The sequence below is a fragment of the Dreissena polymorpha genome, chromosome 8 (genome assembly GCF_020536995.1).
Source record: "Dreissena polymorpha isolate Duluth1 chromosome 8, UMN_Dpol_1.0, whole genome shotgun sequence".
NCBI classification, from domain to species: Eukaryota; Metazoa; Mollusca; class Bivalvia; order Myida; family Dreissenidae; genus Dreissena; species Dreissena polymorpha.
Genome location: NC_068362.1, coordinates 63,017,642 through 63,078,589, shown reverse-complemented (window position 1 = coordinate 63,078,589; position 60,948 = coordinate 63,017,642). Strand labels below are relative to the sequence as shown.

The 60,948-nt window shown below is 34.5% G+C and overlaps 2 protein-coding genes across 2 annotated transcripts; one reads left to right on the top strand and one right to left on the bottom strand.

The window, feature by feature from the left end:
• The first annotated feature begins 14,118 nt into the window (after positions 1-14,118).
• LOC127842459 (homeobox protein Nkx-3.1-like) lies at positions 14,119-27,296 on the top strand. The gene is made up of 3 exons (XM_052371985.1): positions 14,119-14,816; positions 20,437-20,609; positions 26,607-27,296. Exons 1-3 carry the CDS (start codon positions 14,126-14,128, stop codon positions 26,805-26,807), a joined length of 1,065 nt encoding a protein of 354 aa, XP_052227945.1. The 5' UTR covers positions 14,119-14,125; the 3' UTR covers positions 26,808-27,296.
• A 13,060-nt stretch (positions 27,297-40,356) lies between these two features.
• Positions 40,357-55,519, bottom strand: LOC127842994 (homeobox protein ceh-12-like). Its single transcript, XM_052372817.1, has 3 exons — positions 54,844-55,519; positions 51,031-51,194; positions 40,357-40,840 (listed from the first exon to the last, which is right to left on the bottom strand). The coding sequence occupies exons 1-3, from the start codon at positions 55,247-55,249 to the stop codon at positions 40,688-40,690; spliced, it is 723 nt and encodes a 240-aa protein (XP_052228777.1). The 5' UTR covers positions 55,250-55,519; the 3' UTR covers positions 40,357-40,687.
• Between the last annotated feature and the right edge of the window lie 5,429 nt (positions 55,520-60,948).

Below are 60,948 nucleotides of genomic sequence, written 5' to 3'. Positions count from 1 at the left end.
TGCTTTCGAATAAAGAAACAATTGTAAGTTAAACATTGATACACGTCAACTAAAACATGAATCAACTGAACAATGATAGGCATTTTGTATTCACTATAAATCTTTACATAAATAAAAGTATTTTGCAAAAAACTTTTAACCTATCCGTTACTCTCTAAAATCTGCTATACACCAATCGACTGTACTAAAATAGAAAGAAGAAATAATACAAACCCGTAATATGAGTAAAGACTTACTCACTTAGTAATCAATGTTTTCAGGACATCTTGGTGATCTGCAAATCCCATGTATATGTCGATATAGGGTATCATAGTCATTCAATAAGTTGCAAAATGCTCGAATACAATTTCCAAAGCAAAATGTGACTTAAATTGATAACTAAAAATACCAGTCAAGCTGTTAAGTCTTAAGATCCAGGAAGTCCTGCATTCACATCGAATGTATCCTTCGAATTCAATCCATTGTTGACATTAGCGGAGATATAGTTAATAAATAACTCATATATCCTAAATGACAGTTTCTAAATAGCCAAACAAGCCGATGTATGCTGTAAGAAAGTTTTGACATGTGAACATTCATGGGCGCCGCCATTGTTGTATGACCTTGAGTGGTGTGTAGAAATACCGAAAGCCCCGTAATTACCGAAATCCCCCGAAACCCCCAGAAATCTTCCGAAATCCCCTTAATATTGATTATTTATCAAAATACTGCGGATATTAATATAGAATATTGCAAAATACAATAAAATCACTTATGAAACATTGTTTTTATCTAAGTTTGATAGTAAAAAACTAAAATATATAATTTCGGTAATTACGGGGATATCGGTATTTCTCGAACCGAGCAATATCTCAATCGGACTGGCTCGGTCTTTTACATAGGTTGCCATTCGTGAAGATCTTTTTCATGCTATCATAACTTAGACGATGCTGAAACAGCATCGTCAAAAATCATCTACAGTCAAAATCAGCTCTATGGCCGATAGAGCAAACACAAATCGGGTCTGATGTTCTATATCATATTGTCAATTTGACTAGCTATTAAATCTATTGAACTCTGAATCGACACAGTAATGCAACGCTGGTATACGCCGATTCGCAAATACAGTTTAGCCTCGTTATGTTAAAACGGGGCTTAGAGCAGGTGCGTTCCAAATGAGCCTGTGCGGTCCGTACCATGCATTCTGAATTTAAGGAATGGTACAAACGAAGTATATTCTTAACGAAAATCCATTATATGCGAACAATATCGGCCCTGCGGACTGCACAGGCTAATCTCTGACGACACTTTACGTATGTGTATTAGGCCCTGTTTTCCCAGAACGAGGCTCATTTTAATACAATAGTTATTAAGCCTTCAATTGTGTATAAATGTGTATGTTTATTATTGACGATGCTGCTTCAGCGACGCAGCTCGTCTAAGTTATCAAACCATGAAAAAATTCTTCACAATGGCGACCTATGTAAAACACCGAGCCAGTCCGATTGAGTGACCTTAATTTTCTCAATCGGGATACCGCGCTGATTATCATTGATAAAGGGAAAGACAGCTTGGTTTCCGTCCTCTTGCTAAATTTATCAAGAGGTTCGGGACAGGAACCAGACACGAAACTGCCAGGTGGCACTTCAAACGCTGTGACGCTGGGAATACCCCAAATGTAGTTATTTTTAGATTAGATCGACGAATGTAACCCGCCTCCCAGTTTTGCTGAATGGGTCAAGTTCCTTACGGGTACTTCTTCCCCGAGACCCCACCTTTTGTTTCGTACCCAAAATTTGTCTTACCCATTTTTTCATTTTTTTTTCGTACCCAATTTTTTTCGTACCCAATTTGTTTTCCGTACTCATTTTTTTCCCCAATATTTTTTCGTAACAATTTTTTTTTCGTACCCCAATTTTTTCTGGCGTAATTTTTTCGTACCCAAATTTTCTTTTATTCACAAAATTGTCGTACCCACATACACAATTGTGGTGATGTAGATAAACTTAAATTGATGCTTTTATATCCATCCTCTACAAAAGCATCGTCACACCAGTACTGTCAGTACTTTGATATTATTATCATGATCTTGGGCCGACTGCTATACAAGGCAGGTACGACTTCCTCGTAAAGCTTGCCCTGTAGTTATAAATATTTCAATTATGAGGCTTAAAGCTGTTTTATGTAAAAACCTAACGTTATCTGATAGTTGTTTTTCCTCATAAATAATTTTCGCTAAATGGTTCAGTCTAGATCCTTAATGAAAATACCCAATTGCAAACAAGTCCTTATTAAAAACTATCGCAAAAACTACAATATGTTATTAAATATCCTACAACAAATAAACATTTGAAAAGATGTCAACACCGTTAACACGGTTGCAGGGCGGAAATTGTCAGCCAATGCCCGTGTCAAGTAGAAATCACAATAATAGCATATTGGGACGTTTATTACCTCTGAACACACGTTTTTAGTGAAATAGTTCAATTAGTTTTATGACAGACCTGATTATTTTGAAATAAAACGATAGCGACCTTATATCATAAGGAAACAAAATGTTGTCGGGAGCAATTACCACAATCAAAGCAAATGGTCATTGAAAGTTATGCTAATGTGTCGTAGAATTTCACGTTCTGTTTCAATACGCATGACAACGATGTGTTAGTTTACCGGAAATGGCCGGGAAATTTACTGCGTATAAATACACAATAGGAAATGTTGAGGCGAGGTGGTATTTTGAGGCTGGAAATAGTACTCCTCGATCGTCCCGGTGCTAATGACGAGTCTTAATTGTTTAATAGCATCAGACAACGCAAATAAAACCATTAGCAGCATATCGCTGGTTGTTTTGTATTAGAAATGGACAGTTGAATATGTCGAATCCAATGATCTGTGGAAAATATATTGCGATAAACGCATTTTATAACAAAAATCATATTTAAGTGCGCATAGAGCACGCATTCGATGTGATTGCTAGCACATTATCTGGTATACTGACTCATAACTAAGATAACACAATGACTATTGCCACATACAAATAAATATGACTTGTGAACATAATTGAGTGAATGCAGCGATGCGTCGTCGACAACAAAAACAACAACGACATAAATCATAACTTTATTTTGCTTAATATCCATAGTCTGGTAGGTGTCTATAGAGAAGCACGAATGCATTTTATCTAATGTAAAAGACACCCAAATGTTTTTTTACGGGAGGCGCATACTCATAATTAAGTGTGCTTTACTTCAATAAACAGGTACATTTTCTTTTGCAAAAGTTAGTTTTCGTAAGAAACATACGTGCTTTTATTGTATTTTTTTTTTGTTTTTATTTATTTGATTTTTATCACAAAACAGCACGTGTGTTCCATATGTGTAATGTTAGATACACGTATAACACTGTAAGAGGTTCCAAATTGTAAGTTAAACCATAATAAGATTTAATCTACTAGTTTATATGATGTGAATATGCACACCGGAAATGGGCGGACATGTTTGCCGACAGAGGGCGTGCTCTGCCGTCCTGGTCACCTGTCAGCGCTTTGATTATTTTTACTACTTTACTTGTCAGTCATTTAAGCATGATACGTGAATTTATACACCATGTTTAGACACAGGGTTCGGATTTTTTACAAAAGAAAAGCGTATGATTTAAAAACAACAACACCGACAAGAACTATTGTTAATTTTGTAACATATTTTGATTGACCACATATATAATTTATTTGTATATTAGACTGCTAATTTGCTCTTATTATATTGACGAAATGCTCAAATGTTTTTTAATATATTCTTTTTAAGATTAACAATCAAAATTAATATATATGGGCCATGGTTTGTGAAAACGGGGTTTAATGCATGTGCGTTAAGTGTCGTCCCGGATTAACATGTGCAGTCCGCACAGGCTAATCAGCGACGACGACACTTTCCGCCGAAAATGAAGTTTTGCTAAGAAGAGATTTTTTAAAACAGAAAATATCACAAAAGCGAAAAATGTCGTCCCTGGTTAGCCTGTGTGGACTGCACAGGCTAATATTGGAGGACACTTTGCGCACATGCATTAAACCCCCTTTCCTCAGACCACGGCTCATATATAAGGAGAAAGAAGAAGTGTTTTGTAAGACACCAGAATATTGAAAGAGATCAACATAAATGTTTGTCTTGCAATCTAAATGCCAATGAGTATGAATATCACTTTGTTCTTAATTGTTCTTATTATACTGATGTTAAATTTATTTTAAATTATTAAAGATCCCGTCCGAATATGTTGAACTTTATCGAACTATTTGATAACTCAAACAAAATAATGTTTAGAAAACTAGCCATTTTTAGTGTAAAATAATTTAAAATACGTGAACATGTCATACATATGTGGAATGAAATAATGCTATTTTGCACAAAGAAACATAGGTCAAAATAATGTTATAGCTGTTGCAATTATTAAACTATGTTTGCCAATATGTGTCACTATGTTTCGTATGTTAATGACGACGAGCTTTATATGTTTAAGTTAAAATAAAAAGCCTGTTTCTATTCTAGCGATTTTTTCGCATCGCGCGTTTAGCATTTCCCAATTCATCTGCAAGGTGTGGAAAAAAAAGAGTTTAAAAATGTAATTTCATACACAACTGAACTAGCGACAATTTAAATAATCATTAGGGAAGCTAATTGAATCCTCCCAAAGCATAATACCTTTATTTGGAACCCCCGTGAACTTACCTTCCAACACCGGAGGGACGGGGCTCACTGGCTTTGATGGATGGTCAGGTTTAATTGAGAATTTCAAGAGCTCGCGTTACTAATTTAATTCCAAATGCCTTTATTTTCGACAAATAATAACAATCTTAACGATAATTATTAGCCTTTTAGTGAAATCAAATCAATTGCGTAAGAATACAAGAATGGGAAGTCGGGCTATAGTATCGTTTTCCGAACAGCCACCTGTTTACTGCCTTCTCGCGGAGTAATTTCTGAGACTATTTAGTGCCCGGCTTTTCAGACAATCTGACAGGCAAATTATTGCGCTCCGCCTTAAATAATTTGTTTTCGCGCTACTGAAAGGATAACGATGGGTTTTGTTAAATATTTATGGATAGTTAGGGACCCATAATACAGACAAATAAGTCCAAACAAATCCATCGCCGTCGTTTTTAAAGTCAACTGCAGCGACAAGGCACGACATGGAATCCCCATTATGAAGTGAACAGGGATGGTAACCAGAGAAATGAGCCACAAAGGGTCTTTTGTTTAAAGGCCATAATTTCAAATAATGAATCTTCTAATCGCTTGTCATGAAGATGAATTTGCGGCATTTTATGAAGCCGGCTATTAACTGTGATTTTTATCAAGAGACGGAAGTGTGTGCTATACATTTCAGTTATTGAGCTCATCAAAACACGGGCGACAGGACGACATTAGTACCTATTTAGAGGCAGTTGCCTGTCGTTTGCCTTGTTGACACCCAGAAATAAGGTACGACACATACACATTTTGATCAACATGCGGAACAAAGTCATGTGGGTATGTTTGACGCTTCCATTAATAGTTATTACGGTCATCGACTTCATGCTGATAAGACACAGGGTAATGTGATGCAACTGATACAATTTGCGGACAGTATCGTCCCTGATTAGCCTGTCTGATTACAATTTTGACCTTTAATTTGTATCTACTGGTATAACCGAGTAAAGAAAGCTAGATTTTGGTCTTATACTATTTCTAACAAAATCCCTTGGCATTTATATTTAATTATCAAACTTTTGTGTTGCGTCCAACATTAAAACAACCTCTCCATTTCTTTAAAAATGTCCTCTATTCGCCTCGGTGTTTCTGTATCCTTACGGCTTTCCCTCACCTTAAATAATCAATTTCTTCTCCCAATGTCATTCCTCTTTACTCCTCGCTGTCTCTTTATTCCTATGGTGTAGTCTCTAAACTCATAACGTTGTCTTCCAATACCGTATTAATATGTGCGCATATAAAATGACCGGCGCACTTTTTAACGTACCCATTACTATTGGTTGACAAAAAAAATTGATGCTATAATACTAATAATAATCACATATGCAGGAAATACCGCCTCAGTGAATATAAACCGACTGATTGCGTATGATGTCCATATCGTTACAAATGAGCAGCGTTCTGAGAAAACTGGGCATAATGCATGTGCGTAAAGTGTCGTCCCAGATTAGCATGTGCAGTCCGCACAAGTTAATCAGAGACGACACTTTCCGCCTAAGTTGGATTTTTGCTAAGGAGAGACTTCATTTAAACGAAAAATGTCATAAAGCGGAAAGTGTCGCCACTGATAAGCCTGTGTGGACTGCACAGGCTCATCTGGGACGACACTTTACGCACATGCATTATGCCCAGTTTTCTAAGAACTATTCTCAAATATTCATATTACCAGATTAGTTATGGGAAGTGTGTATTTTAAAGTTTATGGTGTCTTTACGCGCCTGAAGATGCATAATGTGTGGATCCGGAATGTGTCCCAGCACTCCTACCTAATAAACATACTTGACTCGCAGTGGGTCCCAGCACTCCTACCTAATAAACATACTAGACTCGCAGTGGGTCCCAGCACTCCTACCTAATAAACATACTTGACTCGCAGTGGGTCCCAGCACTCCTACCTAATACACATACTTGACTCGCAGTGGGTCCCAGCACTCCTACCTAATACACATACTTGACTCGCAGTGGGTCCCAGCACTCCTACCTAATACACATACTTGACTCGCAGTGGGTCCCAGCACTCCTACCTAATAAACATACTTGACTCGCGAAAGTAAGGGCGAACTTTGACTGCAATTTCAAACAATTCAGGTATGTTTGAAACATGTTCAATTCTGATGGCGTCTTGGGCTGTTGGGGTTAGCATCAACACGACTCACATGCTTCCGAACACGGGCATTGAACCCGGGTCGCCGAGGTGAGAGCGCGTGTTCCAACGACTGCGCTAAACGGACAGATTGTTTATGGGCAGATCAGACGTTTTCGTATGCATGCCATGTAAGAGCCCCTATGAAAAGGGCATCCCATAAGGTCTTGCAAGTAAATATACTGGAAGAAATGCCCGACATATCGTTAAGGGGGGCCATAAGTTGCCTGAATAATAGTCGAGCCAACATATAATGTTAAATAATTAGTTATGTGTGTACTTTTTACAGTAGGCGTATTATGTCTTTAGAGACTTCTCCAAAACCAAATCTTTTCATATACCACTGAATGTTGCGAATTAATTCATAAAATGCAGAATTGTTAAAGAAGCATTTCTTATACGAACCAATTGGCTTTATGTTGCAATCAAGCTATTACCAAGCTACACCCAGATATCCTCCGTAGACATCATGAATGTTCAGAAAGGTCATGATGGAGAGGCTGTATTCAAATTTCATTGCATGATTGCTTCCCTTGTATGATTGTTTCTCTTGTATTATTTCTTCCCATGTGTTATTGTTTCTCTTGTATGATTGCTTTCCATGTATGATTGTTTTTCTTGTATGATTGCTTCCCTTGCATCATAGCTTATATGATGCATGTCTTTCGGTGAAGAAATGTGGTGACGGCTTATCAAGCCATTTAAAACTGCACTGCAGTTTTTTAATTCTCCGTTTCTGTAAACAAATACAATGTTCTTACAAACATTATTATCTTTCGTAAAACGTTGTAAGCTTCACATCTAAGCTGGTTGGGTCCACTGCAGAAAGAACAGTTAGGAGAATGCACGAAGTAATTTGTCCTTTCCATTTCTAAAAAAAACATACGTGTTGGCGTTTTCTAATGGTTAAATTTCAGGACTGTGCAAGAAATGCTGCATTTGGCATCGTGATGTCTTCGAAGAAGGAACGGATCGAATACAAAAACACTTATGTTTATATAAGAATCAGTGCGGATTTTTGAGTGTACTTTTCCTTTTTCCTTTCTTACCCTATTACTGTTGCAAATGGCGTCTCGTGTCATTTCCATAAGAATATATACATACCTACAAGTGTATTTTCATTTTTCAATGCGAGTGAATACTAAGTGCGCCCGAGAGGTTAACTTATGTCCTTCATCAGTGATATATTTTCCCTCCTTGCGCTATTAAAAACACGCATATTTCGCGACAATATCTTGATTGAATCAAACACTGGAAACCTTAATTGTATATTAATTAATAACCGCTGTAGTATGTGCTATATGCACGAAACCCATACTTGCTGTTGGACAATTACATCTCCGATACCTTTGTCGTCTCATCTTTTTCACAAATCTTCAGGTTTAGTATTGTATAATTGATCATTCTTTTTAAACACGCCTATTTCGGTTTCACTGTTATGCTCTTATTAATTCTATAAAATGAACATTTCCTAAATGAATCATGTTGACGTATTGTTTTTTTTTCTTTACAGTATACTTGGTGTAAAATACTCCCAAATTATATGTTCATAAAGATGTATTTAAACCCGATACCTTCACTAATAAATGATGTAATCGAACGTATTTTTAAAGTACTTGGTAAATTAAAAAATTAAATTTCACTAAAGACAGCATACAAACTTTACAAAATGTTCAAGAATGGTAAATATGTGTACTGATTAAATAACAGTTCAATTGATGCATCTTTGTAGCCCGTGTTGCGCATTAATACCAATTAGTCAACTAGTGCACATGCAAATGTCTGAACCGAGTTCTTTCAACTGATGGCATTAAATGCATTTAACCCTGATATCCGTTTCCCTTGAAAATGTAATAGGCTACTTCAATGTTATTTATGGTAGCCCGTATTGGCAATAATGCTTCTGGTTTTGATAAGCGTGTAAGCGATACAGAACGGAAGCTCATTTGCAGTGTGCGTCCAGTCGACGCAGATTCGCTATTACGCAATCTGCTCAGACCAATTTATTTAACAACTTCCGGTCGAGAAATATTCAGAAAAAAGCAATACGTTGTTGGGATAGCGCTGATATGGTAACGACGGATAATTTGATGGAAATGTGTAGCTATTTTGGAAAATGATACTGGCAAATGCTGATCAAATTATGCCATTTTCTTCGCTTCACAAACTTCTGAACTACGGCCTTGTTAGCATGATGGATGGCCATCCAACACGAATGTACCCGATTAATACATGCCCCATTTGCGCATGCTTTCTTTCAAACCACCGGTTATTATATTAAAACGTGTGATTCAGATTTCAGCCATCTTTCCTAATTACCATTATACCAGCAACCCAATGTGAAACTTTACATATATTATTCCCTAACTATGTTCTAATTATATGTGATAGCCAAGTCGCTACCCATTTATGGTTCAGCTTCGTGGATTTTACGACAACACGTCAAATTTACGACAATTTACGGCCGTTAATAAGTATATATGACCACAACAGTAATTTTATCCTCCCACAAAAACCTGGGCAGAAAATTACCGTATCACTTCAGCAATAAAGCCAACCTCTCTAAAAACAATATTGCGGTGTTGTGTGGGGTAGTATGCACTGTGTATGAAATTTAATTTCTAGCATTAAACGCATTTGTTCCAGTTTATTATATTTGAAAGGAAAACGATGGCTAATTGGGCCCAATGTTTTGGGGTGAATGGGTACGTAGAGGACACTGTCGCACCACCCATGGTAGGAACCCGACCGATGTGCATTTTATTGCCATTAATTGAAGGCCCGTTTAGCCAGTTTCGTTCACAAACCCCTAGACCGCCTTTTCTGGCGCTAACGTTCTGTTTTATAGTAATTTATTAAAGTAAAACTAATTTTGCGGTCGTGAAAATTGAAATATCATCGTGTATGTTTCGATGATTAAACATGCGACGGTTTAACCGGTTTTATATTAATGTATATTTTCAGGCACGTAAGTTTCTCGCTCAATTATTTATGTGACAAAGAGCGTTTTTGAAATCTCTTGTTATTGTTTCTTCGGGGTTTTATATACTCTGTCTGCGCATGTGGCATGTGAGTACATGTACTTCCAATTGTGACTCATCAGACGCTAAATTTAGATGTCAGTTCTTTTAAGAGTGTTTCTCTGTTGTATGTAATTCTGTGTCTTACATGTGACTATATGCCATCTACGTGAATAACTCTGGTACAAGTGTTAGGTTTAGCGCCCAAAAAACCGGTTTAAACCCCCCCCCCCCCCACCTCTATGCCTCGAAATGACCGTTCCAAAGTAATGACTCAAGTTTTATTAATTTGATTGTTTTGTGCCTCAAATAAAGGACTTTCAAGAGACGATAAAATAATCTCCAGCAAATGCAACTGGATTTCACTTTTTATATATTTAAATCATTGCAACTGTTTTCATTTTCACCAAAACACTACATTTTGACTAGTAATCCGCCCATGTGACTTGTTTTTCATTAACGAATTGAATATTTTTCTGCATTAAATGTATGAACTGTTGAAAGAACAACGACATTTATGAATAAGTTAGGCGTTATTTTCCGGACAGGCTAATCAGGGACGACACTTTCCGCTTAAACTGCTTTTTTGCTAAGAAGAGACTTTCTTTAAACGAAAAATAGCACAAAAGCGCAAAGTGTCATCCCTGATTAGCCTGTGAAGACTGCACAGGCTAATCTGGGACGACACTTTACTCACATGCATTAAACCCCCTTTTCACAGAGCACGGCCCAATTATATTTACAACGGTTTGTGTATAAAAGCGGAATTTATTAAAACTATAAAAGCAACAACGGAGTTCAATTCGCTGACGTGTACATTACGATTCTCTTTCGGTTCCATCACTCGTAGGCACAACTTGTACGTTCCCGCAAACAGTGACATCATTTCACTGCCGACCAATACAAAAGCATGTTCGTTAAACTTCAAATGAAAATGCTATAACATGTACAAAGTTATAGTATTATTCTATTTTCTCCGTCTTTCGCACTTTCGCCTAATGGCACTTTCAGCTAATGCAAGGTTATTGCTGCAAAGGTTTATTTATGCCGACTTCAATATACTAATGGTGATATACAGACCAAGTCATAGCGACAGATTAATGTATAACAGCAATGGTAACACATTTCTTATGATGGTTTTTTCTGCTCCACAAATAATTGTATTTTTATGCATAAAAGTTAAGCTGCATAATAAGGATCGACTTTGTTTTATGTTGATGTAGCAAAGTGCATTGAACGTGATTACGGTGTAACTTGTGAAAGCGACGCATGCGATTATTTGAAACTAAGAAATAATCTCTTTAAGCGAGTGTGTACGATCTGAATAAATAATTATACCAAAAGTTATGAAAAAGTAGTAACAGAAAATGAACGAAAAAAGTTTTATTCATTTGCGAGGAGTGATCTTCTTTACAGCGGAAAACGCATGCGTGTACAAACGGCAATTTTGTACTCTGTCCGGAAATCCTAATTAGCCCGTGCAAATTCTTAAACAAACCACAATTTAAACAAAATCCGTTCAATATATTTTATTTCCTCGCCAATAGGTGTGTGTGGGTCTCGGGCATCCCACTCAACACCGTATATAGTTTATAAACAATATGCATGTATGCATAGTATAACACATGTCATACATAATACAATCAACAGCTTTCACATTACAATATAAATAAATAATGTTATCAATAAAGAATTGATTTAAGTCCCTTATAATAGCTACTTTAAAAGGGGTAACAACAGTTGCCATTCTTCACTTCTACGCAAATCATTAAAGTGATTAGTTTCACTTAATACATATCAATTTTGGTTCTTCAACAAATACGAGCAAACGTGTCGGCATCGGCGTAAACTTGTTTTTTTTTAAATTTGAGTCGTGTTCTGAGAAAACTGGGCATATTGCATGTGCGTAAAGTGTCGTCCCAGTTTAGCCTGTACAATCCGCACAGGCTAATCAGGGACTAAACTTTCCGCTTTTATGACATTTTTCGTTTAAATGATTGCGACAAAAAAGTTAACCATAGGTAGTATATACTTGCTCTAATGTGTAGTCTTCTAATTAATCAAATAAGCATAACTGATGTAAGAGAATGGATGCCATTTGAAAATAGTCGCGTGTACTTGGTCATGACATGATGTATCATGATTATTCCTTCAATGCCTATAGTATTAAACTTTAATCAAGAAGCGGACGGGCAGACATATCGTCGAACATCGGGGTAGCCAAATGTCGAGGATATAATTTTTTAATACAAAAAATGATTTCTTCTTTCATACACAACTGTGAACAATATTATTAAAATGTAACATTTTTGCTTGGTCGGAAAAAGTTGTACACATGTCTTAGTCTGTACTTTTCCTTGCATTCCCAAAATCTGATTCGTTCACAACATTCTCGAACAATGTGAAAAATGTATATGGATATTGTGAATCAATAGATTCCGATGTTCACACATGTGAAAATGTGACTCGATCAAGTGAGATAATATTTTTTTACAATTGTTGTGAACAATATTATGTTTGAGAAATATAAATGATATGATGCAACAAAACGTTTTATAAAGGCATAAACCTTGTTTTCAAATGCTTTGATCTTTAAGACTTGTTGGCATAAAGAAAATGTTCAACTCCATATAGCGTCTAATCATAAATAAAACACACCAGTACTGGATTGATATATTTTAACTTAACCTGTGCAATAATAATGTTTAATTAAGAAAACCCGTCGGGCACCGCGGTGCCAAATGTGCAATATTTCAAACTTATATGTGCATAATTGATTGAATAATTTAAGTTTTATGTCTTATTCACGAATTATTATTTGTTACCCCTTATAAAACATCAATACGTCAATATGATAGGCGCAATTCCTCAAATTAATTTATTTTGATCTAAACTATCGCAATACATTCCAAAAGATTAATTCAATTAGATCAAATAAATAAAGTTACTAAGCATTCGTTTTTAGTAAAAACCCATAAATTAAGCTAATTGTTACGCAAATCACTTCCTGCGTTTAAAACGTGATCTAAGGTATTTTAAAGAAATTTAATTCCGGCATTTTTGAACATTAGCGTACAGACAGAGCGTAAAATTGCGATCTAAATGTGTGCATAAATTAAAATATATGGATATATTACGTTCATATGTGATTGTTACAAATGCTTTCGTGTTTAGCGTTCTCTATCTTTCAAATTCATAATGACGAACATAATAGATATGACTTGAATGATGATAAACATATAGATTGATATAATGTATGCAAACAACTAACTGAGATAACTTTTAAGTGTCGGCAGCGTTTTCAAAATGATTTCAACTAAAAATATCGAAATTACCCTCATTGACACTAATACGTTCAGGATTATCATAATTTAATTGTGCGAAAATTTACATCTATTGAAAAGCATTGAAAATTAAATATTTTGATAGTCATTGCTGAGAGTTGTGTTTACCCTTATCAGTAAAAGAATTGTCTCCATTAAAAGTGAAAACTTAATATAAAATTAAACTATTATAATAAATCGTATTGAAGTAATTTACAAAATAATTGATGAAAATAATTCACTTGAATTCCGAATAAAGTATAATCATTACAAAAAACATCATAATGTCAATGCATAAATTTTCCGATCATAATTAAGTTAAAAACATGACATATATATTCATTGGTGGGCATTTTTATTGCTTAACAATAGCATATAATGATTAAATTATTCGTCTGACAAAATATGTGATCATTAACAGCCCGCCTCTTAATATTTCTCAAATCAGATCGTTTAACAGATAATTTTATCTGATCTTTGCTCGATGTTCCAACGTTTCAACGCCTAGGTGTTTTTTTACAAGGCAGAAATATTGGCTTGATTACCATCTCAGCTGGGAACGAATCGGCTCACTCGGTGAATAATTAATTGTCAGTCAAGTACAAAGCCCCGCCTACCTGATTTCTGATTGGTAACGTGTGTATTGCTTGGTATTGTGAATAGAAAAAATACATTTTAATAGACAAAATCAAAGCGTTTGTAACTTTAGACTTTTCTAAAGTGACACAGACTAAGGGTGTTTAATGGTTATTTAATGCGTGAAAATAGACTTCTTCTGAATCGCGATTTAAAATGGTAGAAAAGTTGTGATTGCAGTTATAAGATTGTATCGGGTAAATGTGATTTTTCAGACACGAGTTCTGTGGACTTAATATTGAGAAAAACAATAGAAACCAAAGAGAGGTCTATCGCACTAAGATGACGGCGACGACAATGTCAAATATAAATAAACCTCGACGATATCGGGGGTTTACCATCGCTTCACTAATAGGAAGTGACTCGGACGCACAGACGGAAAAACTGACAGAATCGCCTATAATCGACAGCGTTCCTAAAACGAATTTACCCGGAAAGTGTTCACGCAGGCGTGAACATGACTCGGATTCGGACACTGACAAAAATTCGGACAGTGTTATGGAAAGAAAAGAACGCGATATTTTACAAACGCAGATACTTTTACACAATCACGAACGGTTGCGAATGAAAGAATTTCAAGCACAAAGTGATTTAGACAGTTCCATGGGGAGACGAACTTCATCTTCACTACACAGAGACTCCGTTAGAGATTTTAACTTTTCTAGTGCAAGCGTCCGTGAGGGCGTTCGGGCGCCGGCCTCGCCAGACACTTTAAGACATTTACACGAATCTTTTTTACAAAACGGGGCATTAAACGCCGGCGCCAACAGTCATATTCATCTCGGAAACCTCGATACTCAGCGTCATTTCCGGCATCCCATGGCAGGCGCCGGAATACCCGGTTTTCCGGCGGGCCAGATGCCCATGGGTCCCCAGCTCCACCCTATGCTGATGGGAGGGGGGCGGGACCTCAGACACTTATACCCCTACATGGCCGACCGCTACCCGGGATGTTTTTTGCCAAGATACGGAAGTAAGTATAATTTACGTGTACATTTCATACTATAACCACTTTTGCAAAAAGATCTTACTCAAATTCGCAGTTAAGTAGTTACATTGTTTTTTACCCGCATTGGCGGATCAATCAGTGAGAACGATCTAGGATCGACAATTTGTAAATCAGTTTTGAAACCTTGACGTCTTCAGTATTTTGTACTATTCCAGGAGAGCGAATATGCTCATATAATTTCTATCGAATTAAAAAATATTACATGTTGAATATGCATTCGGGTTTATCTTTTCCGAACGAACAGTCGCTGTTACATATTTTTTATATTGCGACATTAAACTTACATGTACATAACAGACAACTATTTATCAAAGTTACCATAATAATGTATGGGAAATTTATATTAAACAATATTATTTAATTTAGTTCAGTAAACCGTTGTTTCCAGTGGCACGTACAATTACAAATAAAAAGTGAAATGAATGAAAGAAATTATGAATAAATTTATGAATTAATTTTTTTTATATATAAATATATAAATAAATGAAGAGTATGTATGAAACACATATTTATTTCGTGTTCTTTTTAAGGTTTGTAATAATGAAATGAGTATACTATTCTTAAATATTTATGCCATATATTTTCTGTTTCTTTCCGTATCTCTTGAACAATGTAGGAACGCCAGAGACGCTAGGGTACACAGTTATTCATCTTTCTTAATATAATATACATGGTGTGCGAGTTGTTTGCTTTACAATCAGCGGTGCGGCATTATCACACAATTGCTGCTAATACAGTGTTTACACGTTCCGAAAATTCTGAAAAAGATGGGGGGCACATACTTCCAGGATTATTTTCCAATTACTTCCAGCCATTTTTCAATAACATGTCAGTTATATGACTAAACGCTGGTATTATCGGGCGTAACAAACCCACGTGGAATTACTCCTGCAATACAAATGACGTTCAAGAGAAATAAATTGTAACTTACTAGATCTAATTGTAAACACATGTAGCATAAACTGTTGAGATTCTGAGTTTTATTTTACTTAATTACAGAATGTTTTAAGTATTCTTTTAATTAGTTTTTTTTTCAAAAGTGTTTAAAAGTAGTTTAGTTTAAAAAAACTGCAACTTAGCTTGTATGGTTAGTTGTATGCATCATTATAATATGGTAAATTGTATACATCATTGAAAAAATATGGACATGAAAACATTCGGTACACGAATGGATTTTTAGCGAATTTAATACACGCAACTTAAGTGTATTTTGTATGTCTTATATACGTGTTCATTTACAAAGTGTCGCTCAAATTGGTTAAATGAAGCGTTCAAATTGAAAGTTTTCCAGATTAATATTATATGATTTATTAAAAGATATTTCCGATAAATATATAAATGCATTTATCAGTATTTATGTATGTGTTTGTATTGAACATTTATTTAGATCTTTATGATTTAAATCAAATAATTGAAAAATAGACTGATGCATGGGCATAATCAATTATTTATTAGTAATATGCGCTTAAATTATGTATCTAACACTGGATTTGAGTTATTTATAAATAAAACTATAATCGCATTGCAGATAGTGAGCTAGAATATCAAATCAAACCGGTTTACCCAATGCATTTTTTAAGCAATCTTGTTTACGATACAACCAAAGTTGTAACTATTGAAATACAAAATAAGAAGGGACATTAAATTTTACACCTGACTGAAATAAGTTTAAATAAATTACTCCGATAAAAATACCAATCCATTCAAACTTACTGTTTGAAGCGAATCCGTAGAGGTACTGAAAAGCATGTATGATAACGCATTGAAATTACGCGTATACTTTGTTTTATTGGATCATAAGTCAATGCTAATTAGCGGTTTAATGTGTAACGCTGCCATGGGTTTGTATAGACCGGCTCACATACGCACCCATTCATTACTAAATACCCCATGACAAGATACAGTGCAAACGTGTGCGCATCTACAACTAGTACCATCTGTTTTTTATGTACTACGTTACTTAGGGCTCGTTTTAACGCAATGTTTTATGTTCCAAATAATACACTGTCTAATTATATATTTTGCAGTAAAACCATTTGTTTGAAATTTATGTCAAAACACACAAAAAATATTTAAGCCGCGCTCTCTGAAATCTGGGCTTAAATTATGTGCGTATAGTTTCGTTCTATATTAGCCTGTACAATATGCACATGCTTTTATGGGACGACACTTAACACTTTCATGAATTTTTTTATAAAGGAATTTCATCTAAACGAAAACCTAATCTAAGTGTACAGCGTCGTCCCAGAATAGCAAATGCGGACTGAGACGCTACTTATAATGCATTTATTTAATATGTTATTATAATCTGTAAAAATGAGTTTTTGAGAATACGCAACCCGCGTATTTCCTATATACCAAATAAAAATTCAATACGTGTCAAAAACTATAAAGCAATTACTACGTCGTTAAACATATTAAAACTATTTTTCGTGTACAATCTATGGCAATAATAACCGATTTTCCGGGTGCAAAATAAGTAACATTTGATCTCGGCCACCTAAAGCGCTTGATCAATGTGCACCCATTAAACTAATGACTTAATAATTGGCATCGTAGTATCGTTTTTTGATTTCAAACGATTTTAAGTCGATGGTCTTCATAACGAAATTGAGCATGGTCATGTTTTTAAATACTTTTACTAAAAGGTATTATTCAATAATGTATATTTTTTAGTTTCAAATTAAAGTTTCAACAGACTGGTTCGTGAAAGCATTTTTTAATCTAGTTTACATTATTTGAATCCCTATTCAACTCTCCTAATACGAAATAAAAATAGGCGAAATTAGAAAGAGTTCTTTTCTTTAAAACATACGTGTATACTTTGTAGGCAATCATTTTCCATATAACCCTATCTTTAACTGAAAGTCATTGTCTCTTCTGCTTGACGCCATGAAGACACGGGGGGACTAGAAGCATTGAGTAACATGCACGGTCTTGTGTCATGCACGACACTTTTCGTGTTTATGTTCCTTTTTTTCGTTTGAACAAATTCTCTTCTAAACAAAAATTCAGTTTAGTGGTAAGTGTCGCCCCCTTAATCCTGTTCGGACTGCACAGGCTGATCTGGGAGGAGACTTAATGCACATGCATAAAGCCCTGATTTCCTAGAGAGCAGCTTAAATACTGATAAATATGCTGAAACATATGAGTCGTGTTCTGAGAAAACTGGGCATAATGCATGTGCGTAAAGTGTCGTCCCAGATTAGCCTGTGCAGTCAGGATAATCCGGGACGACACTTTCCGCCTAAATTGGATTTTTGCTTATAAGAGACTTCATTTAACGAAAAATGTCATAAAAGCGGAAAGTGTCGTCCCTGATTAGTCTGTGCGGACTGCACAGGCTAATCTGGGATGACACATTACGCCCATGCATTAAAACCTTTGTTGACAGCGCACGGTCCATATAATAAAACAATTCACGTCTGTCTTGAAAACGTCACTCAAAATCATATGGCACAATTATGCGGATTTGTATACGGTATAATGTGCCAATAATACGCTTTACACTCATTTACATAATTTGCATTAAGAGTTTCATACAAAATAGTGCAGTGTAGATTAATTTGTTGTTGAAATATATTAACAGTTGTCATAAAACACACATATCTCGCATGATTTGTTGAGTTATTTGGGTAATATTTATTTGTCTACCACCTATGTGTATTATGAGGTTTTTTTAAACATTTAATGCATGCACGATGCGGTATTTTGATATGAAATATTTGAGAACATTATGTTGTAAACTATATTAAATTAATATAATACAAATTATATTAAAATAATTAGGAAATACAATGATTATATAGTTATCTTGATCACACGTTGATGGTGTGGCTTGTAGTGATATATATTCGACAAGCTACGAATTAACTTGCAAATGTTTCTCTTTTTTCACATTAAGACAAATTTCAAATTACAAAGCACATTTATAAATCATTTCCATCTAAGTCTCAATGCTTCGCATTAAATATCGTAAAATGATGTAAAGTGATCCCCACGTTAGCCCTGTGAGGTTGTGCAATGAGAACCAGCAAGCTGCATTGGTCTGTCAACGATAACTGTTATTATAATATTAATTTCCAATGCACATTACTAATTATCTTTTATCGTTTGTCATTAGCTTAAAGATAAATGGACGTGTTAACATAAAAACTTAGTGAAGTATTGCACCATTAAATAACTGATGAACCTGCATTTGATACTAATTACGGTAATTAATATAATACAAGAAATAATCTTATGCAAGAAATTCGCATTTGGGTTAATTACTGAAATCTAAGATCGGCGTACAAAGCCTGTTGATTCTTTAATAGACGCATTCGATAGATCTAAAAGCAGGAGGTGCAAAAGGCTAGCACAGATATTATATAAACTTACCGATTGGGTCAACTGATAGACCCGGGGTCGCACATTAAGTAACGACAGGCAGACAAGTTACATTTACTGATATGTGTGCGTTTTGATGTGACTAGTGTTATCTTCGAACATTATGCTTGATTTTCTTTGTGTTTTGCCCATGAATCGGCAGAATTGATAAAAAACGGTATGCCCTGCAAATACTTCTTCTGTTAACGTTGGGTTATTAGCATGTTGACTCTTTTATTCTCTCGCCTTTGATCTTTTGTTTTAGGTGTACATGTGTTTTTGATGTAAGGTAACTGCAATACTTGTGTGCTCTATTGTTAAGCGTTCGGCTGATATTAAGCTACTGTAGATTCCTTACATTGTGCGACAAGAATTGTTGTCCACGCGTTTTGATTAAGATTCTTAAGTCATCAACTCCAGTCGATTGGTCAATATTTACATTTTAAAAAAGGATAATTTAATTTCATGTTTTTTTAAGGATTAAAGATCATGTACATGCTCCCCCTCCTCCTCCTCCTCATCATCATCATCATCCCCATCATTATCATCATCATCATCATCATCATCATCATCATCATCATCATCATCATCATCATCATCATCATCATCATTATCCTCCTCCTCCTCATCATCATCCTCCTCCTCCTCCTCCTCATCATCATCTGCATCTCCATCACCATAATCATCATTACCACATTTCAAAACCACACTCTTTTTGAGACACGGTCTGCGAAGACGCGTTGAGTGTCGTCCCAGATTCGCCTGTGCACTGTGCACTTTTATTGATTTTTCGTTTAAAAGAGGTCTATCAATCCAAAGTGGCCTGTGCGAACTGCACAGGCAAGTCTGGGATGGTACTTTATTGCATTACATGCATTAAGCCTGGTTTTCCCACATTGCGATTCAGTTCCGTCTCACTCACACATAAGTTAAAGCCCCCGACCCGTCTCGTTCTAGTGACTCAGAACTCAAAGTGACTCAAACCTGAGAATTAACCTTACGGAAATATTTTTTGAACTTGCTATTGCGGGGCTCGAATCCTTTTCATCCAGGTCAAATGTCTGACGCGCTTACCATTTGGCTAAATTGGAAAATCAGATTATATGGCGACTAATTTCGACACAGTCATTCTGTGAAAACATGTAAACACTACTAAACAACCTCAACAATTTCATAAAAATCGTCACAAAACTTGATTAATACTGTTTTGTTACAGTGGGCGGCATGCCGGGACTCTTCTTCCAGCCGTACCGGAAGCCGAAGCGTATCCGCACCGCGTTCTCGCCCTCCCAGCTGCTGCAGCTGGAGAAATCCTTCGAGAAGAGCCACTATGTGGTCGGGCAGGAGCGCAAGGACCTCGCCAATGAGCTTCAGCTTACGGAGACGCAGGTGAGCGCAGTGGGTATTTGGTTCCCGGGCCGCTATTTTCAACCTTCGTTAATTCATTTATTTATGTTAAACTGAAATTAACATGGAAAGTATGATTTTCCGGTCATCAGCGTCAGATGAGTTTAATCTAGGTGCCGTTTGTATGATGATTCAGTAAAGAATATGAGTTTCTTTCTGGGAAAACGGGGTTTAATGCATAAGGGTAAATTTTCGTCCAAGATAAGCCTGTGCAATCCGCACTTTTAATCATTTACGACACTTTCCGCTTTTCATAGAATTTTTAGTTTAAAGAAAGAAGCCATCATCTTAACGAAAATCAAGTTTGGGCGGAAAGTGTAGTCCCTGTTAATCCTGTGCAAAAAGCCCATAATAATGATTTCAAATAAATTTACTTACACTTTATTTATTGTTAGACTAAGGTGCGTTTTTATAAAATCCACCTTTTTTTTAAAAAGGCATTGAACCACAATGAAACATTATAATTTCTTGCTAAGCAAATTGTCATTTAACCATCCGTTAGTAACTGAATGATATAGATTTTAGTATACTAGTATTCCACGATCCCCTTACGTGCGTTTTAAACGTATTTGATAAGCCTGACATGTTCTTAAAAATAATGATATATTGATTAAATTTAGCATGAAAAATATAAAGCAATTCGTGACCATTAAGTTGTTATTGCCCTAAATTACCCGAATATATATAGGCTATATTTCGCTAATGAGACCCTGGAGGTCACCTGTCATATTCCAGTGTTTACCGTTATTGCGTTTAATTTGCAAAAAAAAATGTAACCGTTTTAAACTTGATGACCTATTGGATAGCGTGACATGAACAAGTAAATAACGCTAAATTTTTATGTGCTTTTTCTTACTGTAATTATTGTTTAAAATTGAACAATAAAGGCACCTAATACAGTAAAATCATTAGAAACGTGCTCTGTGAAAAGGGGGTTTAGTGCATGTGCGTAAAGTGTCGTCCCAGATAAGCCTGTGCAGTCCACACAGGCTAATCAGGGACGACAGTTTCCAACTGGATTGTTGCTAAGAAGAGATTTTCTTGAAACAAAAAAAAATCATAATAGCGGAAAGTGTCGTCCCTGATTAGCCGGTGCGGACAGCAAATATTACCAATATAAAAAGTAGCTTAATATTTGAGAGCGTCAACAAGTTGGACTAACGCTAACGTATCGTAGAAATGACCGACGCAAATTCCTCTTTTTTTCCCCACGAATTTCACGCGTCCAAGAAAAAAATTTAATCCACGACATTTAATGCCTACGAATAGGTATGATTTTACAGTATTATTATTATAAACGTCATAAAATACCCTAAATGCCCAATATCCGGCACTACACACCTTATAATAAATGCATGTTCCGTACGATCGCCTTATTGAATACATGCCATTTCACACAGCTTCGAAGACATGCGTCTCGTATGATACATATAAAATGTGCTAAATTGAACGGCGTAAGACGAGTATGATTGTGTTGCGCATCAAAACTGAGAACAAACCTTACGGAAACTGTTATAAGATATTACTATACCGTGTCTCGAACTCGTTTTCTCCGGGTATAATATCTAATGCGGTTGCTACTGGGCTACACGGAAAATTAAGATTTGGTGTCTAAATTTGACACAGTCATTTTTTTTAAAGTCATGTAAATTACCATAAAACAACTTCACACACAACTTTACAACACTATATTTAATTAATGATTATCATTGCACAGTTATTGGGTTCCGAAAATACCCGAAATAGTGCAGTGGTCTGCACACAATAGCAATATAAAGCAGGGTCCAATCCAAAAACATTAATTGTACGAGTCATGTTTATTATTTTAGTATTTTAGATAGATAGTTTTTTATAAGTCCTATTTAGGATTTTCCCTCAGTTGAATGGTAATGGTGCATGTAATATTAGAATAGTTTCGATGTTCCCATTTTATATAATCATACGCGAACAATGCAATGAATTATGTATGTCTTTTTGGTGAATGTCAATATATTTGCCACATTAAAGAGTTTTTTAAATTATGTAAGTCAATTACCACAACATTTGCTTAATCTTGCATTGCGAACCTTTTCATTAAGTAAATTCGCAGACAGTTTAATAGCCTCGTACATAAAATACACAACGATATTATAACTAACGAAATGAACTGGAAAAACAGCATTACTTATTTCGTAAGAGGATCTTCGTGAATAATGAAACCCTGAACAATCGGAAAACGATCCAACTGCCTCTATTAACAGTAATTGCTCGGTTTATGATAGCATATCATATTAATTGTAAATAATTATTATGTCGTAATAATCGCGAATATAAAATGGCCGCCTCTGAGGGCTCGGTGTGTATAAGACAGGCGCAATTGTGCAATGGCGATAAATCAAAACGGGATACTTTATTACTTGTATTCATTCACAATGAAGGTAAATTAATAACATCCCATTTATAAATAGTCTGTGATATCTTATTCTTTTCTTAACAAACATACATCGTGCATTAGATATAAAGAGGTTTCTGATGTGCATAAAAACTGAGATGAGCTTCAAAAAATCATACTTGTTGGACACATTGTTGGCATGTATGTTTTATTAAGTAGACAAAACTTACTTATATAAGAATTTTATATTTGAAATAAGCATATCAATATTTTCATCAATACTTTAAGTAAGGTTATGGAAATAGGTAAATAAAACAGATAGCAAAAGATAAATTTATTTTAAAACGTAGTTTATTATGTCCTTGATGGTGATTTCTTATTAGTTCAAATGCATAGCGTTTTTTTTCTGAATTCCCTCTTTATCTCTGTGTGAAAACGGATTCCTAACACACGCGTTAACAGCGGTATGGAATTTACAAAACACGACCCCGTGTTTCTACAAATTGGAAACAAATTAGTAGAAAACCTGACCCCCAATAAAACCCCTCCAAAGTTCGACAGCTGGCAGGCGTTAACACCGAACGCTCGGGTTTATTTGAGAATCACACGCGCATTTTGTCCATATCAATTTTCTTTGAATTCCGTGCCATTGGCAACAGCTTAATTTTTATCAGGGGCTCTCTGCCCAGAACGTTCCGAGAGGTCACCGTGCAAGGGGCCCTGGCTATAATCCCATCAAGACTCAATCAATGCTGATCCCTTATCGGCGTTTTATGGGGCCATAAGTTAATTCGCGCGGGGCATGTTGGTTCACCGCGACCACAGGCCGGAATAGTTAATAATTACAGTTTAATTCGAACTCAATAGACAATATCGATTCTGTTGGACATCATTATTTGCGATCAAATCAGCGCTAATTTGTACGTCACGGCCCCTTTAGCAGCTACAGAGGGCGAGACGACTGAGGCGTGACGCGTGGATGATAAGGGGTCTCAGAATCTGAATAGGGGCCACTAGGGATAGTGGGGGCTGGGGACCAGCCATTTAAGTGTTCCGTTTGTCGTTTCCGATGGGATTTTCACTTAAAGGAAGTGTTATCATAAACCGCTTCAGTCCTGAAATTAGTTTTGATAAAATGTCTCCTCGTTTAACGTTGCGTCATCGCACATGCACCCTTATTCACATAATTATTTAATGAACAGTTTCATCTTAATTGTAATATAATCGTAGCAATCATAATATTGATAATAATCGTGTTTCGGTTTGAAATCTTGCCTCAGTAATATCCGCTACTTTTTGTGTAATAATTTGTTGTCGTTTGAATTAGCAAATATGTATTTATTTGTAAAAATTTCAACATCATTCTTCGTCTGCTTTCAATTGTGCAGAGCAGCTACCGGTATTCTCAATTCTCAGATACTTTTATTCAATAAGCGGTTGCGTAGAGGATATGGTGTCCGCTAAGCCATAGGAGGACATAGTTTCCCCACCACGGGAGCGTAATTAAAACCCATTTATACATAGTGGACTCTCCCATCCTTCTAAATTGCATCAATTTATTTCCAAAATTAGGGATGTCCAGTATATTTATTGCTATATTTAGAATATTTCTTACAGAAATTCCTTTAAGCATACAGCGCAGACCCTGATGAGACGCCGCATCTACGCTGTTTGTCAAGGCCTTTTTCTATACGCTAGGCATAAATGGGTTAAAATTTTCTTAAAATACACAGAATGCTGTTTTACCCAAGAAACGGACTCGAAAGTTACTCACGAGGCCATAGACTTTCGACGCTTTCTATGTAATAAACAAATTTTAACTTATTTTCCGATCAGTAGATCTAGTCCAAACTCTAATATACCATAAAGTAGAATTCCTTCATGTTTAAAATATCTATCAAAGTGTATTATTGTTCGATAGGTATTTCTCATTGCGATACATACATAAAGCATACCGACGAACAATCCGTGATCGTTCCAAAACGATACTAATTGCGGTAACAAATACGGGCTAATTAGAAAGGGTTAATCACGGTGTTGCAGTATGAACACCGACACACTCCATGCGACCCAAATCTACATGGAAATCGTAGATCGTGAACCAGAAGCAAGATCATCAATTTTCGCGACCCCGGTCTCATCTCGAAAGGCGTGTGTGACTCGTTAACATGACAAACGCTATCTAAACTACCATAACTCCTGCCTAATTAGCGATGTAGTTTTATTGTTTCAAGGGGTGTAATAATCGCGCTATCAGATGCCTGTAAATCTGGTTTATTTTTTGTATTTGGTTACAACGTTGCGTATAATACGGATCTTAATAATTGCTCATTGCTATCGTAACAAAGAGTTTGGTGTTTACATCCGACATCCGAAGTTATTCTTCTGAATGTTAGTATAGATTTAAGTAAGAAATAAAATCAAAAAACTAGTTTAACATTTAAGTAAAAAGCTTACACTTTATTTGTGGCTGGGTAATACAGAACAATAAAAATTGGTAAAAAGTATAGCATGCTTACAAATTAATTGGAATGTAATTATTGAGTAAAATTCCTTTAAGTTGTATCCTTGAAAATGACTCATTAAAAGTAACTATTAAAAAGCATAAAGGTTGTTATTGTAATTTAGAACTTAACCCATTCATGCCTAGCGTCCTGAAAAAAAGGACATTGCAAACAGCGTAAACCCAGATGAGACGCCGCGTCATGCGGCGTCTCATCTGGGTCTACGCTGTTTGCTTAAAGGAATTTCTGTAAGAATTGTTCTAAATATAGAAATAAATATACTAGACATCCCTTATTTTGAAAATAAATTGATCCAATTAAGAAGGATGGGAGAGTCCACTGGGCATTAATGGGTTAAATCATCAATGATATAAGATTTAAAGGAGCGTGCTCACAGTATCGCAAAATGGGAAGTAAACAAAAATGGGCATTGAGTACAAAAATGTGGCTAAGCTTTATAAAAATATCAGTTCATTTACTGATAAAAAGCAAGATAAATCGGAAATTAATAAGGGTTTGTTACGCTTTTCATCGATAATTTAGCAAATACGTGCATTGCCGACATTGCAATTCAACTACCATCTCAATACATAAGCCTGTGTGGTATAGTGGTGGCGCGTAAGCTTTTCCAGTCTGGGGCCCGGGCTTGAACACCAGGGCACGGGCATTTCTTATTTTATCGATTCCATTGTTCTTATAAAATTGTTAAAAACTTGTCTTAATATTATATAAGTCTTAATCAATTTATTCATCTAAAGGGCATTTATTAAAATTACGAAAATCGGTAAACAAGGCTCTTTAATAAGGTTCCCTTTATTGACATTTATCACCTTCAATATGCCGAAGACACAAAGATACAGTGACGTTGTAATTATCTTAACGAAATCACTTATGATATGATGTCTCTTTTATTCACACGAAACCTCCGCTGTCTCATATAAACACTATATTCACATACAGAGGATCGAGCAGTACAATACAGTTCATCAATATATGCCAATAAAGCCTTTAATCACTTTTACAGCATTTTGACAAATGACATTGACCTACGTTACGTTGTTTGTTTAGCCCAAGATGAATAAAACGGTACACTTTATGTTTCAGGTAAAAGTTTGGTTCCAGAACCGGAGGACAAAGTACAAGCGGAGCAAAGGTGAACACGACGGAAGTGGCTCTGGCGATGACCGGAAGTCCCCATTTAATGACTCTAAAGACGAAAGTGACGTCAGTGATAGCGACGAAATAGATGACGTAGGCGACGAGTATCCGATGGATACGTATCAGCACGCGATACAAACGTGCTAATTCGGATGATGAGTGTTTCGGAGGTTGGATGTTAAAGAGTTAATGCTCGGATATGTGTAATAAAGAAAATGAAAGTGGTGCATTTGTGTTATCTGTGGTAGATTCAAATTATTGTGTTCAACTTTGAATGCAATTCTTATGTTACTAGATAATGTGCTAAAACAGTTGTTTTGTTAAATGTACATACTACTTTGTTTCTGTTTATTTAGCAAATTGATGTTTTATACGGGTTAAAATATATTGTTATAGTAAGAAGTGAATAACTATAAATGAATGTATAAAAAAGTGTGAAGGTTGTAGACGATTCCAACCACAGTCAAAAATGTGGAGAGACACAAGCCCAAAAGATACTGCGTCACAGTCAGAGTTTATTGTAAATGTAGTTGTCATTTTAATTCTATTCTATTTGTAAGTTCCATTATATGTAAAGCATATATATGTGATCATATTTATGTTTATTCATGGTCGAAAAAAACAAGTTCTCCTAAACTATGCTTTGTCTTATTTTTCAAATTTATATCGTCTAACAAGCTATGTTAAAGAATTCAACACAATGCAACATCTAATTAGCGTATAAATTAATCATAAAAATAATAAAAAACAATAAATGTATTAGTAATTATTTTTGAAGCAAAAAATACCAAACCCATGTTCAAGTTAACACATTTATTCGTAGGTAGATCTAAACATTGGAAAGCCAAACGTAAGGTGTTTTTGGAAACATTGCTGAAAATAGTAAAATATCAGATATGATTATCAAGTACGAAAAAGTTATCATGTTCTTCCGCATACATATCCTGAAAGTAAACATGCGTCTCTTGATGAAATAAAAATATACTTCACACCTAAGACATACATAGTTTAAAAAAAACATGTTCCTACGTCAATTTTAGCCGACTGTAGCCTGATTTGACATACTTTGACTGTTACTGAGTTTTAACAACGCCGTTCAGATATAATTTACTGGTTCCGAGCTTAGCGAACAAAATTCCTGCCATCTCACCACGAAATGATCATGGAATAACATATCAATTATATACCATTCATTAAAAGTTTTTTGTTTTGTTTATTTTAAACTTTTAATGATGCAAATGACTAAAACCAAAATATGGAAAATGTATGCTTAATTTAATTTTGTACAATTTTACAAACGAGGAATGTAGTGATCTTGTTCAGGGGTGATTTTTACATTTGACGGGGTGGAGAATTTTAACGATTATGGGAGTAACCGTTTGGATGTGAAGATATAGGGGCCGAAACTTTTGGTCATTTGCGGAACACAATCGCATTCGTGAAAACGATTGCTTGATCAAGTTGTATGTGTCATTATATTTGATTAGATTCCGTACCCCTCGAACTAATCCGAAATTAAGAAACATTTTCGCGCTAATGAAAATACGCCAACAACCGGTGCTACCATAATTGGCCAGTAATTGTGTTTTTATTAACCTTCAGTTGCCTTCTGTTCAAGTGCCCAGCCACTTGAGGTCCCGGGATAAAAGGACGTGTCAGGAATATAAACCTGGGCGGTTCGGCCCTTCAGTTGTAGCCCGAGGTTGCGAGGAAATAATTGTTAATCTGTCAACTGATTATTTCCATCTCGTTAATACTGACCGGTCTATACCACACATGCAACACATTCACAGCCTGTTTTTAAAATTCAGCCTTCTGAAATGAAACGACAAAGATCACGTTTAATAGTAAATTGAGAAATTATACGTTATTATACAGGATTTAACGACAACAGTTGTACATACAACTAACACATGGACAATACATTATCTTTTACATACTAGTAGAATATACCAATCGGAATATTGGAGTATTAATGCAAGACAAACGTTCAGATCTCTTTAATATACACGCGTATATTCTTTCATGAGATGTTCCCGAATAGTGAGTACACACATGTGTGTAGAACACCGTATTAACTACAAAAAATGATATAATTTGTTATCTTTCAACAAAATCGATTTCTAGCACTGTTTGAACCGCGGTTTGCTACAAGCTCCCATCGATTGAGACTCACTACTGGAAAACGGGGCTATATGAATTAGCGTCATTTGTCATTACTGATTAGCCTGTGCATGCCGTACAGGCTGATCAGGGATTATACTTTCCGCCAAATCTTGATTTTCGCCAAGAAGATACTTTCTTTAAAAAAAAACACACTATAAGCGTAAAGTGTCGTCCCTTATTAGCCTGTGTTGACTGCACAGGCTAATCTGGGACGACACTTTACGCACACGCTCCAAGCCTAGTTTTCCGAGACCGAGTATTTATGTTATTACGATTTATCCTCGCTAAAGCTTGGAGACAAATATTTATAACAGCATAAGGGAGAGAACTGTTGTTGAACCAAATCAAAGACTCGCAAGTGTTAAAGGGACTTCATCCGATTCCATAAAATGACAGTTAAAACGAGAGCGCCGATGGCGCTGAAAGCATAGTTGCAAGATACAGGGAAGTTGCTGCTGAAGTAAATGTTTAGGTCAAAATATACTAAATAGTTTCCTTATATGTTTCGATGTAAAAGCGACAACTTTGAGCGAAAATAAATACAACATTTTGCACATAGAGACCCCCATAACCATACCTTTTCTTGACGGGCATTCTTAGCTGAATCGATTTAAGCAATAAAAAAGATTTGTCATGTTCAAACCAAAAACAAATTCGACTCAAATCAAAATCGACTGTTTTTGCGCCTTTTTCGGCCGTTTTCTAGTGGATTGTAACCTTTTGCATTTTTTACTTTAATCTCCAACTTTATCCTATTTCAGGGATTAAGTAGTGAACACCTATGCTTACCCTATCAATATCTCCAAACGATAAAACCAGAACAAAGTGTATAACATGCCTTCGAGGAAAATATGATGATTTGTTTAGAAAGTACAGCCCTTCATGACTCGATTATTTAGTATATTGTAGCCTTAACGATTGCTGACATCACGAGTCGCCCCCCTTGTTAACAAAATGCTCTATTTTTAGAAACGGGAATTCCAAATAGTGACGAATGTGAATGGTTACAAAATGACATAACTATGAAAATAAATACGTAGAATTACATTATTTCACGCATACCATTATGCAACCATCCGTTTTCTTTTCCGACTTGATACATTTACAGCTTTCCATTTAATATTTTACAGACACAGCACTCGTCCAGAATTCGCGCGAATCCATTAAATCCGATGCCACATTTAAACCGTTAACTCTACTCGTAACGTAAATTTCTGGCTCAAAGTAAATCATTTTAACTTCAATTAACACATCTCTATTACTTTTAAACTCTACTTCATCAAATCCATAGAAAGGCACGTCAGAATCCATGTCATAAATCAGAAAACATTCATCGTACTCCGCCATTTTTTACACATTTTCAAAGAATAAAAGTGCTTTATGCCCCACTTCCTGCTGAGAATATGTTTTAATTTCTATTTATAATTAACCGATGAAATGTTACATATACTTTAACCAGGGCCTTATTAATTTAGTTATGTAAACATTTGACCTCTCACAGAACAGTAAACGAAGGAAATAGAAATTGGGATCCCATATAAATTAGGTGTGAGGTCACTATCAACAAGAACAGAATTGTTTTACGAACGAAATTTGTTTTAGGTTATAAGAAGATTTTTTGACATAAAACGGTCTTAGAAAAATTCACTAAAAAAGGTGTCAGCAATATTCTTGGAAGAAAACGTTAGAAAAACGTTTCCAAAAATTTTTTTGTAAGAATTACCATATGCTAAAAAATAGATATTTCGTCTGATTTGTGATCAGGTAAGGCTTCATAAAGGGTAACCGACCGATGTGGATTTTCAAAATGTGGTATATACCTTAAGCATAGGTGCAAGCACCTATGCTAAAAATGTGAAGAAGTCGAAAAATAATTTATTATTTATATTCAAATTAATTAAAAAAGCAGTCCTGACCAAGAAATTTAAGAGAATATACGTTCGTTAATGAATTATCCCCAATCGAAATCAGTATAATGTTAAAGCGTTTGCAAGGCTTTTCATCGATTTTCGCTGCTTATTCTAGACACCATAATGCACTAGTGGTAACAATTAGGATTTTTCTTTCAGGAAGTCGCGGCTTCGAATTCCGGCGAGGGCATATTTACCTTTTTATTGCTTTTATAATATCACTATTCCAAATATTATACTTTCGTTAGTGAAAATCATTTATTGCTATGTTTCAAAAAATACAAAATATGTGAAAGTCCCTTTAACCATCATGGTTTTATCGAGTGCTCGTTAGTTGAGTTATTATTTAACTGTATTTAGTTTTAGGGGCGTTTGTTAGTAAAGCTCATACATTTTGTATAAGAAAAACAACAACATATTTTCCTCTTATTAATGATTCTTATCTTGATAAAATAAGTTTACAATCAATCAATCAATCAATCAATCAATCAATCAATCAATCAATCAATCAATCAATCAATCAATCAATCAATCAATCAATCAATCAATCAATCAATCAATCAATCAATCAATCAATCAATCAATATTTCATTCAAGCTTTGAAAGCCTTCAATCATTTGTTCATTAAACATTTCAATCCCTTAATCAATTACTAGAACTATCTTTCAAATACTTATACTTGTGAATAGATTATTGTTTTCTATTTTTGTGACGGGCAAACATCAGTGTATTGCAAATAATGGGGACGGTGCCATACCGTATTTTATCACAAATTATTAAATGTTCTTCGAATCTTAACTTTTCCTCAATTAAGAAACTAGGAATTAACGTAACAAAAAGTTGTAAAACTCAATCTTTGGGAAACGTTTTACGTCTGACTTTACTTGGCTGCGTGAATGTCTCTCTAAGAAAAATGGTGCAATCAAGTGGGCCGGAAAATTAATCTATTGGTGTTTATGATTGATTCGTCTGTGTGGCAAACATAGTTATGTGAAACAGGGCCATCAAAATGTCCCGAGAACTTCTTGTACGTCAATGCGCTCTCCGCTTTAATGAAGACTAATTAAAGGAAACCGTGTTGTCTTATTGCTTTTAAAACGACCCAGCGATGTTCGATGACGACTGAAAATATATCACAGTTCTTAATACATTCTCGAAATCGACACCAGTAATTTCTGTTGATGAATTGCTAATTTGTAACAATAATACTTATTTTAAACAAAAGCCAGAGATCTTATTGACTTTTAATGGGATTTGCGAGTTTCCTTTCCCTAAAAGAGTGATACGCTGTCTGTATAATTGGTATTTGATGGAGAAAAAGCAGTTTCTAATATCAACCGTGTTCAGACCCGCTTTCCTGATGCATTAGCAGTGATTTATGCGTATCAAGCCTGGAAAAACACACTACTATTCTTATAGGCCGTTCGCGTGACCAAACACGGTTTCTAAGACTACAGCATACTACTATTAGGACATGTACACCGTATTAAAGTTACTTGCTTACGATTTTTAAAATATCTGTCATAGATTCAAAACGAAATCTATTCACCGTGTCCTAACAAGCAAAATAAAATTCCTTACTAAGGAAACTGTTAAAATTATTGGTTCCTTAATGTATAATAAGCACTATAAATAAATAAAATAAAGCGTGTTTAACGCGTTTTGTCGATACTTGTAAAAATACATCGAGTACTAACACAGCCTTTATGTTTCCCTTTATACATTGAAGCTTGATTGGCGCTGTCGTTGTGCATTTCCTTCTACTGAAAGAGGTCGAATCCAGGGGAAGATTTTTTTTCAGCATTTTTCTTGGTATTACAATTAGTAAAGACTAAACGAATTATTTTTAATTTGTTTGTAAGCATATTTATGATATTTTAAATGTTGATAACAAAATAAAATGAACATTCACTTAAGCTATTACCACTATAAGTTTTAACCTCTACAACATTTATACAAGTCAAAACATGCAAAACAAAGCTTGTTTAGGCCATTGGTTTCATATCCGTGATTACAATCATTTCTTTAATCCGTATGATATATGCTGTTTTGTATTGTTCCTGATTTAACCTGTTTCATTTATATATCTCGATACTATTTCTGGTTTTTAAATGCTGCCTTATATGCCCATGAACGATATTGAGCAGGCAAACAAAGTTCTGGCAATATGTGTCTCATGGTTGCCGCTTTTAGAACCGGAAGGACTGAATCGCCACCAGGCGATAATCTGGGCCCGAATTCACGAACCAACTGTAAACGTAAGAATATTCTTGAATCTGTTGTGTTCCAATAATATAATACAGTTGATGAGGACACACAATTGTATACTTAAATCTACATAAATCTAATTCTGCATGAAAAAAAAATATTCTTGACAATCGCCAAATTTATGGCCTGTAAAGATTTAAAGACTATATTTTTTGTTCTTGAGTTAACACGCAATAAACTTGATTTAAAAAAAAGTTGACAATAACGTAGACGCATTTTTTACAATTAAGTATGCTATACTTTACAGAGCAAAATTTGACTAGTATGGTATTAGCGATAGCTGTGAAATCACAACGTATTTCTATAAATAATTTAATAAGACACATATTTATGCAAGCTTTAATACATAGTAGTATATGTATAAAGCATTGTAAGCTAACACATATTCAAATAAATACTAAGATTTAAAAAGTTACAAAACAAGACGATAATACATGGAGAGATTTTATTGATAATACGTTTCATTTCTCAATGTGTCAGCTGTTAAAGTAAATTTGGCAATATTTTAATGGTTTTTCATTGTCTTTCTGTAAACGTTCAACAGATGTCTTCATATTTGTTTGCTTTAAAACGAATTGGTTTATAACTTATTTTCTGAATATGTTAAATACTTGAGATGCGAATATATAATTGAAATCGCCTTCAATGAACGTTACGATGTCTACATTTTTATTTTTAATCTGCTTCTTCTTAAGATTACGATATAGCCCTTCTTATATTTCAAGTGTTTGTGCATATACTTTTAACGATTTAAATTCATTTTTATGTTGGAATTTTTACAACATTATGGTTTTGCGAGATTTTGAATTTTCCAAACATTACTACAGCTTTTTTTGTAAAGATTTGTCAAACGTCTGTATTGTTCGTACATGTATTTACAAAATATCAAGCCAAAGTACTCAAGTTAGAAAGATTTACCTATTTTTGGCAGAATTACGTTCACCTTGTCGCCACCAACATACTTTGCTTACCTTGCTCGGCAAAAGGGCACGAGAATATTAGTGGTTAATTTTCATGTAATGTGTTTTCACTTTTATTAACAACAATACACGTCTATAGTATTTCTATGTGTCAGAAACGAAATAACGTTTGAGATGATTCACCAAAATAAATACGTTTTCTGCATTCGAAGGCCGCGTACTTTGGATGATCGAAAATGGCGTTTTTCTTCGACCAGACGCCTTTTGTCCTAAACGATTTGTGTCAAAACAGAACCCCGATCTGGTGTAGGATGACTGGGTCGTGCTGCGCAAAAACATAGATCAACTATAAAAGGCCGCGCATTGACAGCACGATAAATGGGTTCAGATTAGGTTTTTTTACAGGACCGCCGTTTATTGTGCCTGAATTAATAGCATATTAATTACCGCAATTAAGGCAAATTTAGAACATGGTGAAGTTAACCCTTGACCCCCAGACGGGTTACATGATCGCACGATCACAATATTTTACCGATTATTTGTACGTAGTATTAGAGCAGATGTATGGACTAAAATATTGTCGTCTGCATATACGCAAGTACCTATATGATTGGATAATAAATATGTATGTATTACCTGCAAAAAGTCCTTCCCCTAGACGATTTCATTAGTAAATTAAATGAGATTCGGATTGCGTGTGAGATGCGTCATGCAAAAACGGGTCTTATGCCATACTAGTTCAGCGTATCCCCATACCTGCCTGTGCATTCGAGCAGTCTGACAAGAAGCTACCGTTTAGTTACGAAAGGTTTTCTGGTCTCATAAGTAGAAGGGGTAGCTCCTGACCAGACTGGGCGACTTCACAGGCTGGTCTGGAGCTACGCTGACCGATTATGTCACAATACATCTTTTCGCAGGACGCGGCTCATAAGAATTTCTGCATCAGTAGTATGTAACCCTTTATCACTTAGATACGTATTTTGACGCATGTGTAGTCCCTTAGAAAGCATATATGTATAAAGGTGCCTACACAGCACACGACACTACGCGCCACACAACACAAAACATAGCGATTAATAGCAATAAAAAAATATTATAAAAAAGAAGTATGTTATAGTTGGGGCCATAACTGTTTCTGACTCACTGGCCAAAGTAGAGGCAACATTTTCAATTTGGGCATCATACCGTCGGAAACTGATACCGCCGGTCGCATCGTCGCATACCTTCCCACCTCATCAACATCTTTAATGGCCGGGGAATGATTAATCAATCAGTAGGGCGCTCGATAACATATTCCCGTCTAATTTCCAACCATTTGACGTGAATACTTGTCACAAAAAATGAAGAATTACGCTCCAGAGGTTGGCAATATTTGTCACCGTAAAATCCATTTATCTCTGCATGTGACACTAGAGTCTTTTTCTCATCGATAGCTAGGCCAATACCTTGTTTTTGTTCGTTGGGTATCACCTCTACGCCGGGACAATTAATCGGCTTATTTTCCACTCTTTGCGCTAATGAAATAAAAACAGTTCGGTAAATTGACAGAACTAAAAACACGGACACCGTCGCTGTGATATCCAATCGTGCTAAATTACTGGCACATTGCTTGTTTTCTTTTCCGTTTCTTACATTCTTCATCCTTTATTGAGTCTAATTGATGGGGAAATTAATAGCCTCAAATGGCCGTAAATTAATAGGGTTACAAGCCGGACAAGAACAAACGTGGAAAACGTATGAAAGGAAATAAAAAAGAAATTACAATTTCATTAAGCCGATAAATGGGTTGATATAATAAATCAATTATATGCTGACCATGCATTCATAGCTCAGGACCTCGATTTGTAGGTATCACGCATTCATATCCCAGGCTTTAGGGTTTATTGTAAGCAATTGTTTAACATGTATATAACTTAATTACGTCTGAAAACATTCATGGAAATTAAACATACCGTTAGAACACACTTAAAGCGTAAATACAAAAAAGAGGATGCAACTTTAAAACCAAACACCATGAACATGTTAAAAAAGGTTTGACCTGTAATATGACGTTTTCGGGATCCTTGAAGTTAACACAGCTTCAACTTAACTAAAAGATACAACTGTGCTAAATTTGATAGTTTTAACATTTGAAAACTTATTTCTGAACTAATTACAAAGTTTCAACAACATATCTGCAAAACATACACAATGCTTTCGGCAACCTATATTAAAAATCTCATATTAATAAATTGACAAGAATTTACAATTCATCAAAAAAAACGTAATATACCGTATTAAATAGAACGTCCTATTTAATTAATCGTCGATAACTTACACATCGATAAAGTAAAAGATAGCTTTCAAAACAGTTTGTTACATGGGAGTAATCATCGATCCAATTTATTGTAAAAAGTCTGAAACAAGTTTCATGTTAATATTTTTAATATAAACACAAAGCCGAACTCTTTACTTTTGCTCTCTCGCATAGCTGGCAAATTTAGTATAAGGGACACAACTGTGAAAACACCGATTGAACATTTTGTAGGTCACATTTTTCAACTAGCCTTAGTTAAATTTTTAGACATTTTCCTTAAAGTGATATTATGGGCATTTTTCACTGTTGAATTGAGCTGAAAAGAATTAACAGGTCAAAAAAGTTAGTTAAAATGTGGTTACTGACCTGCAACTCATCTTGCTACCAGTTGTTCATAAAAATATATTTTTTTTATTCAATTTCTTACGTGACTCACCCAGTCCTCTAAGACGAAACGATCCGTAAAACAAAATTGTGTCTTTGTGTCGTATGAACGAATCTGCACTAAAACTAAATTTAGGTTCACATCGTACATGCATTATTTTTCTCTTTCCGGGATATTGTTTTAGTATGTTAACAAATATAAGTGTATATGAAGTGAAAACACCAAAAATAAACAACGGTTGCGATAGACACCTATAAACTGTTAGAAGCCCATAATATCACTTTAATATCTCCATATTAAATCCATGACATGCTTGTAATGCTATTTGTGTTAAACTTTGTGTTATGTTAAAAACTCATTGTATTGACATTTGTAATCAAGTTAAAGAAGGCGCTAAGGTTAAACACTACATGATAAATCACAGACTATTTTATCTTAATCACTTAATACTCGCAATCAAGACAGATGTACATTTATAATTAGTAATGCCGTGGTTTGTCTTATACAAAAATACCACATTATGAACATTTGCCCGTCTCTGAAAAACCGGGCGTGGAGTCTGCACAGGCTTATCAGGGCGACATTTTCTTCTATGCATTTTTCTTTAGACGAATTCTCCGTTTAAAGGGATCTTTTCACGCTTTGGTAAATTGACAAAATTGAAAAAAGTTGTTTCAGATTCGCAAATTTTCGTTTTAGTTATGATATTTGTGAGAAAACAGTAATACTGAACATTTACCATGGTCTAATAGAGCCATTATATGCATCTTTTGACGATTTTAAAACCTAAAAATTATAAAGCGTTGCAACGCGAAACGATTGAATAATTTGGAGAGTTCTGTTTTTGTCGTTAAATTTTGTGAAACTACGAAGATTGCTTATATAGGGTATAAAATACGTTCAGCATGTGTACACGGCGGAATAGCTCAGTAGGCTAAAGCGTTTTTACTTCAGGACTCTGGCAGGACACCAGGGGTCACTGGTTCGAAACCTGCTCCGGGCAATGTTCTTTTCCTTTTTTTATTTTTTTTCTTGATTTTTTACTGGAGCTTTTACGATCCAATGTTTACATTTATCAATATAAAGCATTTAATGAATAAGTTTAAAAACTGCCAAAATCTGTGAAAAGGCCCCTTTAAGCCATTTATGCATAGTTGAGTCTCCAATCCTTCTAAATTGGATCAATTTATGTCCAAAATGAGGGATGTCTAGTATTTTTTTTTCTATATTTAGAATATTTACAGAAAATCCTTTAAGCAAACAGGGCATACCCTGATGAGACTCCGCATCATGCGGCGTCTCATCTGGGTCTACGCTGTTTGCCAAGGCCTTTTATCTAGACGCTAGGCATAAATGGGTTAAACAAAAAGCCAGTCTAAGCGGAAAGAGTCATCCCATATTAGGCTGCTCGGACTGCACAGGCTAAACTGGGACGATAATTTACGCACATGAACTAAGTCCGATGTTTCAAGAGAGCGCCTCATTTACCCTTTTATGCCTAGTGGACTCTCCCATCCTTCTAGATTGGATCATTTATTTCAAAAATTATGGATGTCTAGTATATTTATTTCTATATTTAGAATATTTCTTACAGAAATTTTTCCTTTAGGCAAACAGCACAGACCCAGATGAGACGCCGCATCATGATGCGTCTCATCTGGGTCTACGCTGTTTGCCAAGGCCCTTTTTTCTAGACGCTAGGCATAAATGGGTTAAAGGGGCCTTTTCACGTTTTGGTAAATTGACAAAATTAAAAATTAGTTGTTTCAGATTCGCAAATTTTCGTTTTAGTTATGATATTTGTGAGGAAACAGTAATACTGAACATTTACCATGCTCTAAAATAGCCAATATATGCATATTTTGACGATTTAAAAAACTGAAAGTTATAGAGCATTGCAACGCGAAACGATTGAATAATTTGGAGAGTTCTGTTGTTGTCGTTGTATTTTGTAAAACTACGAGGATTGCTTATATACAGTATTAAATACTATCTAAATTGCGTGAGCGCGCATGGCCGAGTGGTCTATTTGGTACATACTTCTTCTCCAGGACTCCAGGGGTCAGTGGTTCGAGGGCTACTTTTTTTTTCTTAATTTTATTCTCGATTTTTACTGGAGCTTTTTATTTCCAATGTTTACAATTATCAATATAACGCATTTAATGACAAACTTCAAAACATGCAAAAATCTGTGAAAAGGCCCTTTTAACATATACACGCTAATTAAATCATACTTTGCTGCTTTAGTATACAAAATCAAATCAGAACATTTGAATCGATAGATTCATCGAAAGAATAGTTGAAAAACTGTTAATTAGGTCATTATAATCAATTATGAAAATATTGTGTTCACGCATCGAAAACCAATGTTTTAAAGTACTTGTTGTATAAAATGTACAGGGGTTGCTCAGTAAATAAAAGAAAATATAAAGAAACAACATGACTTTGAATCTTACCCCGTTTAATCTTAGTGAATACATAATCAATTTTAATTCGATGAAGGTCCTACGTAAACTACAAAAGAAAAATATATATTTGCTCTTCTGTAGACACTTTACAAGATCAATCCTCTTTCAGAGAATAGTAAAATATTTATTAATTACGATTGGGTAGAAAATTTGGCGTCAAATACATTTCACGCTGAAAAAGGGGACGTATACAGTTGTCAAAAAGCATTAGCCTGAAACAATAAATGCTTTTAATATCATAACACAGGCAGGTATATGCTAGACCTCGGTGCCAAAGGTTGCTACGATGAAGTATTTAAGAAGTTTTTGTGTCAAAGTACAACGCCATTAAGAATAAATTAGAGAGATTTAATGGCGATAGCACACTGTGCTATGCTGAAGTGAAAGGTACATACATTGGTGGCATTATGAACGTTGGTAACTCGATCAGCGTAACTTAAGCAATAATTAAGTTTTATTCATAAGTAGGTATCACATGTCAAAAATACGGTTAATAATTAATTATCCTGCTGAGTTGGGCGCCGTTTACGTCCAAGGAAATATGCGTAGAAATACAGTAAGTGTTTTTGGTGTGTCGTTGCGCTGAACCCGGCTTTATGTCAAAATAGTTTAGAAACAAAAAAAGCACACAATTTTTTTTCACATAGTAAATGTGACCATTGGTTACCAGTTTTCGTGATACATTTATTTTCATACATGACATTATTCTCAAAGACATTGATTTTGAAAACGCGACCAGTTAATCAAAATATATTTTAAGCAGAATAGAGTCAAAAGATATCTGTTAGTAGAATGGTGTTTTGGAATTACAATTTATACTAAACATAAAACAAAACGCATGCATAAAAATCACTTACTTACGAATGACACTATACAACATAAAATGTTATAAAAAAATACCCTAATGAGATACGATCCCTAAAAAATAATGCACAACGTGAAACTGCATTGGCTTAATCTGGAGGGTTCACGTCTATATCAGTTTCTTATGGCAGGTGACCAAAGACAATTCCAAGATAATGAAAAAGTTGTGAATTAACTTTGTTTAATGTTAACTTCAATTTACACAAAACAAGTATTATAGCTGTATGTGTATTGAAGTTTTTGCCCAAAGTTGCAATATTCTCGCTATTTAATAGGGTGTATGAACGCTATGGGCATGAGTGTATATTTGTATGTGATATCATTTGCAACATTTTTTAATTTAATATTGCATTAATATTATGGAATAAGTGATCAAACAAAAGGTTGTTTGCAGCTTTATTAAGTTACATAGCAGAAGAATGAGAAAAGAAAACGAATACATATTATCACATATTATGATTATAAGAATTATATAAACAACATAATTATTAACGTGCATACAAACATAACCAATAAATAAAAAACGTAACATAAGGCACGATGCCGTATTATCCCTAATTATAATAGTTAATAACTTGCCATTTCTTTTAACTCAAGTAAAGAACCATTACACACAGAATGGATTTTGTATTCAAAACGCAATCGGTCCCATTCCCAACTGTACACATGGCTTCTATGGCCTCTAAATATATAACATGACTGTTATGTTTATGTTTGGTTTATACATTTGTATCTTAAGATCTACAATGGTCACGAATCAATTATGACGTCATCAAGACTTGGCGTAGTACTTCCGGTGCTGTGTTGCCGCGAGTATATGCCACGTGATAGACCGGAAGTCATGTCATCCTCGGATTGCATCCTCTTGTGTTTGGTCCGCCTGTTTTGGAACCATACCTTCACCTGAAGAGAAGAGAAACAACCCTGTTACATTAAATTCTCTAATTATAATATATGTGTAGTTCCATTATATAATATTCTTGTGTTTTCCGACTTTTTTCAAGCTTGCGTTCATCTAAAACATAAGTTTAGATCAATGTGAAATAAAGTGCCAGTATGTCATGATAATAGTGTCAATTTTGTGTGACCCAAGGTTGTGTTGTGGGGGGCCGAATGGGAATTCTTTAAACCTGCATTATAGTTTTTAGAAAAGTGTTTTTTCAATTATGAAATACATAAAAAAAACTGAATTGGGCTCAGTACCATCTTTCGCTGCATAAAACATTTTCTTAATTTTGCGAAATAGCAAGCTTCATCAAAATGTATAGGCCATGATGACCTGAATTCCAAGAGGTTTAGGACGATTCCTTGTGTCGTTTAAAAGAAAAATGTGTCTTGCGTTTATCGTGTACGATATAAAGTAAATTATTTCCCTGTTTTCCGAACTAGAAATTCATATAACTGACATCATTATTTAAGTCATTAAATAATTTAAATTTGATTTCATGAAAGGAACAATAATTCAACAATGTATGTACTTCACAATGTAAGGTTTCATAGTTAATGAAGTTAGAACGAGGTTTTGGTTTCATTAAAAAATCGAATTGATTGTAGATTATATTTGAATGAAATAATAACCGATTAAGTATTGGCGGTTTGAAATCAATAACTAGCATTGTTTTTTCTCAAACGAATGAATAAAATGTTGTTAAATAAGAGCCATACTGTTTCTTATCCAAAAAGCAATTGTTAATTAAATTGTTTGCATAGTGAACATTACAGAAAATAATAAACGTAACAGGGGTTTTTACTACAGTTTCTCATCATGCAAACATTAACAAGCGCAATTTAGAAACATAATTTCCATTTACTGTTGTTCTATATTGAATCTTATTCCATTAATGACTATCGTCTAGAAAAAAAGGTCATGGCAAACAGCGTAGACCCAGATGAGACGCCGCAATATAGAAATAAATATACTTGACATCCCTAATTTTAAAAATAAATTGATACAATTTAGAAGGTTGGGAGAGTCCACTAGGCATAAATGGGTTGATTGGACACGTTTGGTTTCAGGAGTGTCCATGTTTTAAATATTTTGTTTCGTAGGTTATTATCTTTAAAATCTTTAGTTTAACGATTATTTGATATATCATGCAGTTGACATTAAGGCACCTTTGAACTCTTTCATGCCAAAGATAGATTTTCTGTGTGCTGACAAAAAATCATAAATGTGAGCATGCACCGGGCTTGAGTTTTATAAAGCTAACACGATACAGGTACAGCTTACTAACGACAAATTTAATATTGCTCATTAAAAAGGTTTTATTAATCAGTCAAATTTCAAGGAACAGAAATGAGACATCATACCGACATTATGTGAAGTACAATAAGACATCAATATTATAATAAGCTGTTTAGAAGACTAATATTTGTGTGAGGTGTTTCCCTTTGAATTAATGAATTTTTCGGAGTGGGAGACCATAAGCATTTCACGTGTCCGTATGCACACATGTACGTCCCGAAACACTGTACTGACTGTCTGGCATTCTGTGAAAAAACATGCCGAAATGTTTCGTTGTGCTTACTATGCGTGTTCTTAGTTCAGTGTAACAATTGTATATCAATGGTCAAACATGCGCATGATACAGATTTCCGCACTGAAATTTCAAGCACTTTTAAAAACAGCTTGCTTTATCTGATCACCATGTGGAAAAAAACGCATCGCGTGCAAAAACATGTATTAGTGTAAATAATGGGCATGCTTGTTTTTTTTTATTTAGAAGTGTTTTTTGAACATGCAGATAGTTATTTAAAAAACCCATCAATGATCGTATTGAATTTTTTTTTATGTACATGTAAAAGTCCAAAAGGACAAATAGGAACTATCTACAGATTTTTGCCAGAGTACAATACACATTTCAAATAACATTGAATACATTTGCCACATATATGGAATACCGTCATCAATATTACCAAGAAGGAAAATATATAGACAATGCAAAACTGTAGATGCAGCAGCACGAGAACATCCTTATTTAACCCATGTTTGCCCAGTGGACTCTCCCATCCTTCTAAATTGGATCAATTTATGTCCAAAATTAGGGATGTCTAGTACATTTATGAGTATATTTAGAATATTTCTTACAGAAATTCCTTTAAGCAAACAGCGCAGACCCTGATGAGACGCCGCATCATGCGGCGTCTCATCTAGGTCTACGCTGTTTGCCAAGGCCTTTTTTTCTAGACCCTGGGCAAAAATTGGTTAAGTGCTTTATTTATGGCATGAAATATATTGCTCACAGAACATAATTGCTATACAAAAGTCACAAGTACGAAATATACACACACACACACACGAATTAAAGTTGAATCATCGCCTTAGAACGGTTTATGCAAATCTATTGGGGTTTAAACAAATTTTAAGAAGCACCAAACAACTTACCGGGCTCAGAGTCGTTCACCAAATTAAATAAAACGTACCACCAAGCATCACAACTAAAATCAAACAGCAATGAAAAAAAAACCTTCAACTAAATTACTCAATGGTTGGATGCAAACAGAAATTAACAAATCAACAGAGGCATGACGATGATAAACTAAAAATGTATTGCCCACATATTGTTTGTTTATTAAAAAGCTTTGGAGACATGATCTCATATGTTTTAATCCATCAAAATAATTGCCTTGAAACATATGTCAAAACCTTATTTTTAGAACACCTTCAGGATACGGACGATTTCTTAGCTTAGTTTTAATCTATTTTTTTAGCTCGATTCCATTGAAAGTACTACTACTTATTTGAAATGCTCTCGAGACCGTGTCCTGGGACTAGAACGACTACTCGGTGTCTATCGAGAGATCTAAAGAATGCTCCCACAGTGGGGATCGAACCCGTGACTTCCCGATCGCTAGGCGGTCACCATATCCACTTCTCCACAGCGACCTAAGCAGTGTAATGTCAGTACACTTTTACAATCCAGTCTCTTTTTACTTGTTTTGTTTCTTCTACAAAACATTATATCATATTGATAACATAAATTGTGCTGCAATTTCATTGGCAGAAACATTGTATTTATAATTCGATAAACCTGTATTTTAAATTGTTTTTTAAAACATTTGTAAACTTTGATTCTGAAAAAAAAAAATACAAAACCTTTTTTAAAGGATTATCGGAAATGTTTTCACATGAATGCTTCTTGAAAATTAGTATCCACTTATATTTAAATTTGATATTGAGAAGGGGTACTTTTTTAAATATAAATAATAACAAGACTGTTGCCAAGCAATAAAAGTCCCCTACCGGCTCCACCATTGTCAGAAATTCCACCTTTGTCAGAATATTTTTTGTTGCCATAGCAACCAGAATTTTTGACGTAGGAACAAAATGAAATGACGTGCATAATGTCCATATTGTCATCTATCCATGTTGGAAGTTTCATTAAAAAATATGAAGAACTTTTAAAGTTATCGCAGGATCCAGAAAACCACCATTTCTAGCAGTATTTCTAGTCTATTTGTTGCCACAGCAACCAGAATGTTTGACGTAAGAACAAAATGAAATGACGTGCATAATGTCCATATTGCCATCTATCCATGTTTCAAGTTTCATGAAAAAATATTAAGAACTTTAAAAGTTATCGCAGGATCCATAAAAGTGTGACAGACTCACAGACTGACGAACGGACGGACTGACGGACACACAGAGCGCAAACCATAAGTCCCTTCCGGTGAAACCGGTAGGGGACTAATAACCATATTAGTACATAAATTAGAAGTGCCAATTTTGTACATCAAGCAGTTTTGTAGCCCATTTCTCAATTAACATTAATAAATAACTAATATCTAAACCAGAAAAACAATTTCGCAATTTGAAAAACAATGTCAAGACAATTTGGTAATAGTCCCCATTAAATGATTGATATAAAGGTATATTACTTGTTATTCGTAAATTATTCAGGTCGTATTATTAGTCAATACTATATCTCTTTATCATTTCAGTATATATTTTCGTGCTTTCTATTTTCAAATTAAGACCCTTGACCAAATACATGAAACTGGAAACATACAATCCATATTTGTGTGGTAATAATAAGGAAACCGAGTTTCCCTGGAAAACGTATTTGTTTGAAAAATATAATTTTGTTTTTGACAAAACAATCTTAAATATCTGTAAGAGTAATAAATCATCGTGTATATCATATAGCTATGGTATAGCTTTGGATTTATGTTTATGCTTGACAGGCAAGTTCAGTTCTGTGTAATGGGACACAATCTGAAAATGATGTGAATACATAAATGTGTAACAAATGGTCAATGTTGCTGGTTGGCGATAAAAGAGTAGGCATTTTGTTGGAAAATAAATTATGTTCATGTTTAATGTGTAACTGTTAATAAGGACTACACAGTTATCATATGAATTAACTATTATCAAATTGAAACTCAGTTGCATCAGCAGGGAATCATCGGTATCCATAAAGCAAGGTATATTAAGACAATAGGTTAAGGCAAATTATCAATGGCCATAAAAGCACATGCTACACAAAACAAGTATGAATACAATTAGGATGTGAACGTCACTTTAACACCTGGGTGTTCTCATATTTTGGTTGCCATCTTATGAAGAAAACTTATAAACTATAATACGTTTAGTTTATGAAAATATTTTTTTATATTTAAGAATAAGTAAGAACACGTCATTTTATTTAATTATAGAAATGATACGAATTAAACTCGGAAATGAGATATGAACGTGTGTAAATGCGAAAACTGTGTTCGAGGGATCCGCACTGTATTGACAGTCTAAATGCGGACAGGTGTACGAAATAATTTTTTGAATGACTGTTCCAATGCGATGACCCCAGCTTTCATCATGTTTATGTCTTATATTGTTAAGTTGATGACCCCAGCTTTCATCATGTTTAGGTTTAATAGTATATAGGCGATCACCTCAGCTTTTATTATGTTTATGTCTAATATTATATAGGCGATGACACAAGCTTTCATCATGTTTATGTCTAATATTGTATAGCCGATGACCCAAGCTTTCATCATGTTTAGGTCTAATATTATATATGCGATGACCCCAGCTTACATCATGTTTATGTCTAATGTTATATAGGCGATGACCTCAACTTTCATCATGTTTATGTCTAATATTGTATAGGCGATGACCCCAGCTTTCATCATGTTTAGATCTAATATTATGTATGCGATGACCCCAGCTTTCATTGTGTGTATGTCTTATATGTTATAGGCGATGACCCCAGCTTTTATTATGTTTATGTCTAATATTATATAGACGATAACCCCAACTTTCATCATGTTTATGTCTTATATTGTATAGGCGATGGCCCCAGCTTTCATCATGTTTATGTCTAATATTGTACTGGCGATGGCCCCAGCTTTCATCATGTTTATGTCTAATATTATATAGGCGATGGCCCCAACTTTCATCATATTTATTTCTCATATTGTATATACTCTCTAGCTGATGCAGCTGATGTTTCTTTTTTTACATTTAAATTGCACAAGAAAAGCGTCACTTGGCTCTAATACAAGACTGGTGTATGATAGTGAGAATTTTTCTCCAGATAATGAAACTGTAGGATCATTATTTATTTAATGTTTGAGGACATCAGCCGATTTATTACTACGACGGTTATGGTTCGATAGACCCCGATAGATTCTAATCCTTTATAAAAATAGAAGCATATAAATTTGTATAGATCACACAGGTTTCTCAACAAATACTATATCAATGATAATATTGTTAACGGTAATCTTAAATGTAAGCACTAAAATATTTGCACTGACCAATATTTTTCAACGAATTAGCAGATAATGAATAACCCTATCAGCAAAACAAGGATATGCAATATTCCTAAATGGCAATGTGTAGAGGCCTACCGCGTGTCGTTTGTTAAAACATGGAAGGGTGATTAAGCCATAGTTTTCGAAGATTCGTTCCAATTAGTCGTAATTGAAGATAATATTTGCCAGGGGCTGAAAACCTTAGACGCGTATCGTACCGCCCATGTGTGTGTTAAACGTGGTCTTTGGACTTCGTTGTCTATTGACAATGAGCGACGAAGGCGCTTGGAACCCTTTTTAAATAGATTAAAAATATCACATTTAATTCTTCAAATTATATTTAAATAAGGCAAGAAATCAGATGTCTTAAAAGCCTTAAATATTTCTCGGTTCAAGTGGTACCAACCACTTTGACATATGAATAAGTTCCTAAGCAATTATGGGCTTAACAGAGAGGTTTTTGGCATGTAAATTGGGGATAAACACTTAAAAATTAGATCAAAAGATTTTCTAATTATCGCTGGAGGGCGTGAATGTTTTTTAAAGAAAAGCGACGTCACAAAAGGAGATAAACTAGAACTCTCAAAGAAATAGTCATGTTTCAGCAAAGCTAGATAATTGCTTCGAGTTAGGTCATTAGTAAGTGACATATTCTCCGTTACGTATTTGTTAAGCGATCTGTCATTTTTACAGCTTTGCACATTTGAAAAACGCCAATAAATTTTGATTTCTTTCACACACAAAAACAACACTCCTGTGCAATTTCAATTGTGTATGCATAGCTTTGTTATCGGTCCACAATAAATATTCAAATACGGATAATGCTGTTATAATTTGAATGAAATGTTATTTTACTTAAAAGACATTCTGTACATACGAAAAGTCTGAAATGCTTTTCTGTCAAAATAGTTTAAAATAAATATCACCGTGTGCTTTGAAATCGACATATATATTGTGATGTGGAAATAATTTTGAACACATTTATCAATTGATAGATATATCGTTTAGTTTTTTTTTATCAAGAAAAGAAACACTCATACCGAAGCAACTTTGATAGATAATATATAAGAAATGAAGGCGTATGCAATTGAATAAGTTTGTTATGATTTAGATGTCGACAAACTTTCTCATTGTTTTCTTTCGCGCAGGTTAAACAAAAATTTAATGTTTGGACATCAAATGGTCAGCACATGCTTTTTTATAACACTTACGAATCCAATCTTGGCAAGTCAGTAATGGTTAGCCACATACATGTGTAAAACACAACTGTAGTCAATTTAATTCATATGTTTTCGCACAACATTTGATCAGACCAATTAATAATGTTTAAAAAATAGTTGTAACAGTCTCAAAACACTATGAAAATACTACAGGTGCTATACTGTCTTTTGTTCGCTCGAATAGTACAAGTAATATACAAAATTTAATTATTTTTTAAACAAATGTCAAAGATGCCGTATATACACTTAATCAATCACGAAAGATTATAAGATAAATTGTAGACATTCAACATGTCACCTAAACTTGACTTGTATTCTATGACATGCTTGTATTTATGGTACAGATCATCGTTTAAGGTAGAAAGTAAAAAAACAACAAAGAAGATATAATTCATTTTTGTTTCACCCAGTTCTACATTTAAATTTTTTAGATCAAAACTGTCATGCCATGCAAACAAAATAGAGTATTTTGTTGTGCGGGTTCTGTCCGTTAATAGGTGATCTGTTACAGCATGCTAAAGTGCCATTAGTTTTGTATTAACAAGATGTATAACAGATGACTTGTGCTCCGTATTAGCTTAATGTCGCAATTTAGGCATTCAATGAGACCCATTAGGAACATTTCAGTTGTTATACATGTCAATTACACCCATTATAAACGTATTTTCTTAATGCCTTTGCTTCACGATATCTCCTAAATATGTCTGTCAAGTTGACATTTTGATTTTTATAAAGGCGTTTTGGAGAAAAGGGATAAGAGGTTTGTTTATTCAAACGTGTTTTCTCCATTGCGATGCATAACACAAATCAAAAAGAAAGAAAAAGGCATAAAATACAATTGTTTTGACATGGTCTGCCAAACTACCTATTTCTCTTATCTAAAATATTTTGAAAATACATAATACAACAAACATTTATATTTGTTTAAGTAAAAGTCCCTTTCAAAATTTGTATATACACGATGCTATTATCACTTATGTTGTGCAGTTGATAGTGCTAGTATTCCTTTTAAATATTGTAACAAGCACGGCAATAAACTTATTAATACTTGAACCACGTAAGTTTAGTTTGACAATTGACCAAGAATATCCAGAATATTGACAAGTTTTTATTTTCAATCACTAATATTTATCTGACATATTTCATCTTATGCCTTAGTGAACTTGATTGATTGGGATGGATGGTATGTTGTGCCTGCAGTGTTCCTTTTACTTGTTTCAACACGTACGATATCAACTCAGCGTCGGGGCGTTTAGTCCCAACTTATATTTCAGAAGGTTTAATCCAATTATGCAGAACGTAAATGTCAAATTTGATTTCAATAAACATATATGCCATTATTATTTTCCATATTCTTATTCAATCTACACCTCTCAATAGAGCCTTGGCTGGAACCACTTGTGCGGTTTCATTTCTTTAATTGTACACGCATTAACTAATATATAAAACATGATAAGCAGACCTTTCTATTATATTAACATCGAAAACGCCCCTTTCCTCGACATCTAAAGACAAGATTCCAATTTATTTGATAATTGTGTGACCTCATTTGCGTATTGTCAATGTATTTCAAATACAATTTCAAAACGTTTCCGTAAAAGGTATTTGCTTTTTGATTTTATCTGAAAGGATCATGAATAATGAGGAAGAGCCCCGATTGGCGCTAGAAGGAGAGCAAGGCCAACGCAAATACATTATTAGCAATTTAGTTCAGTAAGCAAACACTCATTACCGATCTATGCCATCGAAGATGAAAAAAGTATTATCAATTCAACGGCTTCCATTAGTACACAACTCAATTCCTGACACACGAAAGGCGCATTTTTTTTTAAAACTGAATATAACTTTTGGCAAAACCATAAAAGCAAAACATGTCAGCGTCTAACAATCCCAATATTTACCAATAAACCTTAAAAGTCAAAGTTTTGAACCAAAATTTTACATTAGCCTTAAATTGTCAAGTTTTTGTTTAGTATTCTATTTATATCTCCCGAAATATGTGTTACAATATCAAAGCTATTTAAGTTTTTATGTTCAATAAATAATGGAATTGAATAAACATATCTAAATGCATGTTAACAAAGTGAAACAACTGTACGACCAGGCCAAGCCCATATTTGACTCAAGGTCTTTTTTATTTACAAGACAAGGAACCAATGGTAAAAAAGTTTGACAAAACACACAAACACACACACACAACAAACACACGCAAGGTAATACAAATGGGATCACCGCATTAAAACGGTGAATGCAAAGCATCCAGGATTAAACAAGTATTATTAAACAACTGCAATCTTCACACTTCGCCAAGAGGTATTCAATTTTCGAAGCCACTATGAAATGAAGCTAAAATACGTATCAAATACGTTTTTATTTAAAACGTAATAGACATAACATTATATAGTTATCATTTTCAGGAAGCAGCCGCAATAATGGTTGTAAAAGGCAAACGTCTATAGTTTGCTAGTGAATGCCCATGTTCAACTATATAAAATAACAGGAACGAAATTTTTGTTTCAACGAACACAACTATTCCAGCCAAATTAGTTATTGAAAATTAGTAGTTATACTAAAAACAGAATAAAAAACGGTATATGCACACTAGATGTCATTCATAGTACGTCATTTATAATATAATCACGTTGATTACATGGTACAATCCCAATAGTTCTGCTTGACAAGCGATATTGCCATCGAAATATGGTCCATTTTCATCACAAAATGTATTTATCGTAATTTAAAGAACGGAATGTTACGCTTCCATTCTCTATAAAACTGATATAGGTTTAAATGATTTGTTAATGTTGACAATTTGCAACTGTCTATAAATAAAACATCGTGCAGTTTCGCTTTGTCCACAGGTGGTTAGCATGTGGCTATGGCATTAATAAATAAAACCATCATTTTGTTTAAAAAAAAATATAACGAAAACTCAACTTCTCTTTGGTCATAATTCGATTATTTTTCATTCAAAATGATGTTTTTACTAATTAAAACCATAGCCACACTCTACCCATCTGTGGCTTTGTCGCGGTCCGCACACAGGACTGTCGCGAAGACGCTGAGAGGACCCTTACATAAACTCTGTCTTTCACACCCTTTCGCTTTGCCCATCGTTACCTGGGTCTCCGACAGGTTCAAGGACGACGACAGCTCCTTGCGCTCCTGCCCCACCACGTAGTGGTTCTTCTCGAAGGCATGCTCAAGTCGCAGTAGCTGCGTGGGTGAAAACGCTGTACGAACACGCTTGGGCTTCCGGTAAGGCGACATGAACAGACTCGAGTCTGCAATGAAAATACGATATTTGTTGTATGTGTGTATTTTGAAGTTTATAACATCCGTCATTGTCTTAGGCTACACAATTTGAGGACCAGCATCCCTACCTCATCAACATTTTAAATTAAAGCTGCAATCGTCAGCTTTTTTCTAGATGTTACTAAAAGATTTTAAATTTGGTGTTGTCGTATGTTGTGAGGGGACGCCAGATTACCCGGAGAAAACTCAACATGTCCTGAGTGGTAAAAATCAACCAAACGGGAACGGGAATCGCCTAGGTGAGAAACACGTGTACCAACCCGTTTGCTTAATGGACAGACGATATTTGTTTGCTAAGCTATTGCAGCTTAAGTAGCTGTTAGGGTTAGAAGGCGATAAGCTTCGGCTTCCGGTATGCGGAAACGAACGAACCAGAGTCCTGAATTATTGCAGGATATTTGTTTGGATAGTGAGTCAAATAGAAGTTATGTTTTTTCAAAGGCTTGTTTCTGTCACAGCAGCAGCAATCTTGCGCTTACGTTTTGGGGACTATGAACATGCCCGAAATAACCTATCCAGCTGTTTGATTGAAAATAACTTATGAAGCTGTTTGATTGAGGAATTATTTACCTGTCTTATACAAGTAGTAATAAACACATATATGTTCACATTTAAGGTGAGGTGGATTGCATAGTTTCTGGACGAGTATAAATATTGCAAATATTTTTTTTCAGGCAAAATAACTTTGTTTAGCACTTGAAAATGTCGTTAAGCACTAACGTGCCTCTATTTAAAATCATTTAAAGGTAGTCTTATGTTGTTACAATATGATGCATATTCAAGACAGAACATTGTATGAAGTGTATATATCTGCAAAGTGCAATTAAAAAAAATGTAAAATTAAATTATGAAGTATAATTTTGAATCTTAAGTGCGTTAGATCACATCCAACAAGAGGACAATAAGTATACTTGAACGCGTACTGCAAGAATTGTAGCAAAGTCGTACAGTATGCGATACTCCTTGTTTGGGGAAAATGTTGACGACAAGGGCAAAAGTTGAACATAAGTCGGTATGTACGTCTTAATGAAACTCTTTGCCCCATCCCACATGTGTGCTCAATTTGACCCTTGATGAAAGTTTGAACACATTTTGTAGGAATGGAATAAAACTAACAGGTGTGTCCATAAATGTGGATGCCCAAAAGTTTTGCTTTCGATTGATTACGAACTACAAAGTTACTCATTTCTATCTACACAATGTTTAACACTTGATTTTTTTAAATTAAATATACTAACATAATAGTTGAAATATATTTTATTGGAATCGCTAAATATTTAAGATGGACAGTTTTAGTGCAATAATCTGTTACATGTATATATAAGGGAAGAACCAATTTCAAAAACATTAGGTAGGATTGTTTTTAAAGCGATAACGGTGGTTTGAATCCCGTTCATGATGTGGATATCAACATTCATATTTGTAATTTCATAAGGGTAATTGTGAACAGTAAATTTATTTTTGTCCATGCCTTACTGACCTGTGTAAGAACTCAATACATAGAACGGTAACTAAATCCCACAAGCAGTGAGTGACACGCACTATTCCGACTGATTGTGCGTGATTTATTGCCGCATTTGTGAAGGCTTCTTTTCTTAATACTGGACCTAATGAGACATTAATTACTCATGTCTTCACCATTTAGGTGTGTATTTAGTTTTTGAGAGATTTCCCATACCATACCTCTCAAGTACGTGAGCTAGGACACACCCTTAGATGGATATGCCTTCATGCAACTTGATACCATGTGCAGCGGTTTACCTTTACTGGCTCAAGTAATGTGCATAGTTTCGTTTGTTATTCGGGTATTATGATGCTTCGTAACACTTGGAATTGCAAAACACATTTTGATTTAATGAATATTTTGTTATTTTTGATATGTTATGTAAATTATAATTTCCTTTAAATATATGTAAGCAAAAGAGCAACAATAGAATCTAAAATAAAATATTGCGACAACATATTTTAAACTTATTTTAATAACACTTCCATACCCAAACATTAAAAAAACGACAAGATTAAATTTTCAATGAGTTATTTCTTGTTAGAATTACATTTAAAAAAAGATGTAAAATATATTGAATATTTTTTCGTTTGGATAAATTGGAATGTCGTTAGGTTATAAAATAAAAGTATAACAAAAAGCATTTCATTTAGCAATTTAATAAAAATAAGCAGATACAATTTTGATTAAGTTATCAGGTGAAATAGATAAACATGCATTATTTTGGCGACATAAATATGGTGATTAAAGACGACACTCTGTTTGATTTTTATTCAAATTTTGAAATGGGTATAATAACATATTTTCTTCCATTTATCATATATTATAATGTACATAAATATGGTGTCCATATTATATATTTTTTCATTTATTATATATTATAATCTACATAGATATGGTGTCCAAAGGCGAAACTATATGACAAGAAATAACAGATAATTGATTTTTTTTCAAATATAGTAATATGTTTAATATGATATTAAATTTCATTTATTATCTACACAATGTACACAATGGTATTATATTGGAAAATTAATTATAAATTTTACTAAAAAAGAGGTATTAACAACTTTAAGAAAAATAGTAAATATGGAAATAAAATAAAATATGTATAATATCTGAGTATAGAACAGAAAAAAACGAATAAAAAAGGGAAATAATGCAAACTTATTGATTGAATAGTTAATTCACTTTATTATACAAATAAAAACATTGACATTTCAACAAAAATTTCTACACATTAAAGTATAATTATCAATTTTAGACACAAAAGAATAATATACATATATATATTGTATATATTGTCGATGTGCTCATTTGGCTATATTTGAAAAACGTTAATTACCAAAAGTTAGCATAATGGAAAATGGAAACAACAATTTATATGAAATATATCTAATGTTATAATTATTATTTTGACACAGGCTTTTTCAATCAATTATACATTACGTTTACACAAAAGCATAAAATAACAAAGAATTGTGAATGTCTATTAATAAAAAGTTTTTAGTTATAATGGTTTTTCTTGTTTACCTATTGATGAAAGTGTATAAACTAAATTGTATTTTGTATATTCATATTGCGAGCTCGTGTAGAAAGATGTAATTGTTTCTTGTCATAACAGGTGATATGAATTATGTTAATTATAATTTAAGAGAGGGTGAAGTATTATACTTTTGGATAATCTTCCAAATATATACGGTTGTTACTATCAGCTAGTCTATGATTTTAGGCAAGTGACCAGTACACCCTAAAGGATAATACATAAAACACAACACTTAATTTACAATGACAAAAATGATTAAAACAAGGGTTACCTTATCGTTATTGTATTGTGTCTGAAAATATTACTTTCAGTTTTTTTAGTTTTACTAATAACACTGGAATAGTTTGTAAATATATCAGATGCCGTTAGTAAGTCATGAATAAAATAAAATAAATATGATTAATTATTTTTAGGTTTATTAGCCCAAACATATTTGTACACATTATTTCCTTAAAAAAAAGCGTGTGCAATGCGAAACAGTCCTATGATTTGATTACTGCCCATATTTCATTGGAAGATGATGAAAAAAACAAAGTGAATCAAACAACACTGATTCGTGGTCACTTACCTGAGCACCTTGAGGTCAGGAAACCGGCCCCACGGGAAGAATGCCACGGAAACGAGTGGGCCGAGACATCGTGGTTGAACCGCGATGACAGAAGCGGACTGCCTAATTGCGTTTGCGACATCGGTGAGTACAAACCGGTAAGCGATGAGTAATTATTCGCTAAGTTCGAGATGTTTGATATGTTATCAAGTTGCATTAAACTGTTGTGAAATTTTAAACCGAAATTCCCAATATTTTGATGTGACCGTAGGTCGTGTTGTTGGCCGTTGGACGCATGCGTGGCGGTGTCAAGGAGCGACCAAGTCCTGTGCGAGGGATTCGGGGGTCCCGCTGGTCGCATAATATTACCTGAGTGCGGATAATTGATGTTCGAAATACACTGTGTTGACATCTCATAAGACCGCATGCTGTTTAATAAATTGTCCTGAATTTGAGACGCGGATGAGTCAAAACATTGGCTGCAAAAGTCGCTGTTACCGCAATCTCTATGAAGTGCATGATGACTGTGTCCCTGCTGATGAGAGATGTTAGAATTACTGGAGGCTTGAGCACCATTTACCGAGAAAGGGCTCACAGTCGCGTGCAAAGGAGCTGTAGACCCGGCTTGATGCCCCTGAATTTCTTTGGAGGGTGCCCGCAGCGTCTTGAAAGCCGAGTCCGTATTGTGGAGAAAGTCGCTGCTTACATTTGTTGTCATATCGTAGGTTGACTCCTTCAAAATGGCATCAATATTAAATCCGTTTTGGAGTCCATGCTTTTGAAGCATAACCGAATAGTACGATTAAGCAAATAAACAAAGAGTTAAATATATTCCTTGATTTTAGTCACACTGATATATAACTTTATCCATTCAAGTACTTGTTTAACTATTAGCCATCGAATGTCAATATGTACTGTGCAGGTACATTACGTAATATAACAGATTTCAGCATTTGAAATAACGACGTTTATGTCAATCAAAGTCGCTAATTTAAAACCTCACAATGAATGAACGTTGAATGGTTTTGATTGGCTCTCGGGGACAAAAACAAGAGAATACTCCATTCATGTTATTTGCTGCCATGTTTGACGCATGTGGGTATTCTGTGTCAGTCGCATTCCGGCCGGGTAGCTACCGATCAAAACAACTATTGTTACATACCAAAAACTTCACTTAATCTGCCCTGAACACGATAGTTTCAGATCATCGGAACCAAAGACCATTCATCTGTTTTCATTCCCATTTTGTTTCCCATTATGACAATTGCATTTGTCTTAATTTCAGTAGATGTGAAAACAGATCTGGCGAATGTCCATTTTGATAGCTTGGGATACAATCGGAAGCATATAAAATTGAAAGTATTTCGGAACATTCTGTTATACAATAATCTACATATTTACCATGTAACAAACACTAAATTCACTTCTCGTATTATTTTACTTATTCTGGTATAAAATGACATGTAGGAAGGCTGCGTCCCGTGTTACATTTTGCTTTCTTCAGTTAGCGGGAAGTGATTACAGTTGGTCTTATCAATATAAAAAATGAGAAATTTAATAGTTTAATGTTTCAACAGGTGCACGGTTAGAGTAACTGCGTAAGTATGCACAATACCACGGATCAGGAAAGAAAATCTCGCTCAGCAAGGCGTTTCTAGTTATTCACAACGATATCATAGACCTTAGACTGTTTCAATCTCATGAAAGGTCGGACAGATAGCATCGTCTTTGTTCGCCAGGGCAAGACATTTGGTTTAAAGGCTCGGCAATGGTATGTTGATGAAGTATTTGATTCAATAATCCGATATAAGTGGGAGAAACTGAAATCATTAGACAATAATTACCCTTTGTTTGAAAGAATGTGATTTAATGAGAAAATTCAAATGGGAAGTGAAAAGGTTAAACGTGTTGTCCCGGTTGAATTTGCTGAGGTAACCAGCTTACAGCAAGTGACGGGTTCGTTCCGTGTCGTTGTTGCTATTAGTTGGTCAATGCTTAAGATAAGTATTATGATGCTTGTTTTGACGATGACATGGATTTGATTCATTTATTTAATCCAGACTTATTCGTATCGTACCAAGTTGTGTACACCGCAAAACCATAAAACAAAACAGGGTTTGTGCGTATCCAAAATCTGGATCTATATCAATCTCACTTCCAATGTACATATACTGTATTAGTATTAGCGAGAAGAAGAAGTAATTCTACGTATGAGCTAAATGTCCTTTAATTACAAAATATGATATGATGCAAAAAACAACATCACAAAGCACGTACCAAATACAAACAACAAATGATATGAATCCAAGCTAGTTTATGGAATTAGAACATCGTTTCTAATCATACAATACCTCGGTATGCAATCGCAGCTAAAGCGATTTCAATATTAAAATGCTATTTTAACCCCTTTTTAAAATGTATGTGTATATATTTACATTCATGCTGTAAATCATTTTTGTTTATTCCAAAGTGTATTCAAAAGCATTAAACGTAGTACAAAACTCGTATTTAAATTTACATGAAAGGTGTTACTATAATCATGTAATTGACTGCCCATCAGTTTCTTAATTTATTTCAAACGTACATGCAATCTCAACATCTTGGGTATGGGTTAGTGGTTGATACAGTAAAACATGTTTGTATTGTGTTTAAAAGGCGATTAATAACTATAGTTGTTAGTGAAATGTATATGTCGAGAATTACATCTCATTAGCAATCTAATTAAAGCAAACATTAACCTTTTAATTTAAAGAGGACGTTGCATAATGGATAACCCTGACATGTAAAATGTTTACTAAAGATATTCTATCTTGATAGGTTATGCGAATTATGATTTAATTAATGACTTAATGGTGTGCAATGTAAATCCATCGGTTATGATGTCGTAGATGATATTACCGCCCTGTCAAGTTCTTTACAATGTTTTGTTAAAACCGCCCGATACACTATTGTCTAAATACCTCATTAAGGACTAATTAGCAAAAGCAATAATGCTATGTCACTGAAAAGGCGTTGAACGTTTACAAATTGATCTATAAGATTTTACGTACGGGTGGTCTCAACATGGATTGTAAATCAGTTTAGAGCGATTAGATCTTCTAAAGTCGGCAAAAGTCTCAGTAAACCAAATACGACGAGGAGTCGTTTAACTTAACCCATTTATGCCTAGTGGACTCACCCATCCTTCTAAATTGGCTCAGTTTATTTCCAGAATTAGGGATGTCTCGTATATTTATTTCTATATTTAGAATATTTCTTATAGAAAGTCATTTAAGTAAACAGCGCAGACCCTGATGAGACGCCGCATCATGCGCGTCTCATCTGGGTCTACGCTGTTTACCAAGGCCTTTTATCTAGACGCTAGGCATAAATGGATTAAGCCAATATCGCCTATTATAAACTGTATGAAACAAAGTGAACCCTCGCTGCGACAGTTAAATACCTGTTATATTGCTTATTAAGGTTAAACTCATCAAAAGGCATAAAGTACATACTTGAAACATAAATGAAAATTGATTTTTTTTCGTGATTTTCTTGAATTAAAGCTTGACATATCGACTAGAGTTGAAAGAGCAACAACCACATGTGATCATACAAAACTATTGGACACAGAAATAGCCGCTTTAAAACTCAATCTGCATGAAACTTTGGTCAGAATGGTCATCCTGTCCATATAAAGGAGAGGTTTGAATCTGGGTTAAGGAGAGGTTTGAATCTGGGTTAAGGAGAGGTTTAAATCTGGGTTAAGGAGAGGTTTGAATCTGGGTTAAGGAGAGGTTTGAATCTGTGTTAAGTGGTGTCTAACACTAGGTTACCAGGATACATATGAGATCACCCGTAATGTCATCGACGTGTTGCTTGCTACCATTCCATAGACTACTTATTGCGCTCAATCTTATTAGATATTGGTCGGAATATTTAACTTGACAATATTTAGGCCAATACCTATTTTGTGAGAATTACGAGAAATAAAATAATGTAGCCATATCCACGCGACAATAAGCTTTAAAGCTTCCATGAATACCCTTACCTTAGTGTATAAAGACCTGGAGCGATAACTCTGTGCCACGTGGGAAAGTTCATTCATTGAGCCTCATTTCCCTCTGTTGATGCTGTGTGGTTTTTGTTTATTAAGTGCATGGATTGAATACCTTCGTGTTTTATACTTAATTGAATGAGTTATGGTGTCCTGATATGGAAGCTTAGAGTATTGTTATCAAGTTAATAGATGCAGTAGTCTTTTAAGATTCCTTTTGCTGTACGTATTTGAAGCCTATCCATGTGCAGGCTGTAATGACAATAAGGAACGGAACAAACGGAAACACCATTATACTATTGCACAACTAATCATCACTGCACATGTATTACTTTACAGTGTCATCTTATACAAGACGTATACATTTACCAATCATACAGGTGCAAAGGCCAATGAAATAGTTATTTCTTAGCTAATACATCTGAAAATGAAGCATACTATTCTTAGTGACATAAAACAGAGCAAACACACCAGAGTTTTCTTATAGATAACTAGATTGTAACAAAGCTACGTGTTAAAAAAAAATCAAATGCGGGTTGATATTCATTTTAGGGCAGTTGATCATATGGCTTTCTTGGCTAAATATGTCACATAATGCTACAATATCAGCTGTCAAAAAAGCGCAAATACACCAACAATAGTTATTTTTTAATGTACGACCCGTCATTAAGTATACCGCTTACATTTCTCAAATCGCGAGTTGGAGATGGAAATTTCTTCTGTGACACTACCTTTGCAGATACATATTATCTATTTAAAAAGATGCGTGCTGCTTTGAACGTTCTTCTCAAGGGCATGAAAAAAATAATTTCATGCACATTTATTTTGCACGTTTCTGTTTCAGGTTGATCGTAAGTATTTGTTACGCTTGATTGACTTCAATAACTGACTAAAAATCACAATATAATTACAATTTCCTGTTTGATATGTATTCCTTAATATATGCTAACTTAATATATCTTAAATACTTCACAAAATACCAAGTGGACTTTAATATGTATTGATCAGTGTTTTAACCACTGAGCCATGCGGATTCAGAATATATTTTTTAAGCTGCCATTTAAAAAATTGAAGCGCTGAAGGCACTGAAGTTGTTTGCTATTGCATAATCTTAGACGCACTTCAGTTTTGAAAATTATGTTATAGCTTTTTACATCGCATGTTTGAAATGAACACAACCCATTCAAATTTATAAAGAGTGTGTCTTAAAGCACAGGTCGAGATGTGTGTGCACTGTTTATCCTCATATTTATTTTATAGAGATAACTTAGACAAAAAAACAACAATATGTCTCTTTTTTCACAATTGGTTGCTGCACTGGCAACCATCTTTAGAATATTGTTTCCTTGCTAAAAAATAACAAGCCTATAATCATGTACATATTGTGTAATGTGTATCTAATTCTGTATATATTTTCTGTAAATTATTGAGCAACAATTTTGCCAACATGACAGACTTTTAATGAAGCATTAAGCCCCGTTTTCCCTGAAAGCAGCCAATATGTACAGATTTCAAAGATAAACTGGCAAAGGTCGTCGCACAAGCTGTTATAAACACTAGACTGGCCAATATCGTTGAACAAGCTCTTAAACCTTATACATGCTGTTAAGTATGAACAGGCAGTTGTTATCGTTACTAGATGCAGTTGTCGTCCCTTGAGTAGTTAAAGCAGACTGATTTGCAAAACTGCCTCTCTACTTTAGTGTGAGCGTTAAAACAAAAAAAAAAACTCTGGTTACCTGCATATGCAGCGTACTGGTAAGATTTGAACTATAATAATAATAATAATAATAATAATAATAATAATAATAATAATAAAAGCTTCATTAACAGAAGGTTACACATAAAGACAATGAAACATTATACATATTATGCTAATGAATCAATACTTTTTTACAATGTGGCCTTCTTAAACTAACATACACAAATAGGTCTATAACAAGTAAAACATTTAAACAATATTTTCTTACACCAGTACATAACACACATTTTGCCTTTTAGACAGACACACATGAAATATCATTGATTAGAAAAAACAACAACCCCACAACATATGACATATTATTGATTAGAAAATAAATGCGCTTTAT

Excerpts from the sequence above, each read along its gene's own strand:
- LOC127842459 (XM_052371985.1), top strand. The coding sequence starts at position 14,126 with ATGACGGCGACGACAATGTCAAATATAAATAAACCTCGACGATATCGG. Across the intron at positions 14,817-20,436 it reads TTTTTTGCCAAGATACGGAA|TGGGCGGCATGCCGGGACTC; the intron begins GTAAGTATAATT and ends GTTTTGTTACAG. Across the intron at positions 20,610-26,606 it reads TTCAGCTTACGGAGACGCAG|GTAAAAGTTTGGTTCCAGAA; the intron begins GTGAGCGCAGTG and ends TTTATGTTTCAG.
- LOC127842994 (XM_052372817.1), bottom strand. The coding sequence starts at position 55,249 with ATGCGGTCTTATGAGATGTCAACACAGTGTATTTCGAACATCAATTAT. Across the intron at positions 51,195-54,843 it reads CCTGACCTCAAGGTGCTCAG|ACTCGAGTCTGTTCATGTCG; the intron begins GTAAGTGACCAC and ends TTTTCATTGCAG. Across the intron at positions 40,841-51,030 it reads TGAACCTGTCGGAGACCCAG|GTGAAGGTATGGTTCCAAAA; the intron begins GTAACGATGGGC and ends TCTTCTCTTCAG.